Genomic DNA, 71,347 nt, shown 5'->3' with positions numbered 1-71,347 from the left:
AAAAGAAAATGGTAAAATATAATATTAAGCCAAAAGAAGGAAAAATTCAAAGTTGACTACTCAGCTCATCCTTGCTATGTAAATTTATAAAACATTTCATACAGGTGTCTGGGTGGCTCAGGTTAGGCATCTGACTTCAGGTCATGATCTCGAAGTTTAGGGATTCGAGCCTCACATCGGGCTCTCTGCTGTCAGTGCAGAACCCACTTCAGACCCTCTGTCCCTTTTCTCTCTGCCCCTCCCCCACTTGCACACTTTCTCTGTCTCAAATAAATAATCTTTAAAAAAAAATTTCATACAAAGAGGATTGGAAAAAATACCCGAAAGTCTTAATTAATAGTAGTTCTCTATAGATGGTAAGATTATGCATATTATTTTTTTGGTTCTTTATGCATCTTTGTACATTTTAGGCTTTCTACATGAGAATGTACTGAAAAAAAACATCAAAAAACTTTTTTTTCTTAAATGCTTATTCATTTTTGAGAAAGAGAGAGAGAGTGAGCATGCACGGTGAGGGGCAGGGAGACAGAGAGGGACAGAGGATCCGAAGTGGGCTTATAAAATGATTGATGGTTAGTGAAAGAACCTAGACACAAAAGAGTACATACAACCCAATTCCATTTATGTGAAGTACAAACACAGGCAACTCATCTCTGGCGTCCAAAGTCAGGACAGTGGTTCGTCTTGGCTAAAGAGAGGGAAAATTGAGACCCAGAGACTGCATGAAGGGGTTTGGCATAGGAGACAATCAGTAACTGCCAAGTAACGGAGGTTGCTAGACTTTACAGTGACAATCTGTAGCTGACATTTTAAGATAAGGCTGATAATAACAAGTGATTCCAAGATTGAGCATTTAGAAATTCCCAGATACCTAAAACATCTGAAAGATAAGTGAATCAGGGGAAGTGAACACCATTTTTAACCAAAGACTTACTCTATAATGATCCAGCCTTGCATATCTTGGAAGCTACCATTTCTAAGCTCATTTCTAAACCTTTTTTTTTTCCTTTCTCTTTCAGGCAGGGAGCAATAGGAAGAATTCTAGGGTGCTGTAATGTTCTGTTTCTTCTGGGTGCTGGTTACTTAGTATACTCAGGTTTTGAAAATGAATAATATTTTCTTATGTATGCTTTTCTCTGTGTACAATTCATTAAAATATTTTTAAGTTTATTTTTATTTATTTTGGAAGAGAGATAGAGAGCGAGCAGGGGAGGGCAGAGAGAGAGGACGAGAGAGAATCCCAAGCATGCTCCATTGCTGTCAGCACAGAGCCCGATTCGGGGCTCAATCTCATGAACCATGGGGTCATGACCTGGGCTGAAATCCAGAGTCAGATGCTCAACCCACTGAACCACCCAGATGCCCCTAAAAGTTTTTTGAAGTAAAAATATTATAGTTCTCTTCCAGAAGGAGGCAAAATTGGGTATTTTAAAGAGCCTAGAAACCTTCATAAAACTATACTCGAACATAACATTCATCGTCCAATTACTCTGGTTTCCCAATACAGGACTTAATTCATCCCACTACAGCAAGCAACCAAGTAAAATAATAACGGTTCAGAATGTCAGGGGTGAGGTCTGCACTGTGTGAAAGCAGGTCTTGGCCCTTGTATTTCCCACGAGACTTACGTGGGGATCTGCACTTGAATAAAGCCAGCCAGAAGGAAAGTAGCACAAAGCAGTTTATTAAAACGAAAGTGCACTCTCATGGTGGGAGAATAGGTAGGTTCCAGGTGGAACAGGTGTTTTGGGATTGGATATTATTGGGTCCCTCTGGGCTGGAAGGAGATGGGACAGTGGGGTGGTCTCTAACAGAGGCTGCTTCCAACCATTTGGGAGACTCCTGCCACAGGTTGGGAGGGGGAGTTTTTGACTCTAGAACGTTTGTACCAGAACCATCACGGCAGCCTTCTTCAATGTGGGGGGAGGGGTGACTGTGCCTACAATGCCAATGTATATAATGAGTCTAGGTGTAACCCTGGGGCAGAGGTGGAGGAGGAGAGTGTATATGCACTCTCTAGGTCTCTAGAGAGTGACTCTAGGTCTGTCAGGCTGAAGGTCTTAGAAGCCACAGGGTCAGGATGTTGTGTCCTCTGGCTTGTAATGTGTAATCTATTTATCACTCTCCTTGCTTCCAGCTTATCTCTGTCGTACCCTTCAAGGACTTGGGACGCTGCCTCTATCTACTGCTCCTATCTAGCTTCTATCCAACAAGACCTTAATACTAACTAGTTCTCCAGATTCTCACAGATAATACTAAATACCCCCCAAAACTTTTAAAGGCTGGCAAGAGAATGTTTAAGGAGAATACATGCACAGAAAAAAGTTACGCTATGACTGTGACTCATCCACAAGTGTCTCCTGCTGAGGAGATTCATTGTTCTTTCCTTCCCAGCCAGGAAATAAGGACACCTATCAGAATGCTTTCTTGCAAATGGGTGGAGTATTTGAGAAGAATAAGAAGAGCCAAGCAGAAAAGGAAGAAAAATGTGATAAACCTCAGTGAGGCTTATTCAATTAAGCGCAGACCTGAATGTTAGTAGGAAAAGAGTTGAAAAACTGCCTTGTGGGGCACCTGAGTGGCTCAGTCGGTTGAGCGTCTGACTCTTGATTTCGGCTCAGGTCATAATCCCAGGGTTGTGAAATCAGTCCCCACATAGGGTTCTGGGCTGAACATGGAGGCTGCTTAACATTCTCTCTCTCTCTCTCTCTCTCTCTCTCTCTCTCTCTCTCTCTCCCACTGCCTCTCTCCCCAGCAGGTGCATGCTTCCTCTCTCTCTCTCTCTCTCTCTCTCAAATTAAAAGAAAGAAAGAAAGAAAGAAAGAAAGAAAGAAAGAAAGAAAGAGAAAGACTGCCTTGTAAAGCATATGTACTTACACCTCTCCAGAGGTTGTCAATTAATGTCAATTTCTACAATGCTATAGAAAGTAAGTAAATTACAACAACACCAGGCATTTTTAACAAGAAATTGTTAAGGTCAGTAAGAAATGTGCAGGTGAGAAATGTAATAAGAAGAATGTGCATCAAAAGGAAAAAGGGAAAATAAAAACCTGAAGTCTGTTTTCCTCTTTTCCTTCACTTGTTTGTTTTTAACATCAAGAAACTCACCATCCTCCTGAAAAGTCCCCAAGATACAAATCTTGGCTTCCTCAATCTTGAGACAATGACTCATCTATTTAGTACAGCTCACCACTTTCCTCCTCCCACATCCAAAGTACCTTTGATAAAAAGCAGATGATGTCTGACAACTTCTGACACGCTTTCTGCAAGGTCAGAGCCAAGGGGGTTTTCCTGAGGAAAGAGAGTAGCAAGAAGCATGCAAGAGTGGAAAGGGTCCCAGACATGTGGCCAAGAGCCCAGCCTTCAGGATGAGCCAACAAAATCACCTGGCTTGGGACCTCGGGAAAGTCAGTTCGCTGATCTGCACTTCTGTTGGTATGTCTACAGAATGATAATAAATAGCTTGCAGTTGTGAGAATTCAGGAATATAACGGCTATTTACAAGTGCTTCCTAAAAGGTAAAGCAAACAACAATTTCCTGTTACTACCGTGATATCAGTCAGTGAGTATTGAGACAGCCCGTATGCTCAGGCCAACTGCAATGTGAAAAATTAAAAGGAATATTAGATACAGTATTAGACCAGGGCCCCCAAGCTGGACATCTCCAGTTTAGAATCAGAATGTGACAAGTGTCATTCTACCAGTAGCTGAAACAGCCTCATAGGTAAAAATCAGAGGCCAACCGGTAGCCTTTTTTTTTTTAATTTTTTTTTTCAACGCTTATTTATTTTTGGGACAGAGAGAGACAGAGCATGAACGGGGGAGGGGCAGAGAGAGAGGGAGACACAGAATCGGAAACAGGCTCCAGGCTCTGAGCCATCGGCCCAGAGCCCGACGCGGGGCTCGAACTCCCGGACCGCGAGATCGTGACCTGGCTGAAGTCGGATGCTTAACCGACTGCGCCACCCAGGCGCCCCTCCAGCCGGTAGCCTTTTTAACCACGAGCGTGGGAACAGGACAGCAATGAAATAACTCTCCTGAATTAGCCCCCGGTGCTCTCCTTATCCCTGCCTCCTTTCCCAAGGCCCAGCCTTTGGACCTCCTGAAAGGCCCTGGTATCCTTTCCAACAAATTCTATTGTTTGGACTAAAACAAGAGTTAATTTCAAAGCTTATTGGTAATGCAAAGGACGACCAGGCAGAAGACCTGAAACCTTACACTTAGCAGGATGGAGTCATTGTCAGTCTCTAGCAGGGAAATGCTGACTGAGGAAGATCTCAGCAGCAAGCAGAAAGTGGGGAAGTGAGGAAGGAGTTGCAGATAGCAGGCTGTTTGTTGCAGGATCCAAGCAGAAGAGCCTGAGACCAGCGTGGTGTCCACACATATGCAAAGAAAATGACAGAAATAAAGGACTTTCGTGTTTAGTCTGGTAGATTTTTTTCTTTTTCTTTTTTTTAAGTTTTATTTTTATTTATTTTGAGAGAGAGAGAGAGAGAGAGAGAGAGGAGGGGCAGAGGGAATGGGAGAGAGAGAGAGAATCCCAAGCAGGATCTGCAATGTCAGCACAGAGCTGGATGCAGGGCTCAATCTCAGGGACCGACCCTTAGATCGTGACCTGAGCCCAAACCAAGAGTCAGACGCTTAACCAACTGAATCACCCAGGCGCTGCTAGTCAGGTAGATTTTAGCGTGAGTCGTGTGTGTGTGTGTGTGTGTGTGTGTGTGTGTGCGTGTGTGTGATTTTTAAATTTTCCAATAGCCACACTAAATAAGTATGAAAAGGTGTAAGTAAACAGGTGTAAATTTTTTTAAGTTCATTTATTTATTTTGAGAGAGAGAGAGAAAATGGGGGAGGGGCAGAGAGAGAGGGAGAAAGAGAAAATCCCAAGCAGGCTCTGCATTGTCAGTGTGGAGTCCAACAAAGGGCTCGAATTCAGGAACTCACTAGTGAGATCATGACCTGAACCTAAATAAGAGTTGGACATTTAACCGACCGAGCCACCCAAGTGCCCCAAGAAACAGGTATAGTTAATTTTGAGAACCCTTTATTAACTCGCTATATTCCAGGCATGATCATTCAGCGTGTAATCCGTACGTTTAAAATATTAATGATATGTTTTACTTTTTCCTTTTGTACTGAGTCATCCGTATCCAGAATTCGTGCCCAAATCCGAGCACATTAAAAAGTGCTCGGTAGGGGCGCCTGGGTGGCGCAGTCGGTTAAGCGTCCGACTTCAGCCAGGTCACGATCTCACAGTCCGTGAGTTCGAGCCCCGCGTCAGGCTCTGGGCTGATGGCTCAGAGCCTGGAGCCTGTTTCCCATTCTGTGTCTCCTTCTCTCTCTGCCCCTCCCCCGTTCATGCTCTGTCTCTCTCTGTCCCAAAAATAAATAAACGTTGAAAAAAAAAAATTAAAAAAAAAAAAAAGTGCTCGGTAGCCACAGGTAGCTATTGGCAAGTCTAGACTCTTAAAACGTCTTCTGACCTTTTTCTCCTTCTTGTTCCCTAACCTGAAAAAGGGACTGGGTTTACAGATTTTTTAAATCCAAATCTTCATCACTTAAAAATGGATCATATGCCCAGTCTCTTTTGTGTTTCAGGCTCGTACATTGAAATGAGAAGAGTCTGCTGACGTTCATTCGGACTTAAGCAATGCGAGGATTCTCCCGAGTATTCTCGCTAAAAACCACAATTACAGTTCAGCGAACTACCCAGCTCCTTTTCACTGCTGACAAATTAACACACACATTTTAAACCACAAAGTTGAAAGAACAAACCTTTTGAAGTGATAATGACGTAATGATTACAATGTAACACTTTCTAAAAAGGAAATTCATTGTTAGTAGCTGTTTAAACTTCTGGGCTCTGATTTAAAACCCCCGCAATTCTTCCACAGAGAAGATGAGAACAATTTTTACCATCAACAGATTATTATTTCTGAATTTTCATCCCTTTCCCTAAAAGAAATGTAAAAATAAATTTAATACAGTCATCATTACGGTCGCCATTTTGTAATGAAACTAGGGAGTTGCCGAAAATTTTGAGGCACTAATAAGAGAGAAATTCGAAATCTGTTTCCCGTGAGGTTGAGCCCTGCCAACAAGGGTTTTGTCTTCATCCTCGCTCAGTCAGACATGGGGCCCATTCACCTCCTGAATGTCTCCTCTGATTTCCAGTTTTCCTGAGGCGCTGTGCCTAGAACGTGTGCAAAAACTGTGCTGGACACGAACTGTCCTCTTCCTGAAGCGGATTTTCCTAATTTGCCTTTTTGCTTCCCAGAGGCGTGGCTAGGTCGTCAGGTCTCTTACTCTCCCAGGCCTCCTTCTGGGAATTCCGTTTTGGGCCAGTCCTTACCTCCTTTCTCTGCCTGCTCAGTGCCGAGTACCCCCAAAATGGCCACAGGAAGGCCTAGTTCTGCCCGCATCACATGCCAACGCCTGGGTGCCCTGGGACTGCGGACCAGAGAAAAGAGGAGGAAACGGTAACTAGTTGATGCCGGAAAAAGAAAGGTGGACCGTAATTTCTCATGTGCCCTCTTAGGACCAGGCCCTGTGCTACCCTCTCATGTATTCGCTCAACTCTCACATCTGCCCTGTTGAGGTGAGTGTCACTATTATCCACACATTTCCCTGAGGAGGAAAGTGAGGCACACAGGGGTATAATAACTTCCCCAGGATCACAGGGCTACTACACGGAACTGGGATTTGAACCCAGGCAGTCTGCTTTCCCACCCCTGTATTCTCTGGCAAAGGGGCTGACTGTGAGCATAACCAGGAATGGACATTCTCTCTGGGGCTCTGCTGGGGACACACTGAACCATTTTGCCTCTCAGGACTCTACAGTTTTTTCTGTTTCCATCATTACTGTTCCTCTTAGATTGATGCAATTTTTTAAAACGATTCTATTGTCTCCACTTAGGTCATGATGAAATTGTTCCTCCCACTTTTAGCCTAAGGGTTAGTGTTGGCTTCATTATATTTTAATTTTAATAAACAAGCTTCTTTGTAGATGCAGACAACAGATGGGTAGTTGCAGGGGGTGGGGGGGGCAGAAGGAGTGAAATGAGTGGAGGGAGTCAAAGTACAAACTTCCAGCTATAAAATAAATGTCATGGGGATGTAATATACAGCACAGTGACTATAGTTAATAATACTGTATTCAAAAGTTGCTGAGAGGGCAAATCTTCAAAGTTCTTACAAGGAAGAAAACCTGTAACTCGGCATGCTGACAGATACTAGCTAGATGTATTGTGGTGATGATTTCACGATACATACAAATATGGAATCATTATGCTGTCTACCTGTAACATAAAGTTGATTAACCTGTAACTGATATAATTGATAGACAGCATATAGCAACTCTATCTCAATTTAGAAAAAAGCAAATTCTTGTTATGATCTTCTACCAGCCTGCTGATGTACTTACACCTGACGTGAATGAGTAAGGAATGGGGTATAGGGGAGGTGCAGAATTTGGGGGGTCTGTAGGTACAGGGGCTATAAAGGCAAAAACAGGGGAAATGCAAGCTGATGATGCTAACAGATTTATTATTTGCAATCATCGAAATGTACGTTGAAATGTTCACTGCAATCAATGAAAGGTACGGTCATTTTATTTTAGTTGATAGGAAAAATACATACCTGTTGGGAAGAAAGAATTTCTTGCCCCCTTCAAGGTCCTTCCAGCCAGACTAAGAATCAAGCTGACATGAGAAGATTAACAGGAGAAAATCAATTTTAATTTAAGGCATATGAGGAATCCACACAGACGTAGACATTCCAAAGACAGGCAGGATGAGTTATGGATGTCATTCTGAACTAAGGAGAAGTGGGTAGGGGTCTTCAAAGGGAAAGAATTCAATTCACGGGAAGATGGAAAAGAGCAAATGTTGGGAAACAGATGTTTGCTCAGCTTCTCAGAAGCAACTGGGCCACAGAGGAGTTTGATCAAACAGGCCTTGCGAGGTTCCTTCCTGTCTGCCAATCTAGCTCATGTCATGACATCATTATCTACGGGGAGAACTGTCTTCCTGGAGCAGATCCATCTCACTTCTCGTAGGCACTTGTGGGGAAGCAAAGAGCGGTTCCCGAATCTGCTGGCTTTTCATATTTTTTTGGTTAATATTTATTTTGAGAGAGAGCAGGGTGGGGTTGGGTCAGAGCGAGGAGAGAATCTCCCGCAGGCTCAGGCTCCACGCTGTCAGCACAGAGTCCGACGTGGGGGTCCATCTCACGAACAGTGAGATCGTGACCTGAGCTCATATCAAGACACGTAACCAACTGAGCCACCCGGGCGCCCGAGGCGTTTCGTTGCTTTTTAACTCAAAAATAATTTTCATGCCAAAGCGGCCCATTTTGGCCCCCACACGTTGATAAAGTTTTCTATATTATTTTCTTCACCACTAGTCGGTGGTGGCTAGGACCCCCAGGTGAGACTAGAAACTGGATTCAAGGTTTAGTTCAAAGGTCCCCTCCACTCGGAAGGAATTTCCGGATTGCTCTTTGAACAGAACATCCCTGCTCTGTTCCCACACAGCTAACAGGAACTTCTATGACAAGACAAATCTGTAACACGATTTTTGTTTACAATCCTCTGCCTCATAGAGTAAGTCCCTTCTGAGAAGTAATTATACCTTATTCTTCTTTACATCCCTATGGCAGAGGGTATCTGGCATATAATAATACACAGCTAATGTTTATCTACTTACCTGTCAGGCATGGGGCTAAGCACTGTTCATAATGATCTCGTTTAACCTTCACAATAATCCTGTGTGGTACACTCTATTCTATCTCCACTTTACAGGTAACAAAACTGAGGCACAGAGAGGTGAAGTAACTTGCCCATGGTCACATGGCTAATTAACGGTGACGGATGCATTGAAGCCAGGTAGCCCGGCGTCAAGACACTTCACACTGGGCACGTTGCACTGTACAATCTCTCTTAAAAAACATCTGATGATGTGTTGACTCAAGAAAAAGACAACAGTCTTGCAAATCCATTGTTTTGCTAGTTAGGGAATGTTATAATGCTAAAATACCTAAGGGTGCCAACGCTAGAATAGTTACCAAATGCTGATGTCTATAAGCTGTTTATCCATCTTTACTCAAAGCGAGCTAAGAGCATGTGCCTGCAGATTATAAAACAGTTTACCTAAATGTTGATTAAAGATCAAGGTACAGAGAAGCCTTACGCTGAAGCCTTGTGAGCCAGGGCAGTTCTAGGTACTCTCAATGTAGGAGAACTCTTGGTATCTAAAAAGCAGCAAGATGGGGAGTCGTTAAGCATCTGACTTTGGCTCAGGTCATGATCTCATAGTTCGGGAGTTCAAGTCCCACATCAGGTGACCTTGAGCCCTGCTTTGGGTGAAACACGCGCCCCGCTTCGGATGAGCCCCACTTCTCTCTCTTTCTCTCTCTCTGTCTCTGCCCCTCGTTCACTTGAGCCCTCTGTGTCTCAAAAACTAAAAAAAAATAAAAGAGTAAAAAGCAGCAAGAGGGCACTGGACATTCGTGTGGTGAGAGGAAGCACTCAGAGAGGCAGAAGCACTGAAAGAGGAAGTCAGAGGCCCTGGGGACAAACTGCAGCTTCTTTATGTCTCTTGGGTTTTTTTTCAGCAGTAGTCATCCAACAGCTCAGTGTTTTGTCTGACATTGAGAAATGGTTTCTGGAAGAATATGGTAGCTGTTCTTTAAGAGACTGACCACAATGGCTAGAAATTAGGTTAAGTGGGCTTTTTTTAGTTGCCACGGACAGAGACACTCAGGTTACCTTTAGTGACCAGGGATTTGGATGAAGATGTGCCGGAAAGTCAGAAGAGGAAACAGTCACCAGTGTGCCGGTCCTCAGGGGCCACAGGGAAGGAGCACTGGTCAGGGTACACAGCAGGGCCAGCAAGCTTCTGGAGACTGTTGCAGCCCCAACACCGGGGCCTCCTGTTCCCCCTCAATGACAGATCACCTTTGCTTCGTATGCTGAGGTTCTACTTCCTGCGGCGCCTGGATGGCTCAGTCAAGTGGCTGACTTCAGCTCAGGTCATGATCTCACAGTTCATGAGTTCGAGCCCCGCGTCGGGCTCTGTGCTGACAGCTCAGAGCCTGGAGCCTGCTTCGGATTCCGTGTCTCCCTCTCTCTCTGTCCCTCCCTGCTTGCACTCTGTCTGTCTCTCAAAAATAAGCATTTTAAAAAAATTGTTTAAAGTTCTACTTTCTGTCCTTGAGTTGGCTGCTTTCTTTTTCTTTTTTTTCCTTTTCTTTCTTTCTTTCTTTCTTTCCTTTTTTTAAAAAAAAATTATTTTGAGAGAGAGAGAGAGAGAGAGAGAGAGAGAGAGGGAGCATGTGGGGAACAGGGAGGAACAGGGAGACTGGGAGAGAGAGAGAATCCTAAGCAGTCTCCACGCTGTTGGCAAAGAGCCTGACTCAGGGCTTGACCTCACCAACCATGAGATCATGACCTGAGCCGAGACCAAGAGTCAGACGCTTAACCCGCTGAGCCACCCAGGTGTCCCAGTTGCTTCTCTCTCGCTCTCTCTTTTTTTTTTTCTTTCCCACTTAACCCCATCCATTCTTGTGGTTTACATTCCAGCTCTCTGAATGAGAATTTATTTAGGGTGTCCTAACAAGGAGTGCGAAAAAAATTTCAGGTCAACTAACAGAAAACCAAACTGGCAGTACCTTAAATCAATAGGGTTTTGTTATTTTTTTCCTAAAACAAGAGTCCAGAGGTTGGTGGTTGCAGACATTGGTCCAGCCGCTTGATGCTAACATTGACTCCTCAGGTTTTCTTTTTATTCTTCCATTTTTAGCTGTTGGCTTTTTTATCCTCAATCATGTTGCTTCGTGGTTGCAGGAGGACTACTGTATCATGAGTCTACAGTTCAGGCAGGAAGACTGGAGAAGGGTCAAGGCTAGCAAGTTCTCCTTTCGCATCCACCACATGCTCACATGCACACACACAGGCTTCTGCTTACATCTTATTGACCAGAACTGTGTCACGTGACTACACGTAGCTGCCATGAAGGTTGGGAAGGTGAGTATTGAGTTTTATAGCCTCTGTGAGAAGACAGAAAGGTAGAAGGATACTGAGAAACGTTATTAGCACTCAGCTAGTGAACAATTTCTGCCACAGTCACCATCTTACATATGGCGTCTCTTAGGCAATGCTTCAGGACAAGCTATCTACTAAAAGACTTTGCAGTCTATGGACAATTGCCTTTGAGTCAGGGGTTGATATGATAGGATTAGATGTAGCATGACAGCCTTCCTTGGAAGGGGGCTGTGTTCTAGGCAAGAACAAATGGTCTAAATTCTCATCAGTGACCCAATTATAGCTTAATCAACCATAAATTTAACTGTAGCTGTTCTAATCCCGCATCTATTCACAAGCTTGCTTTGTCATTCATATATTTATTCGATAAATATTTGTGTAGTGATAGGCGCTTCTCAAGGCATAGCAGTGAAGAAAATAAGGAGCTTACTTTCTAGTGGAAGAGAGAGAGAATCTGTGCTCTAATAACCTCGTTGCTCTCTTTGGTAATGATTACCACCATTTCATACTTATGTATCTGGAGATATGTATATTTAGACACATACGGATGGTAATAAGTTCTGTGGTGAAAACGTAGGTAAGGGGCAGGATAGAGGCGATGGTCAAGTGTGAGAGGGTGGGGAAGTGTTAGCCATAGTTCCTAGAATAATTAGAATTGGAAATAGAATAGTTCATAGAATAATTGGAAAGTGTGTGGCCTTTCAAGGGAAACTGGCAGACCTTTCTGCTCTAGAGGAAAAAGGAAGGAAATACACAATGCCTGCCAGGAGCCCAAAGTGCATAGCTTGTGCTGCACACTCACCCTCTGTTCTCATTACATCATAGTTCTAGCATCTTAAATTATTTTATTTGGGCTATTAATTTCCTGTTTTGACCTATAAAATGCAGCCTTAGCTTCTGAGTGCCACTTCAGTTCACACTTGGCTTTGGACTTATTCACCCCTTACCCTACATTGGGTTTGTTTTGTTTTGTTTTGTTTTGTTTTTTGGCTTTAAAAACTCACCAGAGGACATAGTGGGGACCAACATATACTTGGATGTTCAAGGATATACTTGGATAGGCACAAGATTTTTACCAAGGAAACTGGCACTGCTCATTTGCTTTCTGTGTGGCTATGTAAGATTTATATACTGGGTTTTAAAATATATTTTACTGATCATCCTCTTACCTCTCATACTAGCCTGTGAGTCCCCATGCCCCAGTTTTGTCCAAATGAATTCCCTCTTATCTTGCAGGTCATGATTATAACTTCCTTAAGAGAGAATTTCCTTCAAACTTAGTCTAAACTAAGTTTCTGTTTACTCACCTGTAAATCCACTGGTCTCCTTGATAAGGATGACCACAATTTTAGTACTTAGTTACGTGATAGTTTGACCAATGCTTGTTTAATCGCTCATAGACTGTAAGCACCATGGGCGGGGGGCATATCGGTCTTATTCAGGTCTGTATCCCGGTGCATAACAGGGTTGCATAGACATAATGGCACTCAATAATATTTAGTGAATTAATAAACGTCTTTAGTCTCCAAGCGACTAGCAAGGTGCCTCAGAAGGATAGGTACTATGGTGGATGCTGACTTTGAAGTTCTGATCATATCCCCCTTTAGGAACAGAAGACTTAGCCCCATCCCTCCTTGCTGCTGGGAGCAGTCCTGGCAAAACCCTTTAACTGTCAGCCCTCTTTGGATAATGCCTCAGTTAAAGAAATGGACAAGCTCAAATCACGTCTCCTTCCGGGGGTGGTGTGTATCCAACGACCAATCAATGTTGGGAGGTGAAGGCCTAGCCACTCATATCAACTCATGATCCCTCCCTCTCAAAGGCCATCCCAGCTCCCAGAGGTCCCCTGAAGCCTTTGTTAGGATGACATCACAGATCAATCTCTCCCTCTGCTCAATCCTGTTTCCTCCCCCTCCCTTTCACAGAGGTTGATCCCAAGAGCACACAACAGCCTGTTTTGCATGCTAATCTCCCCTGCTGGGTCCATTTCATGGGTGGCCCAACCAGTGATGGCTACTAAAAAATAGTTACTGAACTGGATTATGTTTTGTCCTACTCCATAAACCCCTACACAGCAAAGATCAGTTCTTATTCATCCTTGCATGCTTGCAATGACTAGGTGCCTTTCATATAGTGAGTGCTAATGTTTGAATGTCTGTGCCCCCCCCCCCCCCCCCCGCCAAAATTCAGATGTGGAAATTCTAACTCCCAAAGGGGAGTTAGAGATGTATTAGGAGATGTATTAGTATTAGGAGATGTGGCCTTTGGGAGGTGCCTAAATCACAATGGAAACATCATGAATGGGATTAGCACCCTTTTAAATGAGGCTCCAGAGAGTTCTCTCCCTCTCCCAACATGGGAGGGCACAACTAGAAGTCTCTAACCCAGAAGAGTGCCTGATAATGCTGGCACTTTGATCTTTGACTTCAAGCCTCCATAATGTGAGAAGTAAAATTCTGTTGCTTATAAGCTACTCAGTCTGTGGTTTTTTGTTAAAGCAGCCCAAACAGACTAAGACAGTGGGCATCATAAATACCAAGCAAAATATTCCCCCAAACTTGGTCTAGATGGAGCTGAAGCACTCCTATTCAAAGTATGGTCTCAGAGTCAGAGGCCCCGGGCATTCTCTGTGTATTCTGTTACAAATGCAGAAATCTCCAGACCCAGCTGAATCAGACCAGTTAAATCAACCTGCATTTTAACAAGATCCACAAGTGGTTCATATGTTCATTGAAGTTTCAGAAGTCTCAGAGCTGAGGCATTTATTAATGTAAATAAAATGATCCTGTTAATAATTCCTCTCTAGTTTGTAGAGCATCTTTTTTTCTCTCTCTCTAAAATATTGCTTAATGCTAGCATAATCAGGCATTCTTTCACTCAACAAATACCAACCAAGTGCCAGACTTCAGGCAGACGGAGCTTACATTCTAAGAGGAGAAAATAAACATCAATATAGGAGAAATGCCCAGTAATAGGTGATGTGGTCAGGGAGGAAAGAGGGCGGATCACACGATGAGAGGTTGCTTAAGAAATCGCTATGTGATATTTAATTGCTGAAAAGATAACACAAGTTGTTTTTCCTCCAAAGATAAAGTAGTTCTGGGCCAAGCCAATTCGATATGGGCTGTCCACACAAACCATTTCACCACTGAAGCTTTAGCTTCCTCGAATAGAAATGCAGGGATTAGAGAAGAGCATTTAAGGCTCTTCGCGTTCTAAACTCCCAGGCTTCCAGACGCCTTGATGGTGAAGTCTAACAGGGTAAGGTTAGGATTGTGGCTGGGTTGTGGCCTCGGGGAAAGCTCTGCAACCCCAGAACACTGCAAAAACAGGAAGAATAATCGCGGAAGGTGGTGCCGAATCGAAAGAACGTAACCTTTGGACTCAAGTTCCTCACAAACCTGTGGGCCGTTGTCAGGACCACAGACTTCCATGCCCTTAAGGCCGAGCGTCCTTGGAACGGGCCTCTTCCTGCCTTCCGGTCCTAGGCTTGCCTACTAGACAACGCCCGGTTCGGCACTAGGGGTCCTGCCTTCCCGCTCAGGTCCTGGTCCCCAGCCCCCCAGGCCGCATCCTGGCCCCGCCCCCCGCCCTCCCTTTCCCCCGCCTCCCGCTTCCCCACCCTGCCTCCTACTCCCCGCCCCAGCCCCCACTGCCCCGCCCACGCCCGGCTTCCCCGCTCTATCCCGCTGCCCAGTCCACGCCTGGCATCCCCTCCCTGGCTCCGCCTCCCTTCCCATGGCCCAGTTTCCCCGCCCCAGTCCCGCCTTCCCGCCCTATCCCGCTGCCTGGCCCACTCCTGGCCTCCCCGCCCCCCGGGGCCCCGCCTTCGTGCTCTGGCCCCGCCTCTCCACTCTGGCTCCTCCACTGCTTGCGGGTCCGGCCTCCCCTTGGAGTGTTGGTCCTCTGGTCCGGAAGTGACGCGGGGGTCGGCTTGCAGGCTGGACGCCCTATTCTCAGGGCCGCACCTCGAGGCACCCCCGGGCAGCATGGCTCTCCTCCTTCTGCTCGTCCTCGTCTTCCAGGTCGGGAGTAGGGCTGAGATTAACGCCGCGGATCTGGAGCTGTCTTCGGGTATGTAGCTCTCGGCAGGGCGGCGGCCGGTGGGGGGGGGGGGGGGCGGAGGGGACCGGACTAAGGAATCTGGAAGCACGCCCCGCGCGGCCGCGTCCTACTTAGCCTCAGACCTCGCACCGGGTTCCCGGTCGCCCCGGAACGTCTTCGCGACCGCCGGGAAGGCCACGCAGGTCTGCGCCGTCCGCGGACTTAAGTTCCCTTTTTCTCTCCTCTTCCGTTGTTGCCGAAATGACAAAACTCGCCTCTCGGTCCTCCAGTTCTTTTAAGTCATTTTCAAATAAGTGAGTTTCCCGATCAGCATTTTGTAGACGGTGGCCAGCGCTCATGACTTAAATATCCTTAGGGTGGACCCAAAATCCTTAAGAGAGAATTGTTCTTTCTCCAACTGAGAATCATTAAGTGGCAGTGACTGGCCATCTTACATCTAAGCCTGGAAGTCGTGTAGTGCGTGAATTCAGGAGCGGATTTGTCAGGCTGTGCGTCTCTTCACTTAGCTTAGTTCCTCCGAGCATTTTTTTTTCCTCCTGCTCGCTGAGATTTCTCCGGAAATAAGTGCTGGGAATACGCTTTCCAAAGCCCGGCGTAATGGTGATTAGGAACTCCAGTGAAATCAGCGAATCTTTCCTGCAACAGGGTTAAATCTAAAATATCAGAAACCCCATCAGTCTTGTGTGTCTGTTCAGTGCCCACAGTTAGCAGCTGCCTGGAAGGGGTCAAGGAGACCCACCCTCCTGCACCGTTGGCCAACTCTGGGTCGGAACCTCTGTATTATGACTTCCTCTGTGAGCTCCTGTTAGGTGTGCTGTATTCGTATCCGGCTGTCCTTTGGACTGCTCTATAAGAGTCACACAAACAAGCAATTAGTCATTCCTTGGGACAGGTATTGTTCCAGACGTTGTCAATACAAAAATGGGAGTTACTTGGTTTCTATTTTCGAGGATCATGATTAGATAGCTAACAGTAAGTGCTGGGTACACACTGATAACTTCTCATCCCATCCCGTTTTCACAACAACCATATGATGTAGGTGCTATTGGCATCTCCATTTATGGATGAGAAATCAAGGCACAAAGAGGCCTGCCCCACTTGTAGAGAGGTCACTGGTACTCAGCAGGGAGCTTGGCAGCTGGGCTCCAGAGTCCAAGTTCTTAACCACTCTGCAAACTGCCATTACCTAGGGCAGCTTCCTTGTCTACAAGGACATATATTGTGATAAGAGCCTGGACTTCCACACAAGCCACTGGAAAGCAAGATAGAGGTACCAGACTCTGACGAGGGGATTCAGGGAGGACTTCCCAGAGAAACATCACCCCAGAGTTGAAGCTGGAGCTGGAGGTAGAGAGAGACTTGTGTGTGCAGAGGGAGAAGTGTGAAACAGCATGTTGAATTAGTGGAATACTAAGGGTTATCACTGTAGAATAGGTGTGTGAGGATACAAGGGAAGTTAAGATAGGGAGAGAGGTAGGCACCAGTTAATGAAGTGCATTGTCACGTGTAAGAGACAGCAACATAGCATTGGCTAACCTAGGCAAAAAGAAGAATTTATTGGCTTAGAGAATCCAAGCAACAGTTAGAAAGGCGTAGGTGCCATCTGGGCCTCAGAGAGCTGAACCAGTCAGTCGGAAGTGCCAAGACACTCTTTTGCTTATTATTGACTCTGGATGTGGATACCTTTTCCTACTTGGCAGGAACCATGGATGTTGACAGCTTTTGGGTTTTGACATCTTGCAGCCTCCACCGTTCTGACAGAATCCCGGGGGAAGGCTCTGATTTGCCCAGCTTGGTTGGGTCAGCCACCAGCTGGCATGGGAAGGACCGTGTTACAGAGGCTGGTGGTAGGGGAGTTCCCAGAAGAGAAATAATGTTCCTGAAGGGAGTACTGATGCTGAGCCAACAAAATAATATGCTCACTCACTATACCTTGCTCAAGTTGGTGGGCAGCCACTGGATTTTAAGAAGACAAATGATTTTATGCAGGATCAGTGAAGCCATTTAGAAAGACCGTTCATCTTACACAGTAGTTTGGGGGTAGACCCAAAAGAGGGAGGCCAGTTATGCCGCTGCTTAAGTCGGGAGGAATTGATGAAAATGGCAGTTTAAATGGAGAAGAGATGACAGCTTGAAAAACATTTAGAAGTCAGAGTCAGCAGGAGTCGGTGTTTGGGTGTGGGAAGAGAGGAAGAGGGTACCTAGGGTTCCTGATGTAGGTGGAGCATTAAACTATGTGCCACACCTGTCTGAGTATGGCCCCTCCTGAGCCAGGGAATCTTGCTTTCCAGTAGCTTGTGTGAAAGTCCAGGCTCTTACCACAATATATGGCAACTGTCTTTGTAGACAAGGAAGCTGCCCTAGGTAATGGCAGTTTGCAGAGTGGTTAATTAAGAACTTGGACTCTGGAGCCCAGCTGCCAAGCTCCGTGCTGAGTACCAGTGACCTCTCTACAAGTGGGGCAGGCCTCTTTGTGCCTTGATTTCTCATCCATAAATGGAGATGCCAATAGCACCTACATCATATGGTTGTCGTGAAAACGGGATGGAATGAGAAGTTAACAACAGCGCCTAGCACTTGCTGTTGGCTGTATAATCATGATCCTCAAAAGCAGAAACCGAGTAACTCCCATTTTTTGTATTCCAACACCTAGAATAATGTGGGCCCCCTTGTGATGACACAATTTGCATATCCTTGAAGCCAGCCCTGGGAGTATCGCCTGTCTGCTCCCATAGGAACATCTACTCCTATGGCCTTCTGTACCCCAGCATTTTGTAAACACAAGAGCGAGTGACCCCCCCAACCCTCCTTTTTTTCAGTGCATTTTCAATACATTTGCCTAGATTTTTACAGTGTATTTCCCTAGTTTGTGCTGTGTTCCCTAGGCTTTTAAAGTTAGTTTAAAATGTAAACTCTCAAAAAAAAATAAAAAATAAAAAAAAATAAATAAAATGTAAAGTCTCCAGAGATTAGGAGGAAAACCCATTAGGACAACCTACTTCTGGCTCTTGGCTAGCTTTCTTGGCTCACCAGTGCCTGACACTTAATACACACTCAGTGTGTAAACTCTTACAGCGTTGAGTTTCACTGGTATATTTAGTAGTTCATCTCAGATGAGGGAATCTTGGCAGGAACAGGAAGGCAGGCAAGAGAATACAGCCAGTCTCTGCAAAATCTAAGTGGTTGGGAATGTACTGTGTTACAGTTATGGGCTTTTGTTAATATTTCTTAGGGAATGGATAGGGAGAATGAACCCATGTGTGCTGTCTAATAATCAGTGGTGTTTTGCTTTTCATATGGTTTTACCTATAAAAGTAGTATATATATTTTGAAGTGAATCAGTGTCTCCCTTCTTAGACTTTTCTCTTCCACTCTGGGTATTACCTAAAGAGCACACTGTACTTCCGCACAGATACGGGGCTCTTAACTTACCTTCTCCACTGATAAAGTAGAGAAAGCCTCTTTTCTGACTTGAGGATAATGTTCTGCGTGTGCTTGAATTTTTCCTGATTTTCTTTGGATCCTATTTTTACTTATCTCAGAAATTCAGAATACTTACGACAGTGCATTTTAATTATATTTCTTGAACAGGCTAATAGTTTTCTTTTTCAGCTTATTCTGAAACATGATCCGTATGGACTTGGAAAGGTCCACAGTTTGGTTCTATATCTAGGAAAACCTCAAGCTATCTGATACAGTGTAGCAGCACACCGTTGTTATAGGAACTAGACCAATGTTTTCATGGTTCCATTTTAAGTGGACAGAGAAACAGAAGGAGAATTGAACCAGAATTAAATGAATTCCTGACAGGAAGGAATCCGTTTGCTTACAGTTTTCTTACTACGGGAGTCCCTTTATTTTGGGTTATCCCAACACATAGTAATCAGAAGGGTAGATACCCATTCAGTCGTGTCCGTTCCAAAGAAATTATTTCCTTTCATTACATGGTTCAGATTTCACAGTGGCCGTCATATAATTGTGGTAGTATGATAAATCAGGTAAAACTACTTGAATTAGATGCTTGTGAAGTCATCAGCAAATAATCATCTCCAATTCCAGTTTATATATGGAGGTCATTTTCTTATTTTATTCAACTATGACAAACATGATGCTTCAGTAGCTTTTCTTAACTAAAACCAGCAAAACTTTACAGACTGTCTTGCCTTTAAGTAGCTTCTCTAAGCCTTCGTTCTTTCATTGGTAAAAATATGTGTAATAATCTCAACTCCCTTGTACAATGGTTTGTGTGTACTAAGACAATGCATAATAAAGTGGAGCACCTCCGACTCTTGATCTCAGCTCAGGTTTTGGTCTCAGGGTCATGGGTTCAAGCCCTGTGTTGGGCTCTGCACTGGGTGTGAAGCCTACCTTAAAAAAAAAAAAAAAAAAAAAATATATATATATATATATATATATATATATGTGTGTATATATATATATATATATATATAATTAAATTTAAAAAATAAATCAAACTCATCCATTTCAACTATGAGAAATTTAAAATAGGCTCAGCCGCTCACTTGTTCTAGATGGAACCGAATAAATAGGAGCCTGTGTAAAATCCTGCATTTCAGGTCAGAAAGTGGCTGAGCAGATGTTTATTGGATAAGCACTAACTGGGTGGTGGTTTGAGTAAAAGATCTGGGGGGATTTGGGGTAATTATAAATTCAGCACAAGCCACTAGTTGATATGTCCATCTGTTTAAGAAGAAGAGGAAGAATAGTATTTCATTCATGTCTGTCGTATTCAGGGTTCCACAGCTTAAGAAAGAGTGAATGATAAAACCAGATCCAGAAGACACACAGGAAGACGAGCAGACTGCAGAGATATTAAGAGTATTGATCGTATTGATCCAGCTGAGGAACTATTTTGTAGAGAGTAATAATTTTATTACGGACAATAATTATTTTATTATTTGAACCCTTAGCTCTGACACTTTTTTTCTGAAGGTATAAGAAAGCAACAGAAGCAGAAAACAGACTGTTTTTGTATTTGTTTCACAAAGTGATGGATGATTCAAAGCCCGAAAAGACTGAAATGTTTGAATTAAAAAAATGTATTTTCATGTACAAAACTTTTATGAACACTTGAAACATGTGCAAGAAACATGTGCAAGAATTCTTAAAATGTCTTTATTTTTAAATCTAGAGGATGCTGCTTGGGCAGCTGGGTGGCTCAGTCGGTTAGGTGTCCGACTTCGGCTCAGGTCCTGATCTCACAGGTCATGGGTTCAAGCCCCGCATCGGGCTCTGTGCTGACAGCTCACAGCCTGAAGCCTGCTTTGGATTCTGTGTCTCGCTCTCTCGCTGCCCCTCCCCCACTCATGCTCGCTCCCTCTCTCTCTCTCTCTCTCTCCCAGAAATAAATAAGCATTAAAAGAAAATTTAAAAAAAAAATCTAGAGGATGCTGTTATTTGCTAAGAGAAAAATTTGGAAGGCATTAAGAAAATAGCCATTTTGGGGTGCCTGGGCGGCTTCATTGGTTGAGCGTCCGATTCTTGATTTCTACTCAGGTTCTGATCCTGGGGTCATGGGCTTGAGCCCCGCGTCAGGCTCCATGCTCGGCATGGAGCCTGCTTAAGATTCTGTCTCTCCCTCTGCCCCTTTCCCCTGCTTGGGTGTACTCTCTCTCTCAAAAAAAGGAAAAAAATTTAAAAAGAAAAAGAAAATAGCTATTTTGTCAGCTCTATACAAGCTTTCAGGAGGTAATCATAATGTATTCTGGAAAAGAAATGCATAAGTCTTGATTTGGTATTTTTCACTTTTTCCCCCTGAATTTCTCATGTCATTTTTCAGTTTGCAATGAAGGAAGAACCCTTTGTAAAAACATCTTACATGCATGTAAGACCCCTGCATGTAAAAACATGCAGGTGGCCCTGCATCTTTCATTTGGGGAAAGTGTTAGAACTTTTCTCTGACAGTTGTTCATTCACAGAACGGTCTGGATGCTTTCATCTGGAGCATTTGTGTTTGACCTATAGTGTCAGATGGCATAGAATCCCCCAAAACAATTTAATTCCTGACCCCTGTATCTTTCTTTATACTTCTCAGCGTGTCCTTCCCGTAGAGAGGTTGGCAGGCAGATTGTCAAACGGATGTCTTCAGACTGCAGAGCTCTGTTCTGCCTTAGATGTGCCCGTCTTTTATAGTCTTTGCTGCTGTGTTCACATTGGTGAAGAGCTCCTGTGGCTGTCGCTTTTTCAGTCACGGTGCAGATGCTGTTGGTGGTTATGGAATGGGAGGGGGGGGGGGGGAGGGCAGGTGCAGCCTGTGCTCCAGTTAGCATCCACGCAGAAGAGACCTGGAGATGTCTGTAGTTCCCTGCTTCCCCTCTGCTGCTGTCCCCAGCAATTAGAACAGAGCCGTTCTGGCTTTTGGTCTTCGGTGACATCCCCATTGCCCTGTTTTGTGGCGCTGCTCCCTCACGTGCTGATCTCCGTCAGTTTTTCTGTCCTTCTCTTGCTCTTTTTCCATATCCTGTCTCTCCCAGTTTATCAAGAGGAAACAGTTGATTATAACCAGAACTCTCCCTTCCCCCCCCCCCCCCCCCAGTGTGATAAAGAACTGATTCTTCTTTCCTCTGTTTAGTTTTGTTAAATCCCCTAAGAGGCATCCTGGGAAGCAGATTTTAAAACAGCTGAAGTTTATTCTGGGTTGTTTGTAGACACAATGTATCAAATAACTGAATCCATTTCCAAAAACAACCGGAGTCCCAGAAAGCTAGTTGGGCATTTTCCAGAGATGGAGAAATCCGTAACATTATTTAACTTCATTAGATACTCTAGTAGCATCTTTCCCTAAACTCTATAGATAATCCTCTTGCTGTTTCTCCACACATTTTTATTGATAGAAGGTAAATTTCTTATGAATAGAAATTTGCTGTAAGCCTTCATTATTTTAATTTGAATGTATCACAGTTTAAACTTTAGGTCACAAAATTCTGAAACAACGAGAAAACTACTCATGGCTGTTTACCGTACGAGTTTGGCAAATAATGACAAAGGCAGATGTGTAATAACCACACGGTTTCTCTTCTGGTAGCATTAAAACCACAGGTTACTTCCGAGTTTCTCCTTTACTATAATGGTAATGCCTGTCTGTTACAATCCATTGGACCCTCCTCCTTCCACTACCTGCCTGTCTTGATTGCTTTGAAAGCTGTGACTTAAGCCCTTGTTCTAGTCTAACCAGGGCAAGCTTCTGCTTCAATTATGGGAAACCTCATTTGATTCACATTAAAAACTAATCTGATATACACGTCCACTGTTCTGTGTGGTTTTATAATTATGATTCAGTAACTTCTTAAGTATAAATGCACTTTACTTAATACTCTTATATAGGTTGGCTTCTATATGCCTGTTTCTCAAATACAGGAATCTCAGTTGGAGTCTATACAATTTAAAAGTCATTCCTATTGGGCATATTTTTTTTTTTTTTTAAGAGATTCAAAAGGCAGTGAAGAACTCACTTTTACTGGAAACTGGAGGAAGTCAGGTCCTAGTTACCAGAGGCAGAAAGCTTAGCCACGCTGTGGGCTTTCAGGAACAGGGAGTCTATGGAATAGGAAATGTGCCTGGTGCCTGGCACGACCTGCCGGGGAGGTCTCCAAGCAGTGCTGAAGGTGCCACGTGGTTTCTTCTTGCTTCTTAGAATAAAATGCAGGACTAGAGAGAGTAGTCAGGAGAATGACTGTTAATAAGAACCAGAACCTGGTGGTTTGAAAATTCTCAGCCTCTGGAGAGGCAAAGGAGGCGGAAATTAAGAAATGGCTTCTGAGAGAATTTCAGATTCATTAGGGGTTTTCTTAGCATCCCGTACCTATCTTAGGTTGAAAATTAGGTGTATATGTGTGGATATTATTTGATATTCATGTTGAATTGAACCTGGGGCGGGGAGTGCCTTGTATTTCCTTCTCAACCACAGATTATAAACTGTGTGAGACTAGGTCGTTTCATGAATTAAGGTGCAAGCATATAAAAACATTTCTAAAAACCTAGAAAAAGAAAGCTTCGGTACCCCCTGCTAAGTAGGGTCATGGTTGCTCTACCAAAAAGCAAAAGAGAAGAACCAGGGCTAAATCTGGCAAGGCCAGTGCTTTCTGGCTCACCTGCAAGGAAATTGCTTAGAGAACCAAAGATGATAGGTACCAACAGCTGTCAGCTGTATTTCAGGAAGAGCAAATGGAAAACTTGCAGGTGTCTGATCACACGCTGCAGAAAGCACATACGCAGGATAAGCATGTAGTATCTGAATCTGTGAGACATCCTCCCAGCTTCGTAATCTCGACCTTTTGGCACAGATTGTCACACTGCTTAATAAGTAATATGGAAGTTAGACATTTGGGCAGTAATCAAAGCTATTCATTGCGGGAGAAGCCGTGAAAAATATATTGGAGTATCAAAAAAATTCTGTTTTTAAGTTAGTTTTTCCTCCTAAATACTAAAAAAAAATTACGAGTACCCTACCACTACACCCAGTAGTGAGAACCAAAAATGTCTCCAGACAGTGCCAAATGTCCCTTCGGGGACAAAAAAAAATCATCTCGTTGAAAACCACTGATATCAAGGAAGAAAATAGCCAGAAAAAGGCGGGGGGGGGGGGGGCAGGAAAGACCCTAGAATTTAATTGCCCATAAGTCTGTATTTTTTACCTAAATAATTCTTGATCCGTGTTCTGCTTTAAAAAGGTAATACAAGTGTGAGGGGCGCCTGGGTGGCTTGGTCGGTTGGGCATCTGACTTTGGCTCAGGTCATGATCTTGCGGTTCGTGGGTTCAAGCCCCGCATCGGGCTCTGTGCTGCCAGCTCAGGGCCTGGAGCCTGCTTTGGATTCTGTGTCTCCTTCTCTCTCTATGCTCATCCCCTGCTCACACTCTGTCTCTCTCTCAAAAATAAATAAAGATTTTTAAAAAAGATAATACAAGTGTGAAATAATTGGAAATTAAAGCAATGCACCAGCTTGGATTTGAATATTGGAATTTTTGCTTTGGGAAAAAATCTAGGAGGTGTTTCATTTAATAGTAAGGAAATACCTTATATATGTGAAATTAACACCTCACGTGACAGATCAGGAAATCTGAAATGACTAGCAGTATAGCGAAGAAAGAACCCACACTTCCTAATGTCCAGCCCAGGGAGTATTTTTCTTATTGGAGCCCCATCCACTTTATACGACCCTAAGTAATCATCATTATCAGCTGGAGTACCTTTAAAAAAAAAAAAAACACTTTAGCTCTCAGATTTTTTTTTTTTTTTAAGTAGGCTCCATGCTCAATGCAGAGCCCAGTGTAGGGCTTGAACTCATGACCCTGAGATCAAGACCTGAGCTGTTATCAGGAGTTGGACGCTTAACTGACTGGGCCACCCAGGCTCCCCTCTCTTAGAATTTTTGAGGCTGATGATGACTTATGTTTGTAAGCCACTGCACTGACCGCATTGCTATTCATTTATTTTAATTGTAATTATATTATGTTTAATGGTTTTCAGATAGGTAGGATTGAATAATCTTAAAATTGAGGTCGTATCACCAACTCTGTATCTTCATGTTCGCTCATAAAGAAGGGAAGGGTGGGAGAGAAGGAAGGAGAAAGAAAAGGAGGAAGGGAGGAGATGTATGTGTATGTTTGTTTTCCAAGGGGTGATAGACAACAGCCGTCTACACTGAGCAGGGGAATACGTGGCTGCTTTTCATAAATAGTAACAAGATGTTAAAGTGACTTCTGCCTGTTCTCTCATGGGACTCCCATGTTAGCAAACCCTTTCTAAAATGGTTTAAAAGAGCAAAAGGGAGAAGAAATATTGGGCGTGTTTTGTGAAAAGCCCTGCACACCCCAGAGAGCAAAATGTTAGTGAAACTCAAGTGGTGGATGGCTCCTTTAGGCCGTTATTAGGCTGCTATTCCTGGGCTAGAGACGAGGTGCTGAACGTGTGTAACCATACTGAGTAGAGAGTTGAGAGCCCGGATGGTATTTTAGACTGAAATTGGCCATCGCTTGGGGTAGCCAGCTCTCTAGACATTGAAGGCAATCTGTGGTATCAAATATAGGAAATGCTAGTGATTAAACGAATTCGGGATTATTATTACAACAGGTAGTGCATCTGTTCATAAAAACTCTCAAAACATGAGAGGAATTTATGGCCTTTACGATACTTGTATTTCCCGTGTATCCCAGTGTTGTTTCAGTAATTTAAAGTGAATCAGAACTCTATACATTTTCCAATAAAATTAATTTTTATACATCTCAATTAAATAATTGTAGAGTCTGTTCTGGCAAATTCTACCTTTCTTCAAAATACGTATTCGGCTACCATGGCTCTTTGTGAGGTTTTCTAATGTTAATGTTAGTTTCTTACAATTGCCCATTTTACTTTTTGAATCTCTTACAGTGCCAAAACCAACGAATATTGAAATTAAGGCCTATAACTTTAATACTGTCCTATCTTGGGACTACCCGACCATGTCACAGACCCCTGTTTTTATCGTGCAGGTAAAGAACTACGGGTAAGTGTTAACTCTTTTCATCCTTTTTATTCTGCTTTGCCTCGGTCTTTGTACTTTCCATGACTGTGTTTTGCCCCATCATCTTCCTTTCCCATGTGGCAGAACTTCCTAAACTGCTTGTAGACTTCCAGAAGCTCTAAGGACGCAAATTAGTTATTTTCACAAGACTTCCTGCCTTTTAGTTCTTCTTCCTGTCAAATTCAAGTAGAGGAGTCTCAGCAACTTTCAGAATTTTTTAAGGCATGACAAATAAAGCTTAGAATTCGTATGAAAAGTGAGGTCATCTTACTTGCCATAGTGAATGTGTTGTTTAGCAGAAAGATGAGAATTTCAGAACAATTTTAGGAGTTCCTGTTAAGAGTCTTTGTAATGTGTTAGGTTCTGCAATCAAGTAATGATTATCGATGTTAATAGAATCTAGAGTTGTTTAAAGACCAGATTTTTTACAATTACATATGGAATGTACTTTGTTCAGGTGTTGTATTCTGAATTGAGCCTCTTTATTGTAAAGGAATTTATAGGACTTCTAACCAGAGTAAGGGCTTCCTCCTTTGTCCGGCTTCTCCATCCTGTTCTTAGCTCTTTCGACCAGCTACCAGCTCCATGCTGTGAGTGAAAAGCAAAGCACAGACAGAGATGATTGAAGTGTACAGATTAACAAAAGTTATCCTTGTTTCTTTACTCGTCTTCATTTTAGGGAGGCAATCTGGGTTGATGCCTGCAATACCTCTCATCATTCTTGTAATATCTTTTCCGCAATTACCGATCCATCACTTTCTCTCTGGGCCAGAATTAAAGCTAGACTTGGACAAAAAGAATCAGCCTATGCAGAGTCCAAAGAATTTATTTTGTGTAAACAAGGTGAGTAGAATTTTGAAATTTGAAAATACTGACACACGTCTTCTGTATGTATTTGCTTTTATTAGCACTTGCTAAAAATTATCGCAATGCCCAGGAAACCTTTGGAAGAATTTAGGGAGTTTGTATCTTCCTCTTTCCCTGAGCTCCGCAAAATAGGGCTGAGAGGTGCCCATCACTTTGCCCCGTCTAAACCATTGCATTTCTACTCCCTGTAAACACGGATTGGTGCTGCCCTGCTGGGCTCTGCACCGGCCTCCCCCTCTCCCCTCCTCCAACGCTCCTTGCTCGGTTACACTTACCGAGCCCAGGGGCACCTGCTCTCGTTCTTCCTCCGTGTGCCCAGTCCCCAAGGCCCTTGGGAATTTTATATACCAACTTAATACATTAAGAAATTTTAGATTTCTGCAGTCTCCTCAACCCCAGTGATTGTCAGCCCTTTCTCCTGCCAGCATCACATCCCCATGGCATACCTGATCTGAGTTATGACTTTAAGCTCCAGAATCTTCAGCACCAATTCCTCTTTTCTGATTGAAATCCTACCTGTAGCTCTCCTACCCTCACTTGTGGGTAAAGAAGTGATTAATCATGTGACTCCTCCCTAGCCTTCTATGCCCTTGTGCCTTGCCATTCAACTTCTCTCCCTTCTTCAGTTGCCACGTGTCTTTCCTTCCACTATGGCCTTGATTCTGCTCCTACGCTTCAGCTGTGCCTACCCAGTCTCTTCCATTGGCCCTTCCTCCACTTGCCCTTGAAATAATTTTATTCCCTCGAGTCCGTGCCTTTGTCATCTGTGAACTGTGCCCATCTGTATATCAGATTTTTCCCACACAGATTTATCAAGGGCACACTATGTGCTAGAAAATATGCCAGGCCCTGAAGATAAAAATAAACCTGCCTGGTACATGGTAAGTGTGCAATAAATATGTGAAGAATAGGTAAATGGCTCACCAGCAAAGTCTCAAGCATCAGGGACACATAATAAATATTTGTGAAGTGAATAAATATCTGCTTTTGATTTTCACTCTAAAAATTGAATCTATTTAGCAAACTTTTATAAGAGCCTCATGCCAGACATCTATAGGTGTTGGAGGTACAAAGAGTTTCAGTGAGTGTTCAAAGGTAACTAAAATGCCTTTTCTGAAACATTTTTTAGAGAACAGGTTTCCTTTTTAATCTACCAGAACCAAAGGAAAAGGAAAAATAACTTAACAGAGCTTCTATTATGGTAAGGTTTTTTTTTGTTTTTTTTTGTTTTTTTTGTTTTTTTTTTTTTTACCAGAACTCAGGACCAGAGCTCATGACCCAACTGTTTGTTTTCCTTTAGGACTAGAATTTAAACTGCTAAAGAGAAGTTTAGGTTAGATAAGAATACTTCCTGCTTGAGATTAATTAAACATTTATTAAGAACATTCATTTTTTTAAATTATTTTTTAAAAGTGTTTATTTATTTTAGAAAAAGAGAACAAGCAGGGGAGGGGCAGAGAGAGAGGGAGACACAGAATTCGAAGCAGGCTCCAGGCTCTGAGCTGTCAGCACAGAGCCTGACGTGGGGCTTGAACCCACAGACTGTGAGATACCATGACCTGAGCCAAGATCGGATGCTTAACCGACTGAGCCACCCAGGCGCCCCTTTATTAAGAACATATAGAATATCATCTAGATCTTTGTGGAATGGTTTAAACATGATCCTGCTTTAGAACAACAACAGAAAGAATAGGTTGATTGATTTTGGCAGTTTTATGCAATGTATTATAAAGTTCCAGGGGAATACTAATTCTGCATTTTTTTTTTGTCCCTGTCCCCCCTCCCCCAACCACAGGGAAAATTGGACCACCTGAACTGGGCATCAGAAACATGGAAAAACACATCATTATTGACATATTTCACCCTTTAGCTATTATAAGTGGAATGGAGCCAGTAGCCATATATGGTGAAGAAAATTGTTACTCATTCAAGTACGAGGTGCATCTGAGAATAAATGGAAATGAGGTATGTGTTTCCATTTCATCTTTTCCAAAATGGCAGGTTTTCTGTTGCTCACGCGAAGTTGTTTCCGCATGTAGTGTAACAATAGTAGAATGCTTATGAACATTCAGACAAGACTTCCGGATCATAGACCTTACCATAGGTTTTGTTAAGAAACACGACCTAGGGGCGCCTGCGTAGCTCAGTCGGTTGAGCATCTGACTTCGGCTCAGGTCATGATCTCACAGTTTGTGAGTTCAAGCCCCGCATCAGGCTCTGCTGACAGCTCGGAGCCTGGAACCTGCTTTGGATTCTGTGTTTCCTTCTCCCTCTGCCCATCCCCCTCTTGTGCTCTGTCTCTCTCTCTCTCAAAAATAAAAAAATAAATGTTAAAAAAAAAAAAGAAAAGAAAAGAAAAGAAAAGAAAAGAAAAGAAACACGACCTAAACGAGTGCTGGTGGAGGGAACTGGCTTGGAGTTCATCACTAGCACTGGTGTCTTTGCCTCATTTAACAGCATGGTCCTGTGTGAGGATCTTAAACCTGTTTATTTCTTCCCTGGCAAAGTGAGGATCATTTTAATCTTTCCTTCTGCATTGGTAGTGATGTAACGTAACATGAAGCTGTGATCGGAAATCATTGTTTTGGAAAGAAAAAGTAGCAGTACTGCAGTGGGGATGTACTTGCATTCTGGCACCGGTGTGCAGCCCACGCCCGGACTGGAATTGTGCTAGTCCATCCATTCTCCACGGCACTGCCGCTGCTTTATTTAATAGTGTTTGTCAAGCACATGCTCTGCGTGTTCTAGACAAACCTCTGGTGATGCGCGAAGCAGAGAAACAAAGCAGGGAGGGGGGAGATGGGCAGCAGCATTGGGGGCGCTAGTGGTCTTCGGTAGGGTGGTTGGAGCAGGGAAGGTGTTACTGCGGCCAGTGCAGGGGAAGGTTAGGAGGTGAGCTCCAGGGGGCACGTCTGGGGAGAATGTTTTCAGGCAGAGAATCTGGCAAAAGCACACTGGGCACGTGAAGAGCAGCGGGACTCAGCAGAGCCCGGGAGCGGATGAGGTCAGAGGTCACTGGGGGGGCCACATCCGGTGGGGCACTGGAAGGATTTGACTTTTATTCTGACTGAGGTGTTGTGCCTCTGGGAAGATTTAAGTGGGAGGAGTGACATCAGACTTAGATTTTTAAAACTTGACTCTAGATGCTTAGCAGAGTTGTCCTCTTGACGTGCACATCTAACCATAGTACTTCACCGCCTGAAACCCTTTAGCAAATCCCCACCAGCTACACAGTTAAGGCCTGAATTCCCTCTCGTGGCGTGGCCTGCGAGACCCTCGTGATTTGGCCTCTTGCGTCCTTTCCAGCTTTCTGTCTCCCCGTCCCTTCTCACCCGAATTGTATTTGTGCTTTGGCGAACTGCTGTTGTGTTCTTAGTTCCCTGCGGGTGCCGTGCTCTTTACGGAATGCCCTTCTCCGCCCACTCACCTTTGGCAAATTTCTCCTCATTTTCCAGTGTTCAGCTGGCATTTCATCTCCCCTTTGAAGTCTTTGCTGACACAGAAGATTGTTTGCTCCTCTGTGGTTTGGACATTCCCAGTTCCATTAACGGTCCCCCCTGCACTACTCATCACTCACATTTCTTTCGGCTCTGGCGGGAGTTGTTTGAGGTCAGCTACTGCTGTCCTGCCTTCGTGTCTTCAGGCCCTACCTGGCACAGGTGATGCGCACACTTTGGCGGAATGAATGGTAAACTGCCAGAGACTGCCTCGGTCCCTTCTGTGTACCACGGCCAAGAGCTGCTACAGTCTTTGCGAAATACCTTTCTTATCCTTCCTACAGATGGGTTTATAGCTCTCCCCACCTGTTTCTAGCACTACTGGAATGGGACTAATGAACGTTTGCTGGTTTAACGACCACCAGTGAACATTCTTGCTGTTTGAGTTTTAAAATGTATGGTCCCTAAAAAGAACATTTTACCGGAGATATTTCATAATGCTGTGTTGAAACAACAAAATTGACTTACTATTTGATATCCACAACGCTATTTTCAGACATGGTTCAACTTTCATCCCATATATTCTCTTCAGGGGTTTGATCAGGTAAATGTAGGTGATTTTGTTTGTTTTTGCAGAATAAAAGAAGCCACACATTTTCACTGTCGTTTGTTCCCATGCAGACCTCATATAAAACGGACGTAGAGGAAGATAATTGCAATGAGACTCAGTGCTATCTAACTGTCCCAGTGTCCTCGTTGGATTCTGAGTACTGTGCTTGGACAAAAGGATTCTCAGAAACCTGGCTTGTTACAACTGAACAGTCCAAAGAACTTTGTGTTACCACTTTGGATGGCAAACACATGGAAGGCAAGTTTCTGCTGGTTTTGTCCTAAATACAGGGAGTGATGAGCGAGCTAGGTGTTGAAAAGAGGCAGTTTCAATAAATCTCTGTCCGTTTAAAAATCTGCAATGGTTCCATTCCTCAGAGAAGTTCAAAAGTACAAATAAACTCATTTCTCAGGCATTAAAAGATATAAAATGGCCGATTAAAGAAAGCCACATTATGACCTTTTGACCTAGGAAAGAAAGAAATACAACACCTAAAACTGCCTGCACTTCAGGATTACACGTAGCGACAGAAGTCAGCTTAACTATTTCCACATGGCAAGGTGCTATGTACCCATTACAGTGTTCTTTGTGGGGGTGGCAAGTTTAAAAACTGAATAGCAAAAATATTCATTGGCTTATGTGATGTGAACTGGATAAATACTAGAAATTAATATCCAAAAATAAATATTGATAAGTTTATTTAAAAATAAGTTTATTTCATCATACTTTCTTTGTGTGAGGGGGTACATATAATAGAACTTTAGGACTAACATTCTCAAGGGGCACCTACCTTAGCTGAAATTAGGGCCGTTCTTTGCAGTTATGAAATTTAAATATTCATTACGGGTAATTTATAAAATCTAAAAAGCGAGAAGAAAACAAAATTATCGATAGTTCTGTCATCCAAATATTCAGTTACAGTTTGGTGGTTTTTTTTTTTCTCATCCTGTTCTCTTTTTCTGCATAGCTGTGATCATATTGTATAGTGTATATAATTTTGTGTACTGCTTTAAGTATTTATTATAAGTATTTTTCCATTTTATTTCACATACTTTATTCTATTTTCTGATATCTTTAGACTGTTTCATCATGTAGAACGTGTATTCTATTTAATGTTCCCCAATTTTGGACTTTTAGATTACTTACAGATTTTTTCTATGATAGATCATGCTTTGATAACTGTCTTTGTGTATATATGTATTTTTCCAATTGTCAGCCTGTTTTTAGAACATATCTCCTGGGAACAAAAATTTTCTGTTCCAAGTACCTTTTTGAAGAATGGGAATCTAGGCTGAAGAACTAGACCAAAGGCCTAAAATTTAATATTGATAACTTTATTTTTTTTAATTTTTTTTTTAACATTTATTTATTTTTGAGACAGAGAGAGACAGAGCATGAACGGGGGAGGGGCAGAGAGAGAGGGAGACACAGAATCAGAAGCAGGCTCCAGGCTCTGAGCCATCAGCCCAGAGCCTGACGTGGGGCTCGAACTCACGGACCACGAGATCGTGACCTGAGCCGAAGTCGGACGCTCAACCGACTGAGCCACCCAGGCGCCCCTAATATTGATAACTTTTAGATCATTAGGACAAGGGTTTCAAATAGGTGACTTAAAGCAATGCAGTGCATTTTACACTCTCTTGGATTGTATTATTTTGAAAAATAAAGTTCTTACTAACACACAAAATTCAAAATAATGCAGATGCCTTAGATTTAGTTTTTAAAAATGTGGTTTATAAACTGGGCTGGCATGGTGGCCACATGGTGGCACCACTGTGGCTCAGTTTCCCTGCCTGCCTGGACTGTGCTTCTAAACACAGCGCTGATGTTAGTTATGTCATTATCTGATCTTTACTGCTGTAATAACTTCGTTTTTTCCACATCCTATAAAATGTGTTATACAAGCATTCCCTTAGTAGCAATTTCCAGAGTCGCTGTTCCAAAAAGGTAACTTTGAAATCGAAATCAAAGGTAATAAGATGCCGGCAGAGAGGTCAAACACCACCGTGATCTGTAGAGGACTGTTCATTTGCAAGAGAGGACTGTGCGGCTAGAACGCGGAAGATTGTGCTTTGAAAATAAAAAGCAGCATTAGAGCAGAATACACAGCAGTGATTATAAATGTGCTCTGAAACAAATCTTTCCCATTGTATGTTATTGTCTCTGGTCTGTATTGAAGGGCACCTAGTTCCTGCGCAACAGCTCCTGTCTGTGTGTGTTATGTGTGGGTCTGTGTGTCTTTACAAGTACTTGCCATCTAGAAGTGAATATAAAATGTAACAAAATTCTGAGGAGTGGGATTCAGTTATTTTAAAAGGTATAGATGTTGCCAGAATTTTTTAAGGGATCGATTTTTAAACTTTCTTTTGCCTTGTTAATGGAGAGAAAACTGTAACTCTGGAAACACCCTATATTCAGGGCATGAAGAAAACTGTTATGAGGGGCGCCTGGGTGGCTCAGTCGGTTAAGCGTCCGACTTCGGCTCAGGTCATGATCTCTCAGTTTGTGGGTTCAAGCGCCACGTCGGGCTCTGTGCTGACAGCTCAGAGCCTGGAGTCTGTTTCAAGAGCCTGGAGTCCGTTTCAAATTCTGTGTCTCCCTGTCTCTCTGCCCCTCCCCCTACTCACTCTCTGTGTCTGTCTGTCTGTCCGTCTCTCTCCAAAAAAAGTACACGTGAAAAGAGATTAAAAAATAAAAAAGCAAGAAAACTGTTACGAAAAATCTGTTCTAGCCACTTTGCATCATGAAGGTATGGTTGCAGAAAGTGGAGAGTCGCAGAGCTGGAAAGAATCACCTTGGTCTCTAGGACAGGCTCCTGAGTCTTTGATCACCTCATCTGACTTCTATGGCAAGCGCTCTTTGCAGTCCGGACCATCACCTGACGGGCAGAGCACTAAGGCTTTATAACTATTTCACAGAGACAGCAGCATTCCATCTTAATTCTAATTTGTGGTTTTTCCCTTTTTTTTTTAGATTCTGTCTGGGTTCCAGTTGTTGCCGTTCTCTTCCTTTTTGTAGTTCTCGTCGTGGTATTTGTATGTTGTTACACTAAGAAGATTAACCCCTTTAAGAAAAGAACCATCATGTTACCAAAGTCCCTGGTAAAATATTTGAATATTTTTCTTTAATTGTATACACTAACACGTTAACTTGGACCTTTTTGAGAGTTGTTTAATTTTTTAAGTAGAATGATGTTCAGCAGCGTATCACCTATCGTCAATCACTCAATCTACCACCCATCCAAAACCCCATAATTTTTACTACACGTCGTGTGCTTTCGTATATGCACAAAACAAGAACACGATTGGATAAGTCTGTTAAGGAGCTTCAAGAATAGTGGGAGAAAAAGATAAGTATCAGTGAGTGAACAGTGTTCAAACACAGAGCTTTCCATACAGGCCAGCAAGGACTTCATCCACCTTTGGAGGGTGCTGGTTAGTTGTGGCCTTTCTAGAGGTGGTGAGGCTTGAGCAATCTTGATGGAAAGACAGGAGTTTATGCAGGTACTGAGGGACAGTATGTGCCAAAGCCCAGCATCAAGAAAGCATGGCGTTTGAAAATCTCAAAATACAGAAACACTATTGTTACGGTTGGACTGTAGAAGAAAAGGCAGTCACACATGAGACTGGAAGTTTCACATTTTTTTTTTTTTAATTTTTTTTTTTTCAACGTTTATTTTATTTTTTTGGGACAGAGAGAGACAGAGCATGAACGGGGGAGGGGCAGAGAGAGAGGGGAACACAGAATCAGAAACAGGCTCCAGGCTCTGAGCCATCGGCCCAGAGCCCGACGCGGGGCTCGAACTCACGGACCGCGAGATCGTGACCTGGCTGAAGTCGGACGCTTAACCGACTGCGCCACCCCGGCGCCCCTGAAGTTTCACATTTTAATGTCTAGCATTTAAAAGCCTTTGTGTGGACGCCTGGATGCCCTGGGTGCAGTTGGTTGAACGTCCCGACTTTGGTTCAGGTCATGATTTCACGGTTCGTGGGTCTGAGCCCTGTGTCGGGCTCCGTGCGGACAGTGTGGAGCCTGCTTGGGATTCTCTGTCTGCCTCTCTCTCTCTGCCCCTCCCCTCCTCGTGGGAAATAAATAAACAAACATTCAAAAATAAACATGATTTATTTCTCTCAAAAATAAATGAACATTCCAAAAATAAATAAAAGCCTTTATGCAATGAAAAGCACATTTACAGGTAACAGGATCGTAGCTACTTGGGTGAAATATAACAGGAACAATATCCATGAGACGCAAAGGAGACTTTTCAATTTGTATTGAAAACACCTTTCTCTCAACAGGAGAGAATTCACGTGTGAATTCTAGTATTTGTCCATACTAAGTAAGTAAGTAGTTAAGTAGAACGCAGCATTGCAGTCCACAACTTTACACCCACTAGAGAAGGAAAAATAAACCTGAATATTCAGTATTTCTACCAGTAGTAAACTGGTGGAAAGTGGGAAAAGTAATCCAGCGCTGGTGGGAAGGTAAACATATAATGGGTAGAGGGTGTAGGAGTGTCATAAACGTGCCACAGCCTTTGACTTAGTAATTCTACCTTTAAGAAATTATTATTATTTTTTTAATGTTTATTTATTATTTTGAGAGAGAGAGAATCCACACAAGCAGGGGAGGGGCAGAGAGAGAGAGACAGAGGGAGAGAATCCCAAGCAGGCTCCTTGCTGTCAGTGCAGAGCCCAACGTGGGGCTCATTCCCATGAACCACGAGATCATGACTTGAGCCAAAATCAAGAGTCGGGACACTGAACTGACTGAGCCACCCAAGCGCCCCAAGAATTTATTCTTATAAAGCCGCTTCATAAATAAAAAGATGTGTAAAAATATTCACTTCAGCACGTTCCATAAATCATAAAAATAGGAAACACTTCAATATCTACGATTAGAGAAATTACGTTAATCAATCAGGATAGAGAAATCAGGAGGCAGTGAAGATTATAATAAAAATTGTAATTATGAAGGCGGATGGTGAGAATATTCTATAGGTAGGTATTCTCCGGCTATAGATGTAATGTGCATACGTGTGAAGTCACATAGAAAAAGCAACATGGACTAGTTGGATGGCGGATGACTTTTTAAAAATTCTAAAAACTTCTTTTTAATCTTAATATAGTATATTTTATTAAAAAGCAAGAAAAGGCAACCACCAGATGCCATTATATTATTACCATAAATATACCATTTGGTGGTATATTTCATTGACCATTATTCTTAGAGCATTTCTTTTTAAGGATGTGCACTTAAGTTTAATAATTCATTATGTTTCATCATTTATTTTTCTTCCCTTAGCTCTCTGTGGTGAAAAATGCCTCTTCGGAGACAAAATCTGAATCAAAATGTGTATCACCCATCACCTACCAACCGATTGTCTCAGAAAATGAGAAGATGGTCTGGGAAGAGCAGTTGTCTCCAGCGACAATTTCCGATCTGCCCGCTGAAGACAGTCTGGAAAAAATGGGACACCACGAAGAACTACAAGTGGTGACCCCTGAAGGGACTATTTCTGACATGGCTCCTGATAGCCCTCAGACCCCAGTAATGAGAGAGAATTCTGTCCGTTCAAATAGTAACCAGTCTGAAACCTGTGTTGTCGCTTTAAACTCCTATCACTCCAGAAATGGTTCCGAGAGTGGCACTGTGGAATCGCAGAGCTTCTCGGACTCAGAATTTCCCCCAAGTAGTAAACCTGAAATAAAGACCGAGGAACAGGAGTCCGTAATGCTGAGAAACACGACCACCTCCTTTGGTTATGACAAGCCACACGTATTAGTGGATCTGCTGGTGGATGAAGGCGGTAAGGAATCCTTGATCGGTTACAGACTTACAGCAGATTCCAAAGAGTTTTCCTGAGATCAGAGAAGATGCGCCATCTCGGAAGGATCTACCTTTTTCCCCAGACGGTTTTTCTGCCTCGATTTCATGAAGAGATCATGATTTTAGAAGCCGTTTCTTTGTCGACATTAACCAAATACAGTAGTATCTTGGTTTACATAAAGGGCAAAGAGCCTCTGTGGCACTGTCAGATTTGGCCCGAAAACTGCAGAAGCTGTAAAGAAACAAACCGTTGTCACATTAGGAACTTTTCCATCCAGCTTGCATTATCAGTGAACACCTAAGAATCCTGCTTCCTACGACAGTGCGTGAGATGCCTCAGGTCCTTTCTAATCACTTCCAGTTGTAAACTAGCTTTGTTTTGTTTTGTTTTCCTTTTCTGTGCCTTAGCATGTTATTTGTTTTTGCAAGTCTATGTCCAGAGTATTTTTAAATGCTCACTTTGAGAAGAAATCGTGAAAGTTTTCCAAACGTGAATTCAAAATCTAATTCAAGTCAATAGATTTCATAAAGAATATGTAAATACACACATGTATATATTTTGTATGGAACGTTGTATTTAGATATTTGTAAATAAAGTATGTTTAAAATTCATTTTTGTACTCATTTATTCAAGCACTCAGGCAGTTAACCTGATATTTTTTTTATCCATTTGCTTGTTTCCACATAGTAAGACTATAGAATTATTTCGTAATAATTCATATCTAATCTTCAAAGCAGTCCTAAAATAATCTAATCTTTAAGAATGGTCCTTTGGGGCGCCTGGGTGGCGCAGCCGGTTGAGCGTCCGACTTCAGCCCGGTCACGATCTCGCGGTGCGTGAGTTCGAGCCCCGCGTCAGGCTCTGGGCTGATGGCTCAGAGCCTGGAGCCTGTTTCCGATTCTGTGTCTCCCTTTCTCTCTGCCCCTCTCCCGTTCATGCTCTGTCTCTCTCTGTCCCAAAAATAAATAAACGTTGAAAAAAAAAAAAAAAGAAAAAAAAAGAATGGTCCTTTTATGTCTGGATTTCTTTTTTTTTTTTTCTTTTTTTTTTTTAGTGTTTATTTTTGAGAGACAAAGTGCAAGTGGGGGAGGGGTAGAGAGAGGGAGACACAGAATCTGAAGCAGGGCTCCAGACCCTGAGCTGTCAGCACAGAGCCCGACATGGGGCTCGAACTCACCAACTGCGAGATCATGACCTGGAGCCGAAGTCGGATGCTTAACCAAGTGAACCACCCAGATGCCCCCTACGTCTGTATTTCAATATTTAGCATCCAATGTACAGAACGCTGTCCCAAGCTCTTTGGGGAAGAAACAAAAAGGCAGATTTTTTTGTAGAGTATTAAGATTGAGGGGTCTCTGGCATAACGATGGTGGTCAAAGCCATTGGGGTGGGTGGGAGCCCTGAGAAGCATGTAGTATGAAGAGAGCGTCCCAGCAAGAGGCAAACCAAGAGTTGATTTCTATATTACACAAGGAGTTCCTGGGAATTACTAAGAGGGTAGTAATTTTAAGATTCAAATGAATTAATTGACCCCCCCCCAAATTTTTAAATACACCTCTCTGAGTAAATTAACAAACCATGTAGAAATATTTCTCTTCACTTAAAAGTACAGATGAAGGGGTGCCTGGGTGGCTTAGTCAGTTAAGCGTCTGACTCTTGATTTCAGCTCAGGCCATCATCCCAGGGTTGTGGGATGGAGCCCCACGTTGGGCTCTGTTGAGCATGGAATTTGCGTGGGATTATCTCCCTCTCTGCCCTTCCCCCTGCTCGTGCTCTCTCAAACGAAGTATAAATGAAGTCTATACTCTCACTATTCAGAGGCAGGGTGAGATTATTTCAGAAAGCTCTAGGGGAAGATCCTTCTTTGCCTCTTCCTAGCTCTCATGATTACTGGCAAACCTCAGCTTGCCTTAAATCTTAGCTGTATCATACCAGCCTCTGCCTCTTGTCACATGACGTTTGGAGCCGAGGAGCAAACAACAACTGACATTTACTGAGTCCTTACTGCGTGTCAGGCACGATGCTGAGTGTTTCACATGTGCTATGTCATTACTAAGATCCCATATTACCCATGTTTCATGAGTGAAGAAACAGGCTCAGAGAGGAAGAAGAACCTGTATCTTGTCACGTAGCTACCCCATGCAAAGCCATCTTTTCAAAATAAGGGGAATGAGCACGGGATTACCAGACCAGAAGCTCCAGGAAGGAGAGGGAACCCTACCTGCTGGCGAGAGGCCAAGAACGGCATGTTACACGCAATGGGCAGGGGTGAAGTGTGGGACCTGAGCAATAGGAGGCCCTGATGCCCACCCTGAGTTAGAAACGATGGCTGGAGAAGGGTGCTCTAAATTCAAATCTCGGAGAAGGATCGATTTCAAATGAGGATGTGGTCTAAGAAATGTCTTCTTTCGGTCGATGTGTTTTCACCCACCGAGAGCCAAGCACGCACCGGTAGCCCCCAGGCTCAAATACGTGTTGGGGTAGTGGTTAATGAAGAGCAAAGGCTCCCAAGTCAGACCCTTGAGTTAGAACCCCGACTTTGCCACTCACCAAGTGATTTAGAGCAAGTCCCTTGGCTTCTCTTTGCCCTGCTTTACTAGGTGCAGGTGCACAACATAGTCACGAAATCAGCTCAGAGAGCTGTTCGCGCGGTACTCGCAAGGGCTGTACGCAAGCACCCAATAAAGATCAGATGCCAAAGTGCGGGAAGGAAACCATAATTAAATCTTCAAATTCTTCCTCGCAAACAAACGGACAAATAAAATGAAGGAAAAGCACACGGTGCAACCACAGCATGACAAGGGCACCTAGCTGAGATCCAGCCTCTTGAGGAAGTGACATTTAAGCGTAATGATTCTGCCTGTGTTATGCCACCTATAGAGCTGTTCCCGTCAACTCCACTGTTCTCGGTAGGGCTCACATGCAGCCACTCTGACTCCCTCTCCCTGCTCTCCACAGCAGGATTCCTGCTTGACTCCTGCTTGAATGTTCAGGGAACATTGTGGCAGCCGTCCCCCACTCACCAAGCCTGCAAGGAGGACTAATGTTTACCCTGCCTCTGCTACAGGCAGCTGTTTGGCCAATTTCTCTTATCAGCCCTCCCCACTAGCTGGTGGGGCAGGTATTACACAATTTTTTCCAAGTGAGGAAACCAGGGCACAGCAAAGTTGGTTTTGGATGAACTAGAAACCAAAGAGGTATATCTTGGGAATACAATATAGTAGGAAATCAGAATGTACCTAAAACATGGGGGGATGGCAGGACTGGGACCCTTTGGAGCTAGGGCAGTGGGGTGCAGGGGTGCCACAGAGCCTGGGCAAAGTGCCCCTCTGGGGCTGGGGCCCGGGAGCCTGGACCCTGCAGGAACCTCTGCTGGAGTCGTATGTAGCTGAGGGAAGGAAACGAGGTGGGGAGAAGCTAGGGCATCCTCCGCAATATTAAGGTGGAGCCCTCCTTTGGGGAATACGGGTTTTTTAAAAACTGAGATGTAATTGACCTATCAGTTTCAGGTATACAACAGAATGATTTGCTGTTCGTACATATTGTGTAATAATCACCACAGTAAGTCTAGGGAACATCCATCACCACACATAGTTACAATTTTTTTCTTGTGAAAACTTTTAAGATCTACTCTCTTAGCAACTTTCACATATACAATACAGCATCATTAACTCTGGTCACTATGCTGTCCATTAAGTCCCCAGGACTTATTTACCTTAAAACTCAAGGTTTGTACCTTTTGAATGTAGGATGTTTAAATGGGTTCAGGAAAAGAATTCAGAGACCCCAGAAATTAAGTGAATTGAGTCTGTGCTCGGGATTTGTCTGGGCATTTGGGGAGGGATAAGAAATGACATCCTCTGGGCCTTTGCATACCAGGATGGGAAACTCATCACAAGTGGATGAAGCTGAGATAGATCTATTTTGAGGGATTCGAACTCAAGCTTTACTCAACTTCAAAGTGCAGCTTTTCCCACTGTGGTCTGATGTCTCTAGCTTCTGGTAAAAAAAAAAAAAAAAAAAAGACACATTACGCCTTCCAGCTGTCTTTGAATATAAGTCATGCTTTAACTTTGATAACCCAGAGGCCATCTCCAGAAATAGCCTTAGGTGAAGCTGGAAATACACTCTAATAAGTTGCTTATGGTGGTTCCTCACAACACTACAGTAAAATAAGACAAAGTCATTACTTTGAAATTCAAAAGGTATTTTAGTTAGTCTGAGGTTCATTAGGGTTTTTAAATTTTGTTTAGATGCTCAGTGTACATCTTGTTGAATGGATATTACACCTAAGCAGTTGTGTGGCCATATTTTATCTTTGTTCATGAATAATAATGAATACTAATCCAGCTTTCTGCCGTTCAACTTCCAGAAAGCAAAGCAATAAGAGGGGATTTCTGGGGGGTCCCTGGGTGGCTCAGTTGGTTAAGCATCCAATCTCAGCTCAGGTCATGATCTCATGGTCCATGAGTTCGAGCACTGCATCAGGCTGTCTGCTGTCAGCACAGAGCCTGCTTTGGATCTCTGTCCTGCTCTGTTTCTGCCCCTCCCCCAGCTTGGGCGCTCTCTCTCTCTCACCCTCCCTCAAAATAAATAAATAAACTTTTAAAAAAAGGGGGGGATTTCCAAATTGCACGTGATTGCATAAGTCGGCATCTTTTTCTCTGGAAATCATTAAAATTCAAACAATCTATATTGCAGAATTGTTAAGAAAAAGAACACAAAGAGTATATCCCACTTCAGAGCAAAAGAGGGAGCCTGCGGCATACATTTCAGAGTAAATTCCTAGTGTAAATACTTGTATTGATATAAAAACAAAGGTCAGCAAAAAGGTCACAGGGCTGGAGCACTGTGGGTTAGGAGGTGAGATAAAGGAGATGTATTTAGAGATAACAGGGCCAGATTACCTAGAGTCTGGTAGGTGACTATAAGATTTTTGACTTGTATTCTGACAGAGATGAGAAGACATTAGAAGGTTTTGAACAAAGTCTCGTGTTTTAGAGAAACACTCCTGTTGCAGAGGACAGGGGCAGAGGTGGGGAGAATGGACAGGAGGCTGTGACCACAACCCAGGCAAGAGACGGTGGTGGCAGAGACCCAAGTGGCTGCAGCAGAGGGGTGCCAACTGGCTGGAATCTGGTTCCACCATGAAAATCTTTCCAGAGTTGAAACAAAGTCCAAGCACATGCTAGTGTATGGGTATAATGGCACGTTATATCCAGTAGGATTTTCAGGGTCAGTAAAAGACCTTGGTCAAGAACAAAGTAAAATCAATAGCGTCTTTTATTCAGAGCAACAGGAGTGAAGAGTAGGAAAAGTTACGATAAGGAAGCCCCAAGTCTTATGAATGGAAATTTTAAATAATGTATTAGTGTTCATGGTCCAAAAAATTAATCAAAGTTGAACTTGATCAGATTGGTCATTGTGTTTATTGCATGTATTTCAACAATAGAGTTCCTTTTTTTTTCCCTGAATTTAAGTCCATAAGCTATTTTGAAATTCATGCCAATTATTTCCAGAATTCAGAACTGCTTAAAGGTCATGGGCATCATTCAGCAGAGTTATTGAGGGCCCAGCATGAGAAAGAACAAATAGCTCCCAGTTATTGGTACTACAAATATATGGTTCTCTGTGGGTCTGAGGAGAAGAGTGGATTTCAAGTTACTATTCTTTATTAACTTTAAAAAGAGACCTTTCTGCTTACCAAATCATAGAAAGAGGGAAAGAACCTGGGGCAGAAACCCAGTCCATCTGACCCCTTGGATATACCCCACTGAGGCAGTCCAGGACACCAGTTTTTAAACACTTTTCTTTTTTTTTTCTTTTAATTTTTTAATGTTTATTTCTGAGTGAGAGAGAGACAGAGCACAAGTGGGGGAGGGGCAGAGAGAGAGGGAGACACAGACTACAAAGCAGGCTCCAGGCTCTGAGCCATCAGCACAGAGCCCGACGCAGGGCTCGAACTCACAGGGCTCACACTCACGAACTGCAAGATCATGACCTGAGCCAAAGTCAGACGCTTAAACAACTGACCCACCCAGGGGCCCCTAAACACTTTTCTGAAGGAGAATAAGGAACATGTGGCCCTTCACTACCAAGACCTGGCTGAAGAAAATGATGCTGGCCCATCAGCACTGGCTCAGCCCATTTGTCATTACTGCATACCTCACACGGTGCCTGGGATACAGCATAGGCTCAGTAAACATTCATTTGAGTGAATAAACAAAGGGCTGCATGTCCAGATTTTCACTGACAGCATTCTATCCCTTTATGGAATAAATATTATAAGTGAAGAACAACACATAGTGATTTTATAGTAGGTCCCTTAGGTCAGCCAGACCTGATTTCACCCCTTGCTCTGTCACTATATGCTATAGAGCTAGTCAGGTTCTTTGCACTTATGTCTCATTTTCTTCATCTGTAATATCAGGATAATAATACTGACCTTCTGGGCTTGTCATAAGGATTAACTAGAATAACGCATGGAAAGAATGTAACACAGTGCCCGTAGTTATTCATTCTTGTTGTCAACACTAAAATGGCATTCAGATTATCAAACGAAGTTTTATAAAGATGGCCTCTTATAGATTTAACTTTTAAAATCTTTTTCCTTTTGCTATGAAAAACTTCAAATACATATAAAAGTAGAAAGTATAATGAATCTCCGTGTACCCAATATCTAGTGTCAATAATTTTCGGCTGGGGGTTGACTGGTGACCCTCTTCCTGACCCCTTGATTATTTTGAAGTGAATTCCAGGCATTGCATCATGTTATCTGTAATACTTCAATATGTATTTCTAATAACCAAAATCCCATATCACATTAAAAATAATTAATAATGATTTCCCAGTTAGGTGAATTGTTGGTCTGCTGAAAGCCACAAGGAGAAAAGAAAAGAATCAGGTCTGTCCAAGGCAGGGGCTTAGGCAAATTCTCTCCAGACCCAGCATGATGGAGGCACCCACTGTCACTGTCAAGGTAGATTCTTCCGATAGGCTGGAGGGGGGAAGGTGGGGGATGCGTTGGAAGTCAGTATTTCAGGCTTGAAGCAAAGTAGAGCAGAGATCTCCTATTATCTGTAATTTTCTTACTTCCCAAAGCAAATGTCATTTCGTTTGAAATAATTCTGCACTGGGGCGCCTGGGTGGTTCACTTGGTAAAGCAGCTGACTTTGCCTCAGGTCATGATCTCACGGTTCAAAAGTTAAGGCCCCACATCGGGCTCTTGTGCTGACAGCTCAGAGCCTGGAGACCGCTTCGGATTCTGTGTCTCCCTCTCTCTTTCCCCCTTCCCGGCTTGCGCTCTGTCCCTCTCTGTCTCTCAAAAATAAATAAATGTTAAAAAACAATTTTTTTTAAAAGAAAGAATTCTGTATAAATTCTTCTGCTTCCAAATAGGTGGGATTTACAATTTAATTTTATCTTCTCATCTATGCAGATTATGATATCACACAACTAGGGAGCTCATTGAATGGTGACAGGACTGGTTTAGTTTCTGTAATTTAACATAGCACAAACGTTCACACATCTTTGAGAGAATTCTGTTCTTAGTATATTCTGTGCTTCCCCCCTTCCCCTCTAATTGCCCCTTATTTGTTCTACAAAGTCAGTAAACCAGTACAAACCCCAATTTTATTCTCTGCTGCACTCATTAAACCTTGAATTAAAATAGTTTCTTGTTTTCTTAGCTAGAATTTGGAACGATTGGGTTGTTTCCAAACAAGAGCTAATTGGTGTTGAAGGTATTGAACATCAGGAGTACAAACACAGGTTTTCGCCCCGCCCCCCCCACTTAAAAACCAAGGTTAATGCGAAGTCTAGAGCTTGCTGGGTAACGTGGGTGAGTAAGTAGGTACTGCTGAGAGCCCTGGAGTTGTGACAAGGAGCAGCAAGACGGTGCAAAGGGGGCCTGAGGTTGGTTGCATGTTTCTTCTTTGAAAGCCTCGGTTTGCTTACGAGCAATGGAAATTCCACATGGAGGAGATAAGGGGTCTGCTTCAGAAGTGGGACACAGCACGGAGGTGCTGGGAAATCCGGCATATCTTCACAAACCCCTCCACACTGCTGGCAGCTACGTCTACTCCCCTTTGAGTAGGATTTGGAAGGCAGGGGTAATGTCTATCTGAATTGCTGCTACACCCTTGCTGCTGAGAATAATTCCTGGCACGTGATAAGGCAGCAAATCTTTGTTCAATTTATTGAATGAATGAGAACTGCTTAGCAACCCTCCCTAGTAGTCACTCAAGAGGCTGTTCTTCCAAGAACTTAAAAGAGACTAAGAAGATATTTCCTCTTTTGACCTAAAAATCCTAATTAAAAAAAAAAAAAAAAAAGATGATTTTCTTCGTGTGCTTTCAGTATAAGTCCGGTGCCTCTAAACACATGCAGTTAAAAAGATAGGTGAGAAAACTGAGTGTAATGAATCATAGGCAAAGAACAGATGACCTAGTTCGATCAGATTTCAAAGAAGATATGGAAAAAGACAGAATGCAGCTCAGAACGATTGTTCTCCACACTCAACCTTTTAAGGGTACATTTAGTCTGACAGCTCAAAATCTTTATTAGCTTGCTGGAAATGGAGGGTGGGCATGGAAAAGAAAGGGCATGAGTTGGTGGGGCCCAAGGCCATCGTGGACTGGGAAGACTGACCAGTAGGGCAGGGAGCCCTGTGGAGAGCCAGAGGGTATGGAGGGCGTGAGGTACCAGGGAGGCTAGTCAGAGAGCTTCCAAGAAGGGAGGAAAAGGAAGAATCTCCCAGAGACCCTACCAGCTCGAACCACTGCCAGGAGCCCAGATAGCTACACCTGCCACGTTCAATTCTCGGGAATCACTCTGCCAGCCAAGTCCTGGTGACTTGGCTCTGCCTCCCGAGGCTAGATTCCCTGAAAGCTCACGACTTTTATTCCCTCACCTTTGAGTGCCTTGCACAATTTCTGCCCCACCCTGCCCTCCATTCCGCCAATCCTCAGTGTTCTGGCTTTTCAAAGCTAACTAAGTCCCAGTCCCAACGAAAACAAGCTGCCACACTGAAGTGACTTAGCACGCCTATCTTTTGGTGGTTTTTTATTCTTTTATAAGAACCCCAAAATAATAAGTAATATAATGTATTAAAAAAATGAAATTGTAGTTCCTTCAAGGAACCGCTTAAACCCACGAGGGGATGTCCGGCATGAGGATTCTACAGTTTCCTCTTCTGTCCAGAGCTGTGCTCTCATTGAGGGCAACACTGGTTGTCTGACCGGTCACATTGCAACCATGACGCCTAAACATTGCTTTCTAGGCTTCCTCATCAGTTTCCTCCTGACTGGTGTAGTGGGTAAGTGCTTCATTTCTTTTTAATTGTTCACGGCTTTGTCTTCCGAGTCTGCTCAAGGGACTGTTAGAAACGGCACTGGTGCTTCTCTGGGCTTTGTAAAAATGTCAGCTTTCCTCTGTCGTGAAATGATCAGAACAGACAGGGGGTCAACTTCTGTCTGCAGCCTGACTAACGCCATGTGGCCTTAATAAGTAGCTACCAAAGAGGAGGCATTCAAGAAACTTCACCCAGGACATAGGGACACCCACCTCTCTGTCTCCTTAGCGCTTCCTTTGCCTTCAAGGGACACTATGGCATGGTGATTATGAGCAGCCCCCTAAGCCAGACTGCCCGAGTCTGGATCCCAGCTCTGTCGTTTACCATCTAGAAAACCTGGGGCAATTGACTTGGCCCCCTTGTGCCTCAACTTCCTCATCTGTAGAAAGGGGGTTGTAAGTCACTGGGAGGAATAAATCAGTTAATATATACTGAGTGCTTAGAACAGTGCCTGGCACAGAATAGAGACCATAAGCTACCTGTAAGAATTTGCTGTTGGTTTTCACAGAGGACTTTTCAAGAGCAGAGAACATCTTACCCCAAGACGCCTCTGATCAAGGCCATTAACCACCCCCCCCCCCCCCCCCCCCAGTTAACAGGTACCTCTCAATGTAAATGGTTCAAGTAACTGTTCTAAGACTATACTCAGTGGCTGGTAACATAAAAACAATTCAATCCCTCTTCTTTCAGAAAGGTGTGGATTTGAGTACAGTGCACCTTTGGTCTGTGGCAATAGCAAGGGCTTGTTTAGCCAAATATGGCAGGAATTCAAGCACTACCAAAATGATTCTGGCTCTACATGTTACCAGGCCTGTAGCTTTGGGCAAGATCCACAAAGTCTTTAAGCCTCAGCTTCCCCATCTGTAACATGTATTAAAAATGCCTACCTTATTAGGTGGTTGTGAATACGAAATGAGACATAAAGCTTCCAGCACGGTGCCTGATAAACGTTTAATGTTCATACATGTCCGGTGATCAGTGAATGCCAGCCAGAAGGAGGAGGAGGGAAAGAGGAGGAGAAAGAATACCCTCAGGCTCTCAGTGCAGTGTTTTTTTCTTCCCCCACCATTAACTTCTCTCTGCTGAGGGAGGCTCTGCTTTTTGGTTTCTGTGGTGGGTGACAGGCAGGCCCTGCAGCCAGATGCTTGGGTACAAAATCAGCCTCACCGATTTTGTCTGGAAGAGGGAGACCGCAAGAGTACCTCTCTCAGAGGAGAGCTGGGCAGGTTACGTGAGTTAATGCAGGTACAAGCGCTCGGTGCCCGGCACTGAGATTTGCTATTATTGTTGGTGGTGGCGGAGGTGGTGGTGTAAAAGTGAGAAAAGAAATCCAGAGACGGAGGACATAAAGGGCATTGAGCCGACACTCCTCGGGGTGGCAGATCAGCCCTAGGCGCAGTCTCTAGGAAATTGTGTGCATCGTGTCCTGAGACTTCTGGAATGCTTATGTGCTATACAGGATTGATCCGGTAGTGATGCCCGTAAGAAAAATCAACGCTGGCCGTAGACTCTTACCATGAACACACCAGCATTTGATGCACTGGAGGAGTTCCAAAAAAGAAAAATAAAAGCAAGCAAACCAAATAACAGTATTTGGTTGGTAAAAACAAATACGTAAGGAAACAGCCTCCTTTATTAGACTGTAACAAATCTTTTTTTTTTTTTCAACATTTATTTATTTTTGGGACAGAGAGAGACAGAGCATGAACGGGGGAGGGTCAGAGAGAGAGGGAGACACAGAATCGGAAACAGGCTCCAGGCTCCGAGCCATCAGCCCAGAGCCCGACGCGGGGCTCGAACTCACGGACCTCGAGATCGTGACTTGGCTGAAGTCGGACGCTCAACCGACTGCGCCACCCAGGCACCCCTAGACTGTAACAAATCTTAAATGTTCAGAGCTGAGATCACGGGCTCAGGGCTCAGAAGTATGTTCTGACATCTCAGTGATTTTTTGAGCAAACACTTGAAGGAGGTAAAGAAATGACGCATGCGGGGAGAGCAAGGGCCAGTGCAGGGATCCTCGGGCGGGACCACACAAAGCAGGGGGAAGCAGCAGTCAGGAGGCCGCCCTGGAGGGGTGAGGGGTGGAAGATGGACCCAGGGAAAAGAGCAGGATATATTTCCCGACGTCCTCTCCTTCTGCTGGACTTCCTATCCCTGATCAGAAAATTTGCACTTGTTGGGAGGCAAAACTTCAAGTCTGCCCATCTTAGGCTTTGAGCTGGGACTCCTTAATGAAAAGACAGATTAACAAGAGAAAAACAAATTGTTTATTAACGCGCGCAGTGCCCATCACGAGGGAGGAACATAAGCAAAGAGTAACTCAATAGCATTTCAGCCTATCTAGCATCTTCGACGAAAAACAATACCTTTGTAGGGATATGACAGGACACAGGAAAGCAGTTGTAGGCTTCCAAGGGCGGCAGACTGCGGTAAGGGAAATATATGGGAGGAAATTAATGGAAGAAGGTTTGTTTGCAGACTCCCGTGGTGCCGTTCTGGGCTGATAAGACCGTCTCCAGTAAAAAAAGAATTTGTATCTTGCCTTTAGGCAGACAAGGGAGAGAGTTTTCCTGTGTTTGCTGCTTCTTAATTGCCTTCAGCTCACAATATTTTTTATGTCAAAGAGGCATATTTTAGTGACATATTCTAGTTTCCTACAGACTCTAGAACAAAATTTTGTCAAGATCCCTTGCTTCCATAGGACTGAATGCAGGTGAGATTGGGTCACTCATTCAATCAGTTGTGGAGGAAAGCACAAGCCACGCCAGTACACAATTATTCCCTCTCCTGCCACAATTATTGCTGAGACTCTTTTCAGAACACAACAGGGTCTTGGGCAGTCTCCCTTGATAGCACGGACAGGTTCATCTCAGCAATTATGGTTGGGTTCTTGGAGCCAAGATGCAAACTGATAAGTGCAGCCATTTAGGACTGGGGCGGCAAAGGCTCATCTACCTGAAATAAAGCCAGGTCACCTGGTAGAGGTTAGAGGCCAATGAGGCAAGACCCAGAGACTGAGAAAGAACCTGAGAAAGGAGAAACCAAGTTCTGGGCTGAGTTCCTAGAGTCAAAAATGGTCCCAGGCCAGATTTTGTCTCAGTGTAGCCGTAACATAATGGCTCTTAGGAAGGTGGGTGATTCCTTAAAAAAACCCTCAAGAAAGTCAGGATAGAAGGAACATACTTAAACATCATAAAAGCCATAGATGAAAAGCCCACAGCTAATATCATCCTCGATGGGGAAAAACTGAGAGCTTTCCCCTTAAGATCAGGAACACGACAGGGATGTCCAGTCTCACCACTGTTGTTTAACATAGTGTTGGAAGTTCTAGCATCAGCAATCAGACAACAAAAGGAAATAAAAGGCATCAAAATTGACAAAGAAGAAGTCAAACTTTCACTTTTCGCAGACAACATGATACTCTACATGGAAAACCTGAAAGACTCCACCAAAAGGCTGTTGGAACTGATACATGAATTCAGCAAAGTCACAGGATACAAAATCCATGTACAGAAATCAGTTGCATTTCTATACACCAATAATGAAGCAACAGAAAGAGAAATCAAGAAATTGATCCCATTTACAATTGCACCAAGAATCATAAAATACCTAGGAATAAGCCTAACCAAAGATGTAAAAGATCTGTATGCTGAAAACTGTAGAAAATTTGTGAAGGAAATTGAAGAAGACACAAAGAAATGGAAACACATTCCATGCTCATGGATTGGGAGAATAAATATTGTTAAAATGTCAATACTACCCAAATCAATCTACATATACAATGCAATCCCAATCAAAATTGCACCGGCATTCTTCTCAAAGCTAGAAAAAACAATCCTAAAATTTGTATGGAACCACAAAAGACCCCAAATAGCCAAAGTAAAATTGAAAAAGAAAACCAAAACAGGAGGCATCAGAATCCCAGACTTTAACCTCTACTACAAAGCTGTAATCATCAAGACAGTATGATATTGGCACAAAAACAGACACGTAGACCAATGGAATAGAAGAGAGAACCCAGAATTGTACCCACAAATGTATGGACAATTAATCTTTGACAAAGCAGGAAAGAGTATCTAGTGGGGGAAAAAAAACACAGTCTTTTTAGCAAATGGTGCTGGGAGAACTGGACAGCAACATGCAGAAGAATGAAACTGGGCCACTTTCTTACACCATACACAAAAATAAACTCAAAATGGATGAAAGACCTAAATGTGAAACAGGAAACTATCAAAACCCTAGAGGAGAAAGCAGGCAACAACCTCTTTGACCTCAGCCACAGTAATTTTTTGCTCGACATATCTCGGAAGTCAAGGGAATTAAAGGCAAAAATGAACTATTGGGATCTCATCAAGATAAAAAGTTTCTGCACGGTGAAGGAAATAATTAGCAAAACTAAAAGGCAACCGACAGAATGAGAAAAGGTATTTGCAAATGACGTATCGGATAAAGGGTTAGTATCCAAAATCTATAAAGAACTTACCAAACTCAACACCTGAAAAACAAATAATCCAGTGAAGAAATGGGCAGAAGACATGACTAGACACTTTTCCAAAGAAGATATCCAGATGACCAACAGACACATGAAAAGATGCTCAACGTCACTCCTCATCAGGGAAATACAAATCAAACCACACTGAGATACTATCTCACACGGGTCAGAGTGGCTAAAATTAACAACTCTGGAAACAACAGATGCTGGAGAGGATGTGGAGAAACGGGAACCTCTTGCACTGCTGGTGGGAATGCAAACTGGTGCAGCTGCTCTGGAAAACAGTGTGGAGGTTCCTCAAAAAATTGAAAATAGAACTATCTTACAACCCAGCAATAGCACTACTGGGAATTTATCCCAAGGATACAGGAGTGCTGATTCACAGGGGCACATGTATCCCAATGTTTCTAGCAGCACTTTCAACAATAGCCAAATTATGGAAAGAGCCCAAATGTCCATCAACTGATGAATGGATAAAGAAGATGTGGTTTAAATATACAATGGAATACTACTTGGCAATGAGAAAGAATGAAATCATGCCATTTGTAGCTACGTGGATGAACTGGAGAGTGTTGTGCTAAGTGAAATAAGTCAGTCAGAGAAAGACAGGTACCATATGTTTTCACTCATATGTGGATCTTGAGAAACTTAACAGAAGGGGGAAGGTTTGGTTCCCATGGGAGAAGGGAAGGGGAAAAAATAGTTACAAATGGAGAGAGAGGGAGGCAAACCATAAGGGACTCTTAAATACAGAGAACAAACTGAGGGTGGATGGGAGTGTGGGGGAGAGGGGAAAATGGGTGATGGGCATTCAGGAGGGCACTCGTTGGGATGAGCACTAGGTGTTGTATGTAAGTGATGAACCATGGGAATCTACCCCAAAAACCAAGAGCACACTTTACACATTGTATGTTAGCCAATTTGACAATAAATGATGTTTAAAAAATAAATAACATAAAATAAAATAAAATAAAATAAAGTAGAATAAAATAATAAGGAAGGTGGGTGAGTGGCCTTGGTGTGGCGCTTTTCATCTTGGTCATTATATTCCTTTGCCATCATGGAAGGACCTGAGGACAATATTTTCTTCGCTGCCATTTACTTCCTCTGGAGCTTGGGAATGGGGTGGGAGGATATCCCTTAAGTTTGTGTAGTCAGGAACACAGTTTTTCTGAAACTTTAGTGTGCATAAAACTCGTCGCATTCAAGGTCCAAAATGTCAGCTTCTAGGTTTCACTTCCACCATCTGCACTTACAGCAACTATTTTAGGAGATCCTGATGCCGGTATTACACTGAAAAGTAGTGCTAATAACAATCATGCCTGCATCCGTGTTCAATGTTTTTCCTTCTCTTTTTATTCCAGAAACCCAGTCAGCCCATGAATCCCTGATGCCTCAGCGAGTACATTTTCAGTCTCGAAATTTCCACAACATTTTGCACTGGCAGCCTGGGAGGGCTTGTACCAGCAACAGCAGTATCTATTTCGTACAGTATAAAATGTAAGTAATTAGCGTTTCCTCCAGCTGATGGAGATGGTCACTAGAATTTCATGTTTGAGAATGCAGTGGAGCGTTAGGATCTTTTTCTCAGTTTCAGAGAGGTTGAGAAGCAGAGGTGGGGACAGGAGGGCCGTGTCTCCTTGAAGGCTGCCTGGGGACACAAAATGCATGATGATGTGAGTCTGTTGGGAAGACACTTCATCCCTCGGAGACCCAGCACCGAGACCTTACAGGCCGAGCCTTTGGCTTCAGGACGGAGCCCCGCACATAGTGGCCTCTCGGTACATATTTATCTAGTGAATGTTGGAAGCACATTGTTTAGCCCATAGTAGGCACTCAACTAACTTGATGCTATTGATAATTGGTGAACAAGCTGTGGGACACGTGGACATGAGTGTACACAATATATTTTGTAATTGAAAAGCCATTTTTGAAAATTTAGAAAATTGTTTTCAGAAACGAATGGCTCCTGTAAGCACGAACACAAACCAGAGCGTGCTGCTGCATGCTCCTCTCTGGGCTCTTCAGGATGTTTCTGGTGGATCGTTATCAAAACTCAGATACAATAGGGGCGCCTGGGTGGCTCAGGTCGGTTGGCTTCGGCTCAGGTCATGATCTCACAGTTCGCGAGTTCGAGCCCCATGTCAGGCTCTGTGCTGACAGCTCGGAGCCTGGAGCCTGCTTCGGATTCTGTGTCTCCCTCTCTCTCTGCTCCTCCCCTGCTCACACGCTGTCTCTCTCTCTCTCTCTCTCTCTCTCTCTCTCTCTCTCAAAAATAAATAAAGTTTAAAAAAAAATAAAACAAAAAAAACATCAGATACAATCAATTCCTTCCCTGGATCCAGGCCTTGGACACACAAGCTCCTGATTTGCAAATGGCGGGTTTTCCCACTCATACACTTCTTGGGGTTTTCCGAGCCTCCTCCTTCTCTTTCACAGTTTAAGATGCTGGATGAGAGGTACTGAGACAGGAGATATTGCACTTTCGCTCCCATGAGTTTTTTCTTAGAAATCCAGAACATCAGATGTAGCTGTGGACCAACATCACACTTTTTATTCCATAATTTTTATTCCATGTCTCTCGAGCATGGGGGTAGGCTTGAGGTCAGATCTTCCCATTAATTAACCTCTTGCTAACCTCATAAGAACTATTTCCAGAAGTTTCTCAGTCTCTAAATACTGCTGCTTTTCTCAACATATTTTGTGTAGCAGCTGTAAAATTTATGCATCTTTCCAATAAAAACTGTTCCATTCTAAAAACAGATTTGTGCGTAGTTGGAGATACTCCCGCATATAGAATATAGGGATTTTTTCTATACTTCCCCCTTAGGCGGTATAAATAGGGCCTGTTTATGGTCCAGTGTTAAAATTGGATTAGAAGTTGTTTTACCATGAAACTAATGAAGATTAAACTTTAAGATCCCATGGGAGAATTTTATATTTGTAACGTTTTTTTTTTTCTTAAAGAATACTCCCAAACTTGTATGAGACTCAGAATGCCTGGATCCATTCCTCTCTATATCGTATTTTCAAGAGCACAATGCAGATTTATATTTTTGAGATCTTTCACTTGGTGAAAGCACATGGTACTATTCCATCCATGTGGGTCTACTCTTAATATACGTCCCATTTGGGATAGGACAAGAAATGAGCTGCCACGTTAGAAGAGAAGCCAACCACAACAACTAAATGTAGCTAGCAAAGACAATGTCTCAACAATAAATAACAATTAAAAGACATCAAACTGTATTCAATTTATGTCCCTGGTTTTGTTCCAATGGTGTCCTTTGATAAAATGCCACTGTTGCCATTATATAGTTTACAGAGTACAGAGGTCAGAAGTATTCCTCATTATATGGCCAGAAAGCTAGATTTCAAGTCTTTCCACAAATGTTTTGGGAAGACTTTCACCCCAGCTTCTAATTTCCACTGTTTCCACCATCGTCTTCCTGTGTCTTTTCTGATTTGTGCCAGAAAAGGAAGGGAAGCTTTAATCTTCCCTGTTGCTGTTACATCGTCCCATAGTCCTGGGCTGAGTCAACCTGCTTCTTTGACTCAGACCTTTCTATCAAGGGCTCCCCTCCTTCACACCTAGTTCCTAATTACAGGATTTCCTCACTATTAACCCCTGCCCCATTTTCAACAAAAATAGTGACCAGATGTGTTGGGTAAGCAACACCTGAGATAAAAAGTGGTAGCGACTTCTCAGAATCGGCCACATTACTCAACGGCAGGCTGATGAGAAGTGAAGAAAACCACAGGGTTGAAACCTCAGAAGCATTAAGGATGTGGGAAGCTAGTACTCAAAAGTGGAAGTTGGTTCATATACTAGAAGAATAACCTCACTAAGTATTAAAAACCCTGAAACCCCTTTGCTATGGATACAGAAGATGTCTGTGTGGAGTTTTTCTTTCAGCAAGATAACACTTGGACTAATAAGAATAAAATATTTGTAAAAGATACTTGATGAGAGTAGCCATAAGCTTTCACAGGGGTGCTGATGTTGGAGGACAAATCTCAACCCATTTAAAATATTCATAGACTGAAAAAAATGGATGACTCCTTCAATGGGAAGAAAAAAAACCCTCAGATTTTTGTCTTTTCCTTCTATAGGTATGGACAGAGACAATGGAAAAATAAAGAGGACTGTTGGGGTATTCTCGAATCCTTTTGTGACCTTACCAATGAAACGTCAGATATACAGGAACCTTACTATGGAAGGGTGAGGACCATCTCAGCTGGGATCCGCTCAGGCTGGACCATGACGCAGCGCTTCACTCCCTGGTGGGAAAGTGAGTTCCATGGAGTTCCTTTACATTTGCTCTTCCTGACCCCAAGGAGCCCCATAGAGCAGGCCCTGTGCTTTGCTGAGGTCTACACCATCATCTCATTTGATCTAATTCTCAGAACAACCCCAGAAGATGGCTTTTACTGAGGTCTACACCATCATCTCATTTGATCTAATTCTCAGAACAACCCCCAAAGATGGCTTTTACTATCTTTATTTTATAGCCCACAAAACCAAGGCACAGAGGCTCCAGTAGGTGGCCAGGTCTCATGGCCTGTACAACCCAAGTCAGGATTCACATTCTATGGCATCTGACTGCAGAGCTCACAGTCTAGCCTGCTACCCAATTGTTACCTGCCAGGACAAAAAAGTAGTTTTAGGCACTAAGAAAGAAGTCTAGTCCTTTTCTGAGCGTGGGGAATAAGTTCTTGAAAATACTCTTCAGAAGGATTCTCTGTTGAGGAAATTAAGACTTTCAGTCATCTCCCCAAAGGGAAGACCAAAAGCTTGTTCTTGTATCCATTCCTCAATGACATATACTCTTTTTCTCAGTCATAGTCCTAGAATAATATAACCTAAAATATAAGTTATAAGAAACCATGACCAACCGACCTTATATAAAATAGTGAACAAAAGGGAAAGAGCAAAAGGAAAGCGCTTAATTTACATGTACAAAAACATGCATAACGAAACAAGAAAGAAAATGTGGATGTCTACAACAGTCCTTAAAGCTGCGACGAGTCATGTAGCTGTAGTTAATATTTATAACTTCTCTCGTTATTAACTCAACATTTGCTTTCTTTCCAGGTAGCACCTCAGCTCTTCACTCTTGAGGAGTTTAAGTCTTTTTAATCTTTACCATGTTAGTTGAACATAATTTTACATTAATTTTTATCACTGAAAGTAGGAGTTCTAAGAGGCATCCCAGGGGACACTAAGCAGACTTCTACCTGACCCTGTTGTGTATATAGCAACTCTGCTTCCCCTGGAGAGTCAGAACCAATTGCCCTAGACAACACAGGATCTCATTTTCTCTGTGTTGCTTAAATGGCATAAAGAGCTCCAAACAGTCAGGAGGCGGTCTCAATTTCCAATTTTTTGAAACCATTGTTGTTCTAATCAAGTGTATTGGAAACAAGCCATTTCGTGAGTTGCTCATCATGTTTAACAGCAAGAATTGCCCCTCCCATTTCTACTTCTTATATCCTAGACTGGTGAGTGCTGTCTACGGAAGAAATATCACTATATATTGGTCACAAGATTAGAGCATATACCAGTTCATGTTCAACTTCACAAGGTGCTCTCAAACTGAGTTTTCAATTAGCCACTTTACCTTCCCATAAAACCAGGGGTTTCTAAGTGATGGGGTATATCAGAAGGTCAAATACTCCTGTGGGTATGAGAGTGACTTCACCTCTTCCACATTGACTTAGTTCTTCTGTCATAAACAACGTCTCGTCAGGTACTATGCTCATGAATAAGGCATCCATTACATTCATGGTGGGTGGTCAGGGGGGCTGCTGATTAAAGCGTTGACGCAGAGAAGACAAATCTATAATCAGAAAAGTGTCTATTCCCCTGTCTCTTTTCCCCTCCCTGTTGGAAGGGATAAAATATATATATATCTACTATATAAAGTGAACTATACTAGGGGTTCAGCACTGGTCCTCTTCTATTCAGTGGTGTCAATCCAGCTTTGAAAAGGGAAGTCCATGTTGTTGAATCTATATAAAGTCTCCGTTCCTTTCACACAACCACTTTGCTCACGAGCCTATGGAGCAAGTATGAGACACTGGGGAAATAAGTTTTCACTGCCTCCACCTGGAGTTTTTAAAACAACTTTGTTGAGATATAATTGGCACCCCTTACATTCCCTATATCATGTGTACAATTCAGCGGTTTTTAGTATATTCACAGACATTACAACCATCACCTATAGTCCATTTTAGAACATTTTCATCACCCCAGAAAGAAACGCCCCACTCTTCGGCTATCACCATCCTATTCTCTCATTTCTCCAGTCCCTTAGCCCAAGGCAATGACTAATCTACTTTCTATATCTATAGAGTTCTCAGTTCTGGACAATTCACGTGAGTGGAATCATATAATATGTGGTCTTTCATGGCAGGCCACTTTCACCTAGCATAATGTTTTTAAGGCTCATTCATGTTGTAGCGTGTATCAGCACTTCACTTCTTTTTGTGGCTGAATAATGTTCTAGTATATGAATATGCCACAGTTTGCTCAGCTGATAGACATCTGACTATGTCTATCAACTGATAGGCACTTCCATTTTGGCTATGATAGTGTTTCTATGAACACTCGTATCAAGTTTGTGTGTAAACAAATGATTTTATTTCTTGTAGGTATATACCTAGGAGTAGAATCCCTAGATCTCATAGTGACTTTAGGTTTAATCCTTTGAGGAACTGCCAGACTGTTTTCCAAAGCAGCTGCACCATTTTACATTCCCATCAGCGGTGTATGAGGGTTATGATTTCTTCACGTCCTTAGCAACACTTACCTAACCTCTTGATTATAGCTGTCTTAGTGGGTATGAAGTGGTATCTTGTGGTTTTGATTTGCATTGCCCTGATGATTAATGGTGTTGAGTATCTCTTCATGTGCATATTGGCTGTTTGCAAACGTCTCTTGGAGAATTAGCTATTTAGCTCCTTTGCTCATTATTAAATTAGATTGTCTTTTTATTATTGAGTTGTAAGAGCTCTTAATATATTATGGATACCAGTCCTTAGTCAGATATACGATTTTCAAATATTTTCTCCCATTCTATGGTTTGTCTTTCCACTTTCTTGGTGGAGTGATTTGAAACACAAATTTTTTTTAATTTTTATGAGGTCAATCTATTTTTTCCCTGTTGCTTGTGCTTTTGGTGCAATATCTACGAATCTCTTGCCAAATCTAAGACTGTGGAGGTTTATCTGAAGTTTTTAAAAGAGTTTTATAGATTTAGCTCTTACATTTTGATCTTTTTCCATCGAGTTCATTTTTATATATGGTGTGAGGTAAAGGTCCACCTTCCTTCTTTTATAAATGGCTATCCAGTTGTTCTAGTGTCATTTGTTGAAAAGACTATTCTTTTCCCTCCAAATGATCTTGGTGCTTTTGGTGAAAAAAAGTTAATCATAGACCTGTGGGTTTATTTTTAAGTTCTCACTTTGATTCCAATGATCTATACATCTATCCTTGTGCCAATACCACACTGCCTTAATTACTGTTGCTTGGGAACAAACTTTGCAATTGAAAAGTGTGAGCCCTCCTACTTTGTTCTTCTTTTTTCAAGATTATTTTGGCTATTCTGGGTCCCTTGCAATTTCATATCCACCTAGATTTTTGAAAGCTTCCTTTTGGTAGGTGTATTTTGCTTTGCATTCACATGGACACAGAAATATTTGCCTCAGGGTCCCTCCACATACCTCTTACCCAGACCTCCTGCCACCAACTGAGTGTACATAATGTTGTAGCAGTCCACTTCTGGCCAGTGCCATCATGTCATGCAGAACCTTCTGGGAAACAGGCTTCTTTTTTTTCTTCTTAACTAGTCATAGGGGACTCCTCAAGATGCCATAACTATAAAGGAGGAAGAAGTGATAAGACAGTATGTGTAGTTGTGCTGAGAGGATAAACCACCTACTTTTGTGAATTAATTTGATGTTAAGACGTGCTAGAGGCTAGACTCCTATAATCTGTTTCCACTTACTGTTGGCATGTTTTTGTGCATTGTATGAGTTTCTGTATCAGAAGACATCCAGTTTGTGATAGAAAACTCAGACCACATGGCTCCTTGATATCCCTTGATTCAAGCATTCATTTTCTATCAGGGTTCAGGAACAAGGAAATCTGGAGCTTTTTTCAAAAGAAACATAGTTGTTTCCAAAAGTGGGTATGACTTTGTTCCAAAACATCCAGGGACTTAGAATTGCCACAGTCTCTAAATAGCATCCTGATCTGTCACAGGTACTTTGAAGATTGTTGGATTTTCTGGATCATAAAAGACAAGTGGTAGAGTAGCTTGTTTGCAACATGAACTGGGTGAGAAGTCTGTCATTTAGTCTGGGTCCTTCTCAAAGCTGAAAATCTTATGGGTTACTTTGCAAATGGATAGCACATCTAAATACGGTATGTGTTTCCTACAAAATGCATAGAGGCCCAACAAACCCAGTGAACCTTTCTTAGCAGTAGGGGATGCAAAGTGAAATAGCTTGTCTTTCACTTGAGAGGAAATGTCTCAACAAACCCCAGAGGAAATATAGCTCCAACGTGTTTCTTACTCCAACATGTTTCTATAACATGTTTCTTACTCAAGCATCTATAGTGCCTAGAACTCTAGGCATACCAAGTCCAATCAGTGTCATGATATCCCGTGGTAAAAATATCAAAGACTCTGTAGACTGTATGTGATAAAGATCCAGATGACAATGAAAGCCAAGTGAAAAGAAATTGTCCTGATGCTTTCTAATTATTGGACAAAAGGAGGAAAAAATTCCCCAAACAATAGCTCTCTTGATTGGCTCCAGAACAGAGACACTGTAACTGAATAGCAATTACACCATGGTCGTCACCTGAGTACATGTACAATTATCCCTTTAATTATTTAAGATCCATGGTTTGGGGGAGAGGAGGGTACAATTCAAATAAATGACTTAAGTGGGAGAAGTGACACATTTCACTACCCCGGCATTTTTCAAGGTGTTTTTGATGGACAAATTTTGTTCAAAAGAGAAATTCCATTGGCTTCCACTTGGCCTTTCATCCCATCGTAACTTCCATGCCACAGATCAGGGAACCAGAATGGAAATGAATTCTGTCAGTTGTGGTGTATATCTTATTAAATTTACTTTCATTGCCTGACCACTATAAGAATGCACTATAAGAGGTATTCTGAGTCCCCAGAAATTGTATCAGCTGAGAACCAGGGTCCCATTACTGGCCAGAGTCTATACTTACCTTTCTTCAATTCACAATTACCCTCTGGGAAAGGATGAAAGATTTATCATAAAACTGGTAGCATCATTGCTTCCAAATCTCACCCTAATGACCTTAACTAGTGTAATGTCCAATTAAATCCAAACTAATTAGATCATGTCCAGAATGCTAGATGGAATTGAATTTAGAAAAAGACATCTTTAGTTTTGCAAATCTTCAACCAGTAAGAGAATAGAATGGCAATTGAGTAAACTACCCATGGCCTCCAGTACAGTATTTCTTGGAATAACTTGAGAATGAAGCCCAATTCACTTCAGCAATTCTCTGGTGGAGGAAAGGAGACTGCACAACTAGGCTGATACACACCACTGAGGGGAATTTGCAGAGTAGTTTAATTACTATATTCAAACCTACAGATGGGGTCAACTTCAAATTTATTTCTCAAACAAAGCTTTCTTGAGTGTGATCCGTTAGGCTAGTTGGTAAGATTAGCCAAAGATGTTGGCTGAGATGAGCTGAAGTTTTGACTCAATTCTACCTAAATTGAGATAGTGTTGCATTAAGAAGGTTTTGTGTTCTTTCTGTATGACTGCCCCAGGAAGGAACAAACCTCTAAAAAACAACAAAAACCTTCTTCCAAGACCACTTAAGAAGAAGAGTAAGAAAGCAGTGCATCACATAGTCAAAACTGGAGCTACTCTTGTTGAAGAGACAGCAAGAGCCCTGCTCACTTGCCTGTTTCCTTACCTCCAGCTTTGTTTGCCTCTCCTGCCACAGGTCCTGAGGCTTTCTGAAAAAAATGTTTTGAAAAGCATGTTGTTAGGGATAATAGAACAGCATGTTCCTAGAGTCTATGATACAGGCCTAATGAATCAACTGGATGCACTGACTTAATGTGAGATCCATTTCTGAACAACAGGGTGTTGCTTTAGGTTAAGGGGTTCTGACTCCTGGTATCTATCTAGGGACAACGCAACATTAAAAAAAAAACTTAAAGCAGCATTTGAGGCTCAATATGATTTTAGTCTTATCTAAAGCCATATTTTCTTGAATTGAAAATAGTTGTGGAGTTTTGGAATAGATCTGAGTTTCTAATGGAATGACTTAAAAATCATTCAGTAATGGCTGAATGACTTTATGCATTCAGCAAGTATTTATAAAGCACTTCCTACGTTCTGGGCATTGTACTAGGTCCTGGGGAGAAAATAGCAAGCACAGAAGACGCAAATAAGTTTCTTTCTTCATAGAGATTCCTGTTCAACGGGGAAGACAGACTTTAATAAAATAATAATACAAATAAACATAAAATGATACCAATGACAGGTGGCACAAAACAGACCCACGGTGCTATGAGAGCCTAGTCAAGGAGGGACATGATCAGGGATGTCAGGAAAAGCATGTCTGGGGAAATGACACTTGATCTGGTATCTAAAGATGAATAGAAGTTAACTAGATAAGAAAAGGTGGACAAATCCAGGCAAAGGCCCTCTAGCAGGAGGAAGCCTGACAGGTACAAGAGACTGAAAGACAGCTGCATGTTGATGAGGGGCAGGCAGAGGGGCTGTGAAATAAGATGGGACTGGAGAGATAGACCCAGGAATGAGAATTTTCTATTAAGAAGTTATAGCATCCTCCAGAAAGATATAAAGTGATTTTAATCAGGGGATGATGTGATCAGATTTGTGTATTGGAAAGATCAATTTGGCTGTATTTGGGAAGTACAGATCAGAAAACAAAGAGACTGGATACAGGGAAGTGAGTTAGTGAGTTCCTGTACTGGCCTGTAAGAGACAGGATTTGGCTTAAATTAGAATAATGGAAAGGACTATAGAAAATTTATCATTGAAGGGACATTTGGTAGGAAAAATTGGCAGGGCCTGGAGATGGGTTGCATAAAGAAGTAAGGAAGAAGGTAAATGTCAAAGATGACTTCCAAGCTTCTGGCTTGCATAACCAGATGAATCACTGAGATATTTTTGGATGCCACTCGATGGGAAAAGACCAGTTTGATGGGATGCAGAGTAATGGAGACCATAAGTCAGTTTCGAATATGTTGAGTTTAACATGCTTTTCAGATATCTAAGGGAAATAGCTATACAGATCCAGGACTCTATTAGACACAAACTTGTGAGTCATTTGCATGTAGTACAATGGGCGTTGATAGGATTGTCTAGGCAGAAAGTATTGAGGAGAGTTGAATAAGTCCAGGTATCTAAAGGATGCCTGAGTACAAAGTAGGAGGAAACCAGTGAGTCCATTATATTTGTGAATGCTCCGGGAGGCTAATGCTTCAAGGAGAGAGCAGTCGAATGAATTGGTCTTGGGAGATGAAGTAATCTTAAATTGTCCATTGTAACAAAATCACAATTCAGTGCATGGGTCAAGAATGGTCACTCAGTTACAAAGCTCAGCATCATGGACCACACAGTAGGAGCTCCTGTGATATCTACAGCCGGGCCCACTGGAATTCTAGGCCAACACTGGAAATATATACTTCACCTGTATTTAAGGTTAAATATCACATTAAACAATAAAAATTTAAGATAATGAACGCATACATTCAAAGGACAGGTTCTGCATGCATATGATTAAAAGAAAATTTTTCAATAATAACAGCTTGGGCCAGAAGGGGCAAGGATTATCAGTTTATGTATAAATACATTAGTGAGAAAGAAAATACACAGTAGTATTTAACCTTGCCAGTATTCATCTTTAACTAATGTCTACCAATTGAAGTAAGTCTAAACTCTGAGTCACATTTTAGAAAGAGGACTGGATTTTTTTTTTTTTTTGGGTTTTGTTTTCTTGGTGTTAGATATGTGACAAGAATGTTAGAAATATGTTTTTTTTATCCAGGAGAACATTAAGCATACATTAAACTAGCCTACAAAAAGCAGTAACTCTTCTCACCTTGCAAGAGACAGACAAGGGGTCTACGGTAACTTGATCACTCAAATTTGGAGCAAGGAAATCACAAGCAGGATTAAATATCAACCACTTGACAAAATTAAAGTGTAAAAAAGGGGGAAATCCTTCACCTTCAAAACAATTAGGCAAAATTTCCGACAATTGAAAAGTGAATTAACAACTTTTGGTTTCAGAGTAAATGGGATGGGGTGGGGGTTTGTGATGGTAGAAGCTGTCCTCTTCTAAAATGCTTAGAAAGTCTGGATAAAACATAACCTTTTTTTTTTTTAACTCTACAGAAGAACATAAAAGAAAATAAAGGAAATCTCCTGGGCCTCCAAAGCAAAGTAACTGGAACCAGAGGGGAAACCAGAGGGGAAACAGAGGGAAGCCTTGCTGTCCTGGAGGGCATTTTCCCAGACTTGGGAACTAGACCCTAAGTGGTAACAGCCCCCACCCCTGGGGCAGGAGACAAGGCTGTAGGTCTACACAAGGTGGGGAGTTACAACTAGTACCCTCATAAAATCTTAGACCCTCGAAGAGCTCCTATAAATAAAAGAACAGACTAGGGAGAGCCCTTCTGAGAAAGAGAGGAAACAAAGGAGGCTGTGTGTTTTTGTCTCCACTCTGTCAGCAGTCAGGTGTTTCCTAAATTCATAAAGGCTTGAGATTCAAATATATCGAACTTTTGAGTTTCAGAAAACACCATCTTGAGATTGTACCAGGTTGATGGTGCCACAGGGATACCCTGCAGACACAAAACCAAATACAGTGTTGAGAAGCAACACAACCCACATATACGATCATTTGATTTATGTTCATAGTTTAGTTCAGTGGCATCACTATGGTCTAAACGAGATTAGATCAGTTGGAAAAATAATAAGTCTTATTCCCCTACGTCACCCGTTTACAAAACCGAGTCTGGCTGGACGAAAAAAATAAAACTTAGCAACTACAGCTTGTGAGCCAAATTGCCTGCTTCTAATTTTGTAAATAAAGTTTTATTGTAACACAGTCACACCCATTCATTTCCATTTTGCCTGTGACTGTTTTTGCACTGCAAGCCATGGCGAAGTTGACAGGTTACAACAGACACATACGGCCCAAAAGCCTGAGGTATTTATTATCTGGCCCTTTACAGAGAATATTTGCTGCCTCCTATTCTGTAAGATAACATGGGAGAATATTTTCATGGCTTTGGCATAGCCAGATCCCCAAAAAGTGCTACTGATGAAGGAAATAACTGATAAATTGAACTACACGAAAAGTAAGAACTTCTGTTTATCAAAACGTACCATTAAAATAATGAAAACACAAATCTCAGAGAGAAGATATTCACAGTGCTATATTTGACAAAGAACTGTGCTCAGAATGTACAAAGAACTCTTACGAATTAATTAGAAGAAGACGAGGAAACCAATTAAAAAAAATGGGCAAAAGACTGGAACAGCTGTTCGCAGAGGAGGACATGCAAATGGCCAATAAACACGTGAAACTCCATTAGTCGTCAGGGAAATGCAACTTAAAAACACAATGAACACAATGAAACACACTTCCCAGAATAGCCCAAATTAATTTTTTTTAAAATAATAATGCCAAATGTTAGAATGTGAACAATGGGAACTTTCACATGCCACTAAAGGGAATATAAATTGGTGGGTCTCCTGAAGCATGGAAATATCTATAAAAGCTAAACCTACATCAAACTACCTAAGCCTGTCAATAGATAAATTGTGATATACATATAATTAAATACTACATAGGGGCCCCTGGGTGGCTCAGTCAGTTGACTATCTGACTTCAGCTCAGATCATGATCTCGCAGTTCGTGAGTTTGAGCCCCACACCAGGCTTGCTGCTGTCAGCACAGAGCCTGCTTCGGATCCTCTGTCTTCCTCTCTCTCTGCCCCTCCCCTGCTCATGCTCTCTCACTCAGAAATGAATCAACATTTTTAAAAAAATACTACATAGCAATCAAAAGAATGAACTCTTGATACATGCAACAATATTGATTAGTATATATATACTACATAATATATACGTTAGTTTGGTAGGGCTGTCACGGAATACCATAGATTCCCTGGCTGACACAACAAAAATTTGTTTTCCCACAGTTCTTCAGCCAGAAGTCCAAGACCAAAGTATCAGCAGGTTTGGTTTCTTCTAAGGCCTCTCTTCCTTGGCTTGGCTTTCTCTCTGTGTCCTCACATGGTCATCCCTCTGTGCTCACGCATGTCCGTGTCTTCCTGTAAGGACACCAGTCATATTGGAGTAAAGCCCACCAATACCACCCATGAAGTCAATATGGCTTCGCTTCATTTTACTTTAATTAATCGCTTCCAAGTCCCTGTCTCCAAAAAGGGTCATATTCTGAGGTACAGGGGGCTTAGGACTTCATCCTATGAATTTGCAGGGGCCACAATTCAGCCCATAATTTAAGTATCTGTGTCTGTATCTCCCTATATCTATATCCATACCTATTACTACATCTATATATCTATATAACTATATATCTATATACCTATATCTATATATCTATATATCTATATGACTATATATCTATATACCTATATCTATCTATATCTATATGTCTCTATAGACCTAGATCTAGATATATATATAGAGAGAGAGAGAGAGAAAGAAACCAGTCACAAAAAAGTGTATATTGCATGATTTCAAAAACTGATATATGCGGTCATAGAAATCAGTACAATTGTAGTTATCTTCTGGGGTTAAGTAATTGGAGAAAACATGAAGGAGGTTTCTAGGGTGCTAGTAATGTTTCTTAATCTGGATGATGGCTATTCAGGAGTGTTTATTTGTAAAGATTTGTTGAGCCATATGATTTACTTATTTGTCAGTATCTTTATAGGCTAATGAAAGTTTATTTAAAATTTAAAAATTCAGGGATGTCTGGGTGGCTTAGTTGGTTGAGTGTCCGACTTTGGCTCAGGTCATGATCTCATGGTTTGTGGGTTCAAGCCCCACATCGGGCTCTGTGCTGACAGCTCAGAGCCTGGAGCCTGCTTTGGATTCTGTGTGTGTGTGTCTCTCTCTCTGCCCCTCCCCTGCTGTGCTTTCTCTCTCTCTCTCTCTCTCTCATTCTCAAAATAAATAAATAGACATTAATTTTTTTTAATTTAAAAATTCATACTTACATGGCAGAGGAGATACCATGATCACATGGTTCTCTCAAGGCAGAGGTCATCCAAAGCACTCAGGTCTTTCTGACACCTGCAATTTCCTCAAGCAGGGGAACTCAGCTGCACAATTTCTGTTCGTGGGGAATTTCACACTGTCCCCCGATTTAAAAAAAAATTAAGTTAAATTAGATCAAAAAATCCAAACCAAAGCAGAAAAAAAAGAAAGTATCAACTTTAAACATGTGCTCAGCAACAAAAACACAAGGGAGTCGATCAATATAAGCAAGTTTGGAAGAAACAGTCATCTACCTTACTAGCACTTCAAGTACTTATAATAGTGGAAGCATATAGCAAAATAAATAAGTTTAAAGATATAACAGAGAAAATAAAAGCATAATCAAAGGCAAAATATTATTGTTTAGGACCAGATAGATTGAAAAAGACCCAGAGCTCATCAAAATGAAAAAAAAAAAATCATTGAAATGAAAAAAAATTGATTTGGAGACTTAAAGACCAGTTCAGACATGGCTGAAGAGTAAATTGGTGGATTGGCAGACAGGTCTGAAAAAGCCATTCAGAATACTCTGCTGAGGAAAACAGATGGAAAAACCAAAGTTAAGATATATAGAGAATCAAGTAAGAAATTCTAACAGGTGTTGAACTGAAATTCCAGAAGAAAAGCATATATAGCTCTTTATGCACTTGGCTGTCTAGCTGTCTAGCTGTCTAGCTATCATCATTCTTATCTATCAAGAATGGTTGATTTTCAAGAATTATAAAAGATATGAATTTACAAACTGAAAATATGTAACGAATACCAAAAAGGAAGACAACAACAAATCCATCATAGAATTAATTCTTCCTAGAATTGCCGTTAGTTAATCTGAAGAAAATTAAAGTGTTAATTTATCCAATTTTCTTTCCTAGTTCATAATGATCTGGTTAATCATATCAAAATGCAAGGACCGAAAATTCTCTCTCTGGATCCTTCCCATGCTCTTCCATAGTACATAACATAACCCTGTCGAATTAATTTTATAACAACAAGTCTTCAAATGGTTTTAACGCTGCTTTGAAATTTCACATCTTTAAGAACCTACAAAATATTTGAAATCTCCACCCAAATAACTTTTTACACCTCATTTTACAAAACAATCACTATGAGTTGGGGAAATGATTGATAAATGTCCTCTTAAAGCTGAATCAGGAGGTACCAATCTTTGCAAATAAAAAATTATCTTTATTTTATTTATTTATTTATTTTTAATTTTGTTTTCAACGTTTACTTATTTTTTTTGGGACAGAGAGAGACAGAGCATGAACGGGGGAGGGGCAGAGAGAGAGGGACACACAGAATCGGAAACAGGCTCCAGGCTCTGAGCCATCAGCCCAGAGCCTGACGCGGGGCTCGAACTCACAGACCGCGAGATCGTGACCTGGCTGAAGTCGGACGCTTAACCGACTGTGCCACCCAGGCGCCCCAAAAAATTATCTTTAAAGAGAATTCTCAGACATGCATATTTTAGGTGTCAGAGCATCTCTTCATAATGATTTTTGCCAGATCTCTGAACTTAGTAGTGACTTGTTATTATGTAAAATGTGTCCATGTGAAATATTACATTATTTTAATGATTTGTCAAATTTTCCCATTCTTTCTCCAGCGAAAATTGATCCTCCAGTCATGAATATAACTCAAGTTAATGGATCTTTGTTGGTGATTCTTCATGCTCCAGGTTTACCGTATAGAGACCAAAAAGGAAAAAATGTATCAATAGAAAATTACTATGAGCTAGTATATCGAGTCTTTATAATTAACAATTCAATAGGAAAGGTAAGTTCCGGTGAATAGGTAAGTTTGGTATTTTTCTTTTGTTCATTTAAGTAACATTTTAGCTCTAAAGTATGTCCATTCTTTTGCCACTCAATTCCTTTTACTTTTCTTTACCTTTTTTTTTCAATTCCTTCTCACTTCCACCCTAACTGATAAGCAATTTGTGACTGGCATCACCATCAGGTGTGTGTGTGTGTGTGTGTGTGTGTGTGTGTGTGTGTGTGTGCCTTTGCTCAGCTGGTCTCCACTTCATCCTGCCTAGTTAATCTGAAGAAATTAAAGTGACTATCTAAAGATTGGTGCATATCTAAAGATTGGTGTTAACAATATTTAATTCCATTTGATGACCACAAATACTAATTTTTATGGATTTTACACACTCTTTTTAAATGGCTTTTGGATCACAGCATTATATATTTAGGCCAATTTTGTTATAGTATTTTAATCTACCATATGTGCCTTTATCTTGTTTGATAGTTAATTGAATGTTCCTTTTTGGTGTCCATCTAAGACAAGGTTCCTATGGTTGTAAGGAACAGAAACTCACTCAAACTGGTTCAAATAGAAAAGGGGAGGGGGAAGGGAGGAGCTTAATAAAACTCCCAATAAACAAGTGATCTTAGGGACAGGAAGAAACAGGAAATAAAGTGCTGCCGGGCTTTGAAGGGACAGGGAAGGACAGATAGAGAAGAGAGTCTTAAAGGATCCCAATCCATGTCTCTGGCCACATGTTGCATGTCTACGGTGGTCTCCAAGTCTCCTCCATTTTCCTCACTGCACAGCATAAATTCTTGGAAAAGGGATTCTGGCCATTGAGTCAACCAGTCAACAGCCCTTATGTCGCATGTACACAGCCATGACCTGTCCTTTATCAGGCTCTGAACTAGGACTCTGGAGAAAGAGGATGTGTCTGGGAAGAAACCCTATAATCCAACCACTACCGAGACGGTGGACAACTTCTTAATAATAGAGCAAATCAGTGACTAACTGAAAGCCATTTGTCATCTTACTTTTCCCCTTATATACAGGAACAAAAGGTATATGAAGGAGCTCACAGAGTTGTTGAAATTGGAGTTCTGGCACCTCACACTGCTTACTGTGTAGTGGCTGAAATGTACCAGCCCATGCTAGACAAAAGAAGTCGGAGAAGTGAAGAGAAATGTGTGGAACTTCCTTGAAGGGTTCTGGAGTGCTCCACAATATGGAAATCAAAACTCTGTGAGAGCGGGATGGCTCATGTTTGAAGGATCTCACTGAAAGTTGTGCTTATATTTTCTTGAGGCGGTGTTCACCATTAATTACACCTTGGGGAACTCTTTGTTTACCCATTCTTTCTTCCTTTACATTTTACTGGTAAACTAAGCAACATGGCTCAAAACATTAGAATTTAAAGAGGAGGCAAAGAATAAAGTCCTCTCTGAGCGGAACTTTGTCTCTGAATGTAACATCCCAACCACAGCCTGCATTGTTCTAAGACAGCTGAATAAACATTTAAGAGACAAGGTAATAGTAGACATTTAACAAAAGAGAGTTGGATTAATTTTTTTAAGAGAGTGCTACAGACAAAAGCAATCTTGAAGCAATCCTTTTTCACTCGCTATTGAGACAGTTCACTTGACATAGATATGCCAATTTTTACATAAATGGAACTTTTACATGAATGCGTATTTTCCATGCATTTCCTATTTTATATGAATGTACTTTTTCATACATTCATTTTCTGTTACAAAATATTTCCACTTAATGAACCAATATTTTCTTTCAACTTCTATTCTATGTAAATACAAATAGCATTTGAAAAAAAGACTTCTCATGATCTCTGGATTAGTATCTAGATTAATATTGACAATAACATCTAAATACCAAAGGAATCCTATGCAATACAATTTCCCTCATTTAATACATACTCACATTAAAGGTTTCTTTTCTGTGTTTGTTTTGTTTTGTTTCTTAATATTACCCTAAAATTATTCATCCTTATTCTCAAAATCAAGTAAATACCTTTCAGCAACAAAGTGAAAAGAAATTTTGACTCCAATTTATACCACAGTTACCACTCAACCCTCCTGGCAAAGGGTCCTTGCTGGTGGCACCATCGCCTTCTCTCTGCACAAGGATGTTATGAATGACAGTTTGAGTGGGGGGGTATGGAGGGTGGTTGGGGACCAGGTAGAGAAGTTGGCTTGAAGCTGAAAGCATACAGTGGGTGGTAGGTTTATTTGGAAGAGGGACTGGTGTGAGTGGAGATTATAGGGCCAAAGAAAACCCAACAGTGACCTTCCAGAAGCTCCACCGCCCCCTGAGCAAAGGTCTGGCCTAATGCTCAGGTTAGGCAACAAAAAGCTGCCTTCTCCACTTTGGGCTCAGTCTTGTATGTGTGTTTAAGGTTGTCTTTCTTGTGAAGAGATACATATCATAGAATATTTGTACAGTTCCTCATGAAAACTGCTCCTAAACGTGATAACAATACAGTAATTGCTTCGGGTTATACACAATTGCACACAATAATAGGTGGATTAAAAATTACCAGAATTGCATGGAGGGAGAGAATAAGAGACAGAATAGGAGCTAGAGAATTAGTTTCATTGCTCTCCCATATGGTCAGAAAAAAATGAATTTGCGCACAGATCTAGAGACAATCTCAGCCCAATACCAAGAACTAACCATAAAACTGGATGAAGGGATGGTCATTTCTCCAGGCACATCCCTCAGCAGGTCCAGGCTTCAGTCTGTACAAGTCCACATTTGCAGTCCACACTGTATCTTTAGCCCTCACACTTGGCCACAAGGCAGTCATGGTTATCATGAAATAGATGGTCACTCACCTTATAGGCGAACCTCTGAGAGGTTGTGATTTGATAAGGTCAAGAGACCACATCTATCTACTCCATAGCTTAAGCGCTTTTTATCAGACCCTCTAGAACTTCCTCTGGGATTTGGTACATACAGATATCCCTTTAGTTTCCTAGTTAAAATACCTTTTTTTAAATGTCAGTTTTGCTCTGTTGAACTTCAGGACTTTTTTTTTCTGTAATGTCAGTCGGTATATAGAAGGGCAAGTATTGGTCTTTAGGACAAGAGCAGTGGGGGGCAGAAGATCTAATGGGACAGCTGGGCAGCTGGTGGGTAGCCATCTGCTCTCAGAGACAAGTAGAGCAGCACCAATATAGCACCTATTTGTCATGCATGGTTGGAAGGTATGTATCCACTGGAAAGATCTAAGTCTATATGGGTATTGGCAAACTTTCACTAGTTGGAAAATTCCATCTCCAAGTTGCTTCTAAGGCTAGTCTCAATAATTTGTATGGTATCTTGATTTTCAAGAAAAAATTCAGAAATTTATTTTCTGAACAGAAGACCCAATGTTTTCAAGGCAAAAAACAAATAAATCAAAAACCCAGAACCAAAATCAACAACAATGACAGCAACAAAACAACCTTATGACTTAAAGAGCTGATTTAGAATGAAGTCTAGACAAGTCTTTTAGAATTGGAACCATGGAAATTCTTACACCAGACTCTGTGATTCCCTTTACTTATCTGCCATTTACCCAGGGACATAAGTGAACTTGGAGAAGAGAAGAGAATATTTTTTCGTTGTTTCAGTGGATTTTCTTTTGTCTATTTTATCGTTCTGGTTGGGACCACATGCCCCTGAAAGGAAAGTGGGCCTCTGTCTCTAAACAGTAACAGAACTGACTACAAAACTCAGTGCTTGGTGTTGCCCAGACTGAACAACCAAAATTGATCTCTACAGAATGAGGGTGATCCAGGGGGAGGGAGCTTGACCTCAATGCCCCCAAAGCGTCAAATATTTTAAAGCTAAGACCTCAGTCCCTTTCGCCACTTCAGTGATAGCTAGCCTCTCTTACCTCCTGGGCCTGATGTGGGCAGGGACTGGTCCATCGGGCATTCCCATGGAATGCCCCAATTCCCCTGTCTAAGCCTTCCTCCTTTCTGACCCCCCCATTTGTGACAGAAAGCAACCATGAGCCAGTTCTGCCAGATACTTGGA

General features: G+C 42.1%; 2 protein-coding genes, 1 long non-coding RNA gene and 1 pseudogene across 4 annotated transcripts; 3 read left to right on the top strand and 1 right to left on the bottom strand.

Annotated features, from left to right (window-relative positions):
- Positions 1 to 14,914: 14,914 nt before the first annotated feature.
- Positions 14,915 to 36,982, top strand: IFNGR1 (interferon gamma receptor 1). Its single transcript, XM_047859915.1, has 7 exons — positions 14,915 to 15,115; positions 25,495 to 25,609; positions 26,307 to 26,470; positions 28,290 to 28,459; positions 30,613 to 30,799; positions 33,515 to 33,642; positions 35,846 to 36,982. Exons 1-7 carry the CDS (start codon positions 15,031 to 15,033, stop codon positions 36,404 to 36,406), a joined length of 1,410 nt encoding a protein of 469 aa, XP_047715871.1. The 5' UTR covers positions 14,915 to 15,030; the 3' UTR covers positions 36,407 to 36,982.
- An 8,596-nt stretch (positions 36,983 to 45,578) lies between these two features.
- On the top strand, positions 45,579 to 69,074 carry IL22RA2 (interleukin 22 receptor subunit alpha 2). Of its 2 annotated transcripts, XM_047859544.1 has the most exons (5): positions 45,579 to 45,687; positions 51,583 to 51,718; positions 54,332 to 54,510; positions 67,164 to 67,333; positions 68,362 to 69,074. In XM_047859544.1, exons 1-5 carry the CDS (start codon positions 45,627 to 45,629, stop codon positions 68,509 to 68,511), a joined length of 696 nt encoding a protein of 231 aa, XP_047715500.1. In that variant the 5' UTR covers positions 45,579 to 45,626; the 3' UTR covers positions 68,512 to 69,074. The 2 variants fall into 2 exon arrangements, with proteins under 2 accessions (XP_047715500.1, XP_047715501.1); XM_047859545.1 differs by lacking the exons at positions 67,164 to 67,333; positions 68,362 to 69,074 and adding an exon at positions 62,660 to 62,690 and having other exon boundaries at positions 45,603 to 45,687.
- Positions 51,637 to 65,618, bottom strand: LOC125165977 (uncharacterized). Its single transcript, XR_007152276.1, has 5 exons — positions 65,518 to 65,618; positions 64,430 to 64,605; positions 60,201 to 60,243; positions 57,944 to 58,097; positions 51,637 to 51,869 (listed from the first exon to the last, which is right to left on the bottom strand). It is a non-coding gene; the product is annotated as an uncharacterized LOC125165977 (long non-coding RNA).
- LOC125166948 (uncharacterized) lies at positions 65,510 to 65,663 on the top strand (annotated as a pseudogene).
- Positions 69,075 to 71,347: the final 2,273 nt, after the last annotated feature.

Source organism: Prionailurus viverrinus, chromosome B2, assembly GCF_022837055.1.
Source record: "Prionailurus viverrinus isolate Anna chromosome B2, UM_Priviv_1.0, whole genome shotgun sequence".
NCBI classification, from domain to species: Eukaryota; Metazoa; Chordata; class Mammalia; order Carnivora; family Felidae; genus Prionailurus; species Prionailurus viverrinus.
The sequence above is the reverse complement of the archived record's forward strand: the minus strand, read 5'-3'. Positions and strand labels throughout refer to the sequence as shown.

Bases quoted from the DNA above. Each gene is read 5' to 3' on its own strand.
- IL22RA2 (XM_047859544.1), top strand. From the start codon at position 45,627: ATGACGCCTAAACATTGCTTTCTAGGCTTCCTCATCAGTTTCCTCCTG. The intron at 45,688-51,582 runs GTAAGTGCTTCA...TTTTTATTCCAG, and splicing joins CCTCCTGACTGGTGTAGTGG to AAACCCAGTCAGCCCATGAA. The intron at 67,334-68,361 runs GTAAGTTCCGGT...CCTTATATACAG, and splicing joins TTAACAATTCAATAGGAAAG to GAACAAAAGGTATATGAAGG.
- IFNGR1 (XM_047859915.1), top strand. From the start codon at position 15,031: ATGGCTCTCCTCCTTCTGCTCGTCCTCGTCTTCCAGGTCGGGAGTAGG. The intron at 15,116-25,494 runs GTATGTAGCTCT...AATCTCTTACAG, and splicing joins GGATCTGGAGCTGTCTTCGG to TGCCAAAACCAACGAATATT. The intron at 25,610-26,306 runs GTAAGTGTTAAC...TCTTCATTTTAG, and splicing joins GTGCAGGTAAAGAACTACGG to GGAGGCAATCTGGGTTGATG.